The 72,089-nt window shown below is 35.0% G+C and overlaps 1 protein-coding gene and 1 pseudogene across 1 annotated transcript; one reads left to right on the forward strand and one right to left on the reverse strand.

Annotated features, from left to right (window-relative positions):
- Positions 1-4,623: 4,623 nt before the first annotated feature.
- Positions 4,624-6,626, reverse strand: LOC129503295 (keratin, type II cytoskeletal 8-like; annotated as a pseudogene).
- Positions 6,627-12,174: 5,548 nt separating this feature from the next.
- LOC129503315 (sulfotransferase 1 family member D1) lies at positions 12,175-48,924 on the forward strand. Its single transcript, XM_055315289.1, has 8 exons — positions 12,175-12,298; positions 31,894-32,051; positions 35,196-35,321; positions 36,211-36,308; positions 41,016-41,142; positions 42,199-42,293; positions 45,816-45,996; positions 48,648-48,924. The coding sequence occupies exons 2-8, from the start codon at positions 31,904-31,906 to the stop codon at positions 48,758-48,760; spliced, it is 888 nt and encodes a 295-aa protein (XP_055171264.1). The 5' UTR covers positions 12,175-12,298; positions 31,894-31,903; the 3' UTR covers positions 48,761-48,924.
- The last annotated feature ends 23,165 nt before the right edge of the window (positions 48,925-72,089 follow it).

Genomic DNA, 72,089 nt, shown 5'->3' on the forward strand with positions numbered 1-72,089 from the left:
CCATCTTAGTGCATAGCTACCTGACACTGTTTCTCAATATTTCAATCTCTCTCTTTCTTCATATATATATTGATTATATCAATATTTACAATATCAATCCAAAACCCCAAAGATATTGTCTAGCCCTCTTATTTTCTAAAATTGTAAATTTGTTTCCACTATCTTTAATGTATTTATTTGTTTCCTCAATTCCCCCAACCCCATGATCATGCTGGCCACCTTCCCTATCCTTCTACTTGACTCCTGGCCTCACTGCCACTTTCTCATTCTACAGCACACTGTTGTCTGCAGGACCCCAGTACCTTCTTAGCCCTTAGCAATGCTACCACTTTCAAGGGGGGGGGGGGGAGGAGATGAATTTACACTTACTTTTGTGGCCTAAAGTTTTCAGGATTCATTTAAAAACATAGGGTTATACAAAGCTTCCTCTTCAATCCCATCTTTTTCTGGGATCTGGAATCCAACTTTTATATTGCTAAGCCCACAAGGCTCTCAAAAGCTCTGTTCGGTTTCTCAGTCATCTTTTAGAAAATCAGAAAAAGGCCTGTGGGAATAGCAGGGTTCAATTTTGTAGATTTTATTTCTTTTCTATTTTGGCCCAGGATTTTAAAATTTTATCATTAATTCACCAAAGTAAAATAAACTCAAAAGAAGCAGAAAAAAAAAAATTAAAATCACACAACATGAAATAACCTAACCTGAATAGTCCTTAACCAGTTCAAACAGTGAATTTTTAATTAAGAGACTCTTGAAAAGAAAATGCCTATTTTCAAATGGCGTCAGTGCAGTATTTTGTCAAACATTTAAAGAAAAGTTAAGATCAATTTTACATAAGCTTTTCCAAAATATAAAAGAGAGAATACTTTCCAACTCATATTATAAACCCAGCATAACCATGGTACAAAAAACAAAGACAGTACAAAGAAAGAAACTATAGACCACTATCTTTCATGAACTTACAAAATTTCTTAAAAATATTAGCAAACTGATTCTAATAATATAAAAAGTATTACACACTATGTCAAACTGGAATTTTAGTCACATATGTAAGGTTGTTTCAGTATAGCCCGCTATATTAATAAACTAGAGAAGAATTATCATAATGTCATATCAATTGATGCAGGAAAAGCATTTGATAAAATTCAATGTTTGGTGATAAAACCTCAGCAATTTGAGAAAGAGGAGAACTACATCAACTTGATCCAGAATTTCTAAGAAAAAATAATCTATGGTTAACATCATACCTAATTGTTGAAGACAATTTCTTCTTAAAACTAGGAACAAGGCAAGAATGGCTGTTTTGATCATTTAAGTTATTAAACTTAATAGAAGTTTTGGACACTGCAATAAGGCAAGAAAAAAAAGAAATAAAAATTATACAAATTGTAAAAAAGGAAATAAGTCTGCCATGTTGATAAATGGTGCTGGAAAAACAACACAGCAACATGCAAAAGGATGAAACTGGACCACTATCTTACACCATACTAAAAAAATTAACTTAAAATGTATTAAAGACTTGAACATAAGATCTGAGATCATAAAACTCCCAGAAGAAAATGTAGACAGTAAGATCCATGACATCAGTTTTGGTGATGATTTTATAGATTTAACTTTAAAGAAAATAAAAATATATATTCCAAAAGATATCTACACCCTCATGTTCATTGCAGCATTATTCTTAATAAGCAAGCTGTGGAAACAGTGGATGTATGAATGGATAAAGAAAATGAGTGGATATATATATATATATATATATACGCACACACACACATATATAGTATATATATATGTATATACATACATTATACATATACATATATGTAGTATTATTTATCCATAAAACATGAAGTTTTGCCATTTGGGGCAACATGGATGAAGTTTGAGGGCATTATGCTTAAGTGAAACAATTCAGACAAAGAAAGATAAACACACTATGATCTCGTTTATTTGTGAAACCTAAAAAAAAAAAAAAAAAAAAAAAAAAAAAAGAACCTAAACACACAAAAAAAACCCATAAGGTCATAGATCAGAGAACAGATTTGTGGTAACCAGAGGCAGAGCTGGGGATGAACAAAATGAGTGAAAATGGTCAAAAGGTACAAACTTATAGTTATAAATAGTTACGGGATGTAATGTACAGCATGATGACTATAGTTAATAATACTGTATTGTATATTTGAAAGTTGCTAAGAGAGTACATTTTAAAAATTCTCATCATGAGAAAAAATTTATTCCTATGTATGGTGACAGATGTTAAGTAGACTTATAGTAGTGATTTTTGCAATAATACAAATATCAGGGATCCCTGGGTGGCGCAGCGGTTTGGTGCCTGCCTTTGGCCCAGGGCGCGATCCTGGAGACCCTGGATCGAATCCCACGTCAGGCTCCCGGTGCATGGAGCCTGCTTCTCCCTCTGCCTGTGTCTCTGCCTCTCTCTCTCTCTCTGTGCCTATCATAAATAAAAAAAAATACAAATATCAAATTATTATGTTGTATACCTAAAATCGATATAATGTAATATGTCAATTTTACTTCAACTAAATAAATTATCTTTTTAACATCTGAAAATAAAAACAAATTACAAATAAAGTTGCCATGTTATAAGTATACATATCTCTGTAGATAGACCCTAATGGCAAAGAAATGAAGTCATCTGTCATTGACTAGAATGGAACTGAGGCTTCTTGCCAACAACCAAGTCAAGCATCTTAGAATTGAATTCTCCAATACAAATCAAGCCTTAAAATTATTGGAGCACCAACCAACAATTTGATTATAAACTTGTGAGAGCCCTAAGAGAGAACCATCCTGCTAATCATTTCCAGGTTTCTAACTTTCTGAAACTGTGTGAGATAATAAATATTTGTTGTTTTAAGCCACTGTATTTTGGGGTAATTTGTTACACTACAATATGTAACTAATCCAATGTGGAATAGGATATTGCAAATACTAAGTGTATCTCTCCAGAGAATACTAATTACAAGGAAAGAGAAATGTTAAAATTAAGATATAAAAAGCTGTCAGACTCTAGCTTGACCAAGCAATCAAGGACAACATTTACTTTGTCTCTCTCTAACCCAAATCAAGTTAAACTCCATAAAGGCAGAGAGTTTGTTTTATTCACTGATCAAAGCAAAGAGTATGGGAAGGAGACTTATTCACTACAGTACTAATGAGTATTTGATGAATGAATGTCTACTCAGGTACATGTGCATATCTATTATTAGCGAGAATTTAAAAAAATAAATTCCTTACTCATTTACCAGTGAAAATGTTATTTTTTTCATTTATGTCAATTTTTGAAACCATTGGACATGATTTTAACTGAATTATGTAGTACTTTTGTTCAAATCTCTAAATATCAAAGCCAAAATTGTCTATAAAAGGCCATATTTATTTCTTTTTCTTTTTTATTCGAGTTTTTATTTAAATTCCAGTTCATTGACATACAGTGTAATGTTAGTTACAGGTATAGAATTTAGGGATTCATCACTTATATCAATAAACACCCAGTGCTCATAACAAGTGCCCTTCTCTATATGTATTACCCATTTAACCCGTCTCCCCACCCACTTTCCCTCCAATAACCCTCACTTTGTTCTGTATAGTTGAGTCTGTTTCTGATTAGTCCCTCTTACACCTCACCCATGTTCATTTGTTTTGTTTCTTAAATTCTACATATGAATGAAATCCTATGGTATTTGTCTTTCTCTGACTGGTCTATTTTGCTTACGATAATACTCACTAGCTCCATCCACATCATTGCAAATGGCAAGATTTCATTCTCATTCTTTTCAGTGACTAATGCATATATATATTATATACATATATATTATATACACACATATATACATTATATTAACATATATTAATTATATATAATATACATGATCATATATTATATAATTAATAATATAATAAAAGTTATATATATATATATATATATATATATATATATATATATATATAAAACTTCTTTTTATCCATTTGAGTCTTTTGATAATTTGGCTATTGTTGGTATTGCTGCTATAAACTTTAGGATGCACGTATCCCTTCAAATCAATATTTTTTTTATCCTTTGGATAAATACCTAGGAGTACAATTGCTGGATCATAGGGTAGCTCTGTTTTTAACTTTCCGAGGAATCTCCATCTTTCTTTCCAGAGTGGCTACACCAATTTGCATTCCTACCAACAGTGTGAGAAGATTCTCCTTTCTCTGCTTCCTCACAACGCCCTGTCATTGCCTATGTTGTTAATTTTGGCCATTCTGACTGGTGTGAGGTGATAACTTATTGTAGTTTTGGTTTATATCTCCCAGATGGTAAGTAATGTTTTTTTTTGTTTTTTGGGGGGTGGGGTGGGGTACTGGCAGCAGCTTTATTTGGGAAAAGACACTTGAATTGGTTTTCAGTTGGGGGCATGGACAAGAAGGGGTACCCAGAGCAGTAGACTCCCCCTAAGGGTAGGCTGAGGACTGGGACTGAGCCTTAGGTAAGTCTCTGGTAGGCAAGGCTCCCCTGCATAGCGCCTTCCCCCAAAGACTTTATGGGGGCCACAAGAGCAAGGGGGCTGGGAGGGCCCACGGTGGCTTGGACAGGGCCCACGGTGGCTTGGGCAGGGTTCACTTGGGCAGGGCGTCAGATGACTCATACACCAGCTTCCCATCTGAGTCTTGATCTTTTTCACAACCACAGCCTTGCAGGAGCTGTTGCAGCTGAAGGAACCACCAGGGCCAAAGCTGGACTGGAAGGAGATCTGGCCACAGTTGAGGCCAGGGCTTGTGAGGCCCCCATAGGCCAAGTTCAGGCCACCTGAGTAGCTGCTGGTGGTCAACGTCTGGATACTCATGTTCTGCATCCCAGACTCCAGCCGGCTCTCCCTGCCCTCCAGCAGCTTGCGGTGGGTGGCGATCTCGAGGTCCAAGACCAGCTTGACATTCATGAGCTCCTGCTACTCGCAGCTGCTGGGCCACGTCCTGCTTGGCTTGCTGCAGGGCGGCCTCCAGCTCGGCCACCTTGGCATTGGCGTCCTTACTGGCCAGCTCCCCGCGCTGCTCGGCATCCGCGATGGCAGGCTCCAGGGCAGCCCTCTGGTTTTTGAGGGTCTCGATCTCAGCCGGAGCTGATGCTCTGGTTCGTCTCGGAAATCTCTGCGTGTGGCAGAGGTCATCCCCGTGCTTCCCGGCCAAGGTCTGCAGCTCCTCGCCCTTGATCTGGTGCGTGGTCTCGGCCTCCGCCCGGCTGCGGCTGGATGTGTCCTCATACTGGGCCTTGACCTCGGCGATGATGCCGTCCAGGTCCAGGAAGCAGCCGTTGTCCATGGGCAGCACCGCTGGCCGTGTCCGAGATCTGGGACTGCAGCTCCTGGATCTCCTCTTGGTACAGCTGCCTTAGGAGGCTGATCTCGTGGGTCAGCCCTTCCAGGCGGGACTCCAGTTCTATCTTGTGCACGTAAGCTTCATCCACATCCTCCTTGATGAGAGCAAATTCATTCTCCCTGTCTGCACGCAATTTGATCTCATCCCTCTATTTATTCTTGAAGTCCTCCATGAGCCCCCGCGTGTTGCCAAGCTCCACTTCCAGCTTCAGCTTCTCCTGCCCCAGGGTGTCCAGCTGCCTCCAGAGGTTGTTGATGGAGCTCTCAAACATGTTGTCTGTGTTCTTCCGACTGGTTTTCTGCTGCAGCAGGAGGCCCCACTTGGTCTCCAGGATTCTGTTCTGCTGCTCCAGGTGTCTGACCTTGTCGATGAAGGAGGCAAACTGGATGTTGAGGCTCTTCATCTGCTCCCTCCTGGGTGCAAACCGCCTGGATGTTGCATGTATCCCTTCAAATCAATATTTTTTTATCCTGGATGTTGGCCTCCAGCTTGAGGGGGCTCAGCAGGCTCTAATTCACTGAGACAGCCGTGATGCCCCCCATGCTCCGGGCCGTCGTAGCCCCCGACCACACTCATGCTGCTGTTCAGGCCACCCCGGAAGCTGCCGCTGCTGCTGCCCACCCGGGAGAAGGCGGAGGAGCTGATGCGGGAGCCGGGCCCTGTCATGTAGGAGCAGCTGCTGAAGACCTGGGGAGTGGAGGTGGACACCTTGTAGGACTTCTGAGTCACGCTGATGGCATGGTGGAGGCTGCTGCTGAGGCTGGTGTGGAGGCAAGGAGGCTGAACCTGACAGAAGTTCCAGAAGGAGTGCGAGGAGCTGCTTCTAGGTGGGGATAATGAGTAATGTTTTATTTATCTGTTAGCCATCTGTATGCCTTCTTTGAAAAGATGTCTATTCCTGTCTTCTGCCCATCTTTTAACTAGATTATTTGCTTTTTTTTTCTTTTTTTTTTTTTTTGATTATTTGCTTTTTTTGGATGTTTGGTTTTTTTTTGGATACTAACCCTTTATCAGATATGTCATTTGCAAATATCATCTCCCATTCTGTAGGTTGCTTTTTAGTTTTGTTGGTTGTTTCCTGTGCTGTGCATAAAATTTTATCGTAATAGTTCATTTTTGCTTTTATTTCCCTTGCCTCAGGAGACATATTTAGTAAGAAGTTGCTGTGACCAATATCAAAGAAGTTATTGCCTGTGTTCTCTATGATTTTGATGATCTCCTGTCTCACTTTTAGGTCTTTCATACATCTTGAATTTATTTTTGTTGTCCAGTTTCATTCTTTTACACGTTGCTGTCCAATTTTTCCAACACCGTTAATTTAAGAGACTGTTTTTTTTTTCCATTGGATATTATTTCCTGCTTTGTTGAAGATTAGTTGCCCTTATAACTGTGGTTCATTTCTGGGTTTTCTATTCTGTTCCATTGATCTATAAGTCTGTTTTTGTGCCACCACTGTACTGTCTTGATGACCACAGCTTTGTAATATAACTTGAAGTCTGAAACTGTGATGCCTCCTATCTTTGCTTTTCTTTCACAAGATTAATTTTGTTATCTGGAGTCTTTTGTGGTTCCATACAAATGTTAGGATTTTTTGTTCTAGCTCTGTGAAAAAAGGTTGATGGTATTTTGATAAGGGTTGCATTATATGTGTAGACTGCTTTGGGTAGCATAGACATTTTAACAATACTTGTTCTTTTGATCCATGAGCATGGAATGTTTTTCCACTTTTTTTGTGTCATCTTTGATTTCTTTCATTAGTGTGTTATAGTTTTCAGAGTACAGATCTTTTGCCTCTTTAGACTTATTCCTAGGTATCTTATGGTTTTTGGTATAATTGTAAATGGGATTGACTCCTTGATTTCTCTTTCCTCACTTCATTATTGGTATCTAGAAATGAAACAGATTTCTGTACATTGATTTTGTATCCTGCAGCTTTACTGAACTCATGTATGAGTTCTCGTAATTTTTTTAGTGGAGTCTTTGGGTTTTCTATATAGAGTATCATGTCATCTGCAAATAGTGAAAAGTTTGACTTCTTCCTTGCTGATTCAATGCATTTGATTTCTTTTTGTTATCTGATTGCTAATTACTGTGGCTAGGACTTCCAGTATTGTGTTAAACATCAGTGGTGAGGAACACCTGGATAGCTCAGTAGTTGAGCATCTGCCTTTGCTCAGGACATGATCCCTGTCTGGGGATCAAGTCTTACATCGGCCTCTCTGTGAGGAGCCTACTTCTCCCTCTGCCTATGTCTCTGCCTCTCTTTGTGTCTCTCATTAATAAATAAATAATTTTTAAAAAATTTAAAAAATAAACACCAGTGGTGAGTGTAGACATCCCTGTCTTGTTCCTGACAGTAGAGGAAAAACTCTCAGTTATTCTTCATTGAGGATGATACCAACTGTGGGTCTTTCATATGTAACCTTGATAATGTTGAGGTATGTTCCCTCTATCGCTACTTTGTTGAGGGTTTTTATTAAGAATGCTGTTGTACTTTGTCAAATGCTTTTTCTGCATCTATTGAGAAGATCATATGGCTCTTGTCCTTTCTTTTATTAATGTGATGCATCACACTGATTTGCAAATATTGAACCACACTTGTAGCCCAGGAATAAATCCTACTTGACTGTGGTGAATAATTCTTTTAATGAACATTTGGATTCAACTGGCTAGAATTTTTGCAGCCATGTTCATCAGAGATATTGGCCTATAGTTATTTTTTTAGTGAATTCTCTGTCTGGTTTTGGAATCTGGGTAATGTTGGCCTCATAGAATAAGTTTGGAAGTTTTCCTTCCATTTCTATTTTTTGGAGTTGTTTGAGAAGAGTGGGTATTTACTTCTTTAAACATTTGGTAGAATTTACCTGTGAAGCCATCTGGCTCTGGACTTTTGTTTGTTGGGAGATTTTTGATTACCAATTTAATTTCTTAGCTGGTTGTGGGTCTTTTCAAGTTTTCTATTTCTTCCTACTTCAGTTTTGGTAGTTTATATGTTTCTAGGAATTTATCCATTTCTTCCAGATTGTCAAGTTTGTCGGCATATAGTTTTTCATATATTCTTGTATAATTGTTTGTCGTTTTGTGTTTTTTGTTGTTATTTTTCTTCTCTCATTTGTGATTTTATTTATTTGGGTCCTTTTTCTGATCTTTTTGACAAGTCTGGCTAGGAGTTTATCAATTTTATTTACTTATTTTTATTTTTTGTGAAGAACCATCTCCTAGTTTCTTTGAAAAGTAGAACATCTACTTTTTTTTTTTAGTTTCTAGATCATTTATTTCTGCTCTAATCTTCATTATTTCTCTTTTGTTGGCTTTGGTTTTGTTTATGTTCCTTTTCTAGCTCCTTTAGGTGTAAGGGAAGGTTGTGTATTTGAGATTTTTCTTTCTTCTTGAGTAAAGTTTGCATTGCTATGTACTTCCCTCCTATGAACCCTTTGACTGCATCTCAAAGATTTTGGATTAGCATGTTTTCATTTTCATTTGCTTCCATGTATTTTTTTTTAATTTCTTAATTTCCTGGTTGAGCCATTCATTCTTTAGTAGGATGTTCCTTAACCTCCATGTACTTGTGATCTTTCCAATATTTTTCTTGTGGTTGACTTCAAGTTTCATAGCATTGTGGTCAGAAAGGATGCACGGTATGACCTTAATCTTGTTGTGCTTATTGAGGCCAGATTTGTGACCCAATATGCGATCTATTCTAGAGAATGTCCCATGTGCACTTGAAAAGAATGTGTATTCTGCTGCTTTAGGATGAAATGTTCTGAATATATCTGGTAAGTACATCTAGTCCAGTGTGTTATTCAAGCTATTGTTTCCTTGTTGATTTTCTGCTTTGATAATCTGTCTGTTGCGGGAGTGTGGTGTTAAAGTCCCCTACTATTATTATCAATGAGTTTCTTTTTGTTTGTTAATTGCTTTATATATTTGGGTGCTCCCAAGATGGGGGCATAAATATTTACAATCATTAGATCTTGTTGGATAGTCCCCCTCTTTATGATATAGCGAAGGGTCATATTTACTGTAGATATTTTAGAGCAACTGCTCATAGGAAAAACATTAAACTAGTTTCCAACCTAGCAACTGCTTAGGGAAGTTCTATGAAAAGAGACTGTATTAGTCTGCTTTACTAGAGAAATGAAACAATCTCAAATTTCTTATTAACTACAACAAAGGGTTATTCCTTGTTCATGGTGCTTTTACTCTGCCATGGTTCCAGACTTTAGACAGGCTGAAACTTTGATACATGTGTTTTTCATTTTAGGTCTCAGGCTGAAGGAGCAGCCCTTTTATGAACATGTTCATTCTCAAGGTAGACAAAAATGAGAGATCCATAGTAAAATGCAATGTTTCTCAAAGTGACTTTGGCATGTTCTGACTTCTATTCACATTTAATTGGTCAAAAAAATCATGACCTAAATCCAAAGTCATTCATTGGGCAGGAAAGTATTCTCTTTCCATAGGCAAAGTGGAAGACAGTAAATATTTGCACACATTAATATATCAACTCTCATGGTTTTCTCTCACATTTTTTTACAGCCTTTTATTATCAAAATTGATGACATTGATTTGATATCCTACAGGAAGAATTTTACTATCAAGAGTTCAAGCATTCCCCAGTTTTGCTCTTAACCCTTGCCAATACCTAAAACTCAGTCAGTTATTTATTTTCTTCTGGTGAAAATGCTGAAGTCATCACATAAGGCTCACACAAAGGCCTGTGAAATTCCCCATACCATACCTTACCATAACATACCTTGCTCCATACCTTAAAGATTATTCAGAGTACATACTACATACATACTAACATGATTATAAGAAACCAGAGATTTAAGCTTGAGATATCTTGCCCTAAGGTTCAGTCTTGTCCAAAGATTTATGTGAGTACTATGTGATGAATTGTTTAAAGAGGGTAGGGTTGATGAAATCCACTGTTGTGTTACCACCATCCCTCAAACACTTATAGTCTCATGCAATGTATAATTTATCTTTAAAGAGTATCTTCCACTTATTACAATAATGATTTATGTCTGTGCATTTTAAAAAATATTTTATTTATTATTCATGTGAGTCAGAGAGAGAGAGAGAGAGATAGGCAGAGACACAGGCAGATGGAAAAGCAGGCTCCATGCAAGGAGCCTGATGCAGGACTCAATCCCAGGACTCCAGGATCATGCCTGGGCCAAAGGCAGGCACTAAACTGCTGAGCCACCAAGAGATCCCTCTGTGCATGTTTTGTGTATAGTCACACATGTTCCACATTCACAATGTTCTGCAAATTTGTAAAATTTATTCCTAAATAATATTTATTTAGGAAATGTATCCCTACAAGAAAAGAATATTTAAAATATTGTTTCAGCCATCTAATTGAAATGCTTTTTTTAGACAAATAACAATTAATAACAATTAGAGTTTGGGAAAGTAGACCCTCTGAAAAGTGGGGCAAGTTTACTATGCTGGATACCTTTAGTTTACCCCTCCAGATTCCATCTTGTTTTCTGCCCTGCAAGGCTAATGTGTATGGATTACATCAACAGGATGCTAGGCTCTCCAGTTTCTATTTGGCAGGAGATCTGAAGGAGAGAGGAGAATAGTGTTGATTATTTCCCTGGGTCTTTCTCATGAGGTCAAATTAAGTGGGCTATATTCTTCTATCAAACTAACTCAAAGGGCCTCTCATCACTTAATTATCTTTTCATTAATGACACATTTTCCTCAGCAGCATCTAGTGACCCTAAATCCTGAATCCTGGAATTGCAATTATTCTAGAACATAAATCTCCAATATCCTTCAAGGAACATAACTGGAGGCATGATAAAATCCTGAGGATCATTTTCTAGGTGCAAAGCCTGAAGGGGAGGCACACTAGAAATATTTCCCCCTTTTTTCAGATTAATCTGTAAAAAGTATCCAATTGTCTCCAGGTATTTTGCCTTCCTGAAATTCCATAGCAGTGTGACATTCAGGCTGTTTCTTAGTTTCTTCCCTAAGCAGACTACAAGATAAAATCTTAACAAAGCTTTTTCCGCTAGTGTCAAAGGCACTCTTTGAGATGTTCACAGAGGATGATAATATATCTTTATACTTAATCACATCTTTATATTTTGTTGAATGACAGGCTTCAACTTCAAATTCCATTTTTGTACAGATTGATAAACTCATAGATTTAAATAACTTTGACTTTTGTTAGCAGCATAATTTCAAGACCTAGAGACAAAAAGGAACCATGTCATAGGTAATATTTTGATCATATGCAAAATGACAAGAGTTTCAAACTATTTTTTCCTATTTTTGAAACAGAGTTTTTTACCACAATCACCACTATTACTAGGTGGCTAAAAAAGTAATATATAGATCTGCCTCTGGATATTACAGGCATCATTTAAAGAACAGAATATATTACAACTTTCTTGGCCTCACAGCCTTCTCCCTTTGCTCCTATACAAAGGGTTCTTGCTGGTCTAACTTGCCCATGCAGTTCCAGAGGTACAGATAAATCACCTTTAAGTGAGGGTTTCTAATAAGAGCACTTGAGTCATGAAACAGCATCTGTGTTTTGTGTGGATTTTACAGTTGAAATGAGAAGCAAAAGTAAAAGTAAAGGGCTTCGTTTACTATACATAACTATTGAATAGCAGTTAATTCCAGAGGCCAGGCTTAGATATCCAAGGGCTCTTTGTTTCTATCTACCACTACAAGTAGCAACAAAAAGCCTCCCTTAAGCTTTTACCACTTAAACCAATAGCAGTCTTTGTAAAGTTAATCATTAGCCTCATACAGCTCTACAGACTTCTTTTGTCTTCTTAATGCTTAAAACAGATTATCTTGGCTGACTGAACAATACAGAGAGGGAAATTTCCAGTAACCGATTTCTGTAGAAACAAAATCTGGACCTCTAGTTCTTCAAGACAGGCATCTGGTAAGTAATTCATCAACTTTAAAGTGCCCATATTTTGTATAAAACTAAATTTAACAACTGAAAAATTAGAAAATGAGAAATGGAAAATTCTAGTGTGGATGTTTTGTTATAAAAACAGAAATATTCAGAAATTCTTAGGTCCAGATTTTCTATCATAAATTCACAGGATTATTTTTTATATTTAAGTTTGTGTGAGGTAGTCTGCTAATTTTAGCTTCATAAAGCTAACAATATTTTTAAAGGCTATTAGTCTTCCATCTTCTCAGTATTTCTGTTTAGTTCAAAGAAATATTCTTGTATGGTTCGCTGCTAGGTTAAATTCTTTAAAAATCTTTATGTAACAATATGAAGATCAGATCTATATACAATCAGATACAAGTCAGCTTTGGTTTACTTCTTGAGATTACCAAAGAATTGTATTGTATAGATAGATGTTAGACAAATGCATTTTCCATTGATAACTACCTTATTTTTTTTCAAAAGTAATTTGATTATGTGGCATGTTTTTCACTACAATACATATGTGATCTTTTTTATCTTTAGAGAACCACTACAGTAATGTGTTCTTCAATTTCTAGAAATTTATTACTTTCTTAAAGGTATCTTTTTTTTTTAAGATTTATTTATTTATTCATGAGAGACACACACACACAGAGAGAGAGAGAGAGAGAGAGAGAGAGAGAGGCAGAGACACAGGCAGAGGGAAAAGTATGCTCCATGCACAGATCCTGATGTGGGACTCGATCTCGGGACTCCAAGATCACGCCCTGGGCTGAAGGCAGACACTAAACTGCTGAGCCACCCAGAGATCCCCTCTTAAAAGTTTTGAAACAAAATTTGAGATATGTTATTTTTTTTTTAAATGCACTCTCTATAATCACTTCAGAATGGTCTTTTCTATATCTATTTGATTTATTATCAAAGCAATATTCTAAGAACCCCACATCAGTAGAGAAGTTATTTTACATCATTAAATTGTAGGAATAAGAATATTTAGCATTATATTTTAATAACAGATAAAAAGCCAAATATTTTAAATTGAAGCAATTCTAGTAAGTCAGATTAATTTATTTAGGCTAATTTCTGTGACCAGTCAATACAAGTTTTTAAGTGGATAAATGTTTACAGTCACTTTCATTTTTCTAAAAAGATAGAAATATTTTCCTCAGGTGCATGAACATTTATAAGCCCAAGTGTTCTGAAAATGTGCCAAAATTATATTTTTACATTTTGGTATGTAGATTTTTAGTTATCAATATTTATAAAACTATATTGAACTTCACTTTTATTATATCCCCCACTGAATATGGGGACAAGTAATTGAAGCCCGTGATATTATATGACACCTAAATTTCCAGATATACTCAAAGACAAAAAGAAGCATTTTATGTGGTTAAAAAAAAGTTCACTTGGGGTCGCATGACTCACTTAGAATTTTGTGATAGCTCAGAGTACGCAGAGGGTATTTTTCAACAACAATTGGACTCTGTTTTCTTTGGAATGTTGGCAAATTTATATCTTTCTTCATTGCATCTAAGAGCAACTTCCTCTTGTGTTCTGAAACTTGATAGAAATAAACTTGAAAGAGTTTGAAATTGATTTCAAAAGTCTTTAGGAAGTAGCTTTCCAAAGCTTTTATAAATTTGTAGAATACTTTCAAGGATCTGTGTCCAGGCAGAACCTAATATGTTCCAGTCTAAGATGCACAAGTAAGACAAAGTCATCTACTTCTATGAAGGACTGAAGCTTTACTAAGCTTCACAATGTACACATCTCATCGAATCTCATAGTACCACATCCTGAGAATAGACTTTAGAGAGGAGGAGGAGGAGTAGTGGAGAAAACACTAATCTTCCCTAGAGAAAAGAAACTCAATGTTTTGGAAAAGATTTATTGATAAGGGATCTGACATTGCCCAGGTAATTTTCTTTAGGTCTCATCCAGCTCACTATGGACAACTGTGCTCTTGGAAATGTGGATTTAAGGCTTGATATAACTCCAGTCTTCTCAAGTTAGCAGAAATCAATACTTTCAGCCTGTATAAATGTCATTATTTCTCAAAGACTGGGAATTTTGTATCCTAGCCTCCAAAGAATGTTTTGCTACAAAAATTACATTTCTCATGGAAGTTGTAGACAGACAAGGAAGAAGGAAACATTTTAAAGGGGAATGATGAAATGCTTCTGTTAACAGAAGTGCTTGAATTGGTTTAACATTCAGACAGAATAAATATATATGTGTATATATCATACACATATCATATATCAATTTTTATTTTTTATTTTTATTGATTGATAGATTGATTGATAAGACACACACACACACAGAGAGAGAGAGAGAGAGAGAGAGAGAGGCAGAGACACAGGCAGAGGGAGAAGCAGGCTCCATGCAGAGAGCCCTACGCGGGACTTGATCCTGGGTCTCCAGGATCACACCCTGGGCAGAAAGCGGTGCTAAACCGCTGAGCCACCCAGGCTGCCCCATATATCAATTTTTAAAGGATGAGTTTAGAGACAGAAAACAAATAGAGGCCAAAAAAATAACAATGCTATTATTTCATAAGATAGGAGTCAAAACAAAAATGATGAAGTAAGGGAAGAAGCAAGATGGTGGAAGAGTAGGGGGTCCTCCTTTTCTCTGGTCCCCGAAACCTACCTAGATAACTTTCAGACCATCCTGAACATCAATGAATTCAACCTGAGATGTAAAGTGAGAACAGCTGGAATGCTACAGAGAGAAAAATGATCACTTCTGATAAAGTAGGAATGTGGAGAAGAGAAACAGAGGGGATATATCAGAAGATAAATGTAGGGGAGGAGGGTAAAGAGCCTCTATAAGCTGCTGCAGGAAAGAAGTGCAGCATATAATCAGGACCTTTAGAATTTGCTCCTGAGAAAGTCTCCCCTGCCTGAAAAGTGCTCAGTAGGGAAATAGGGAAGAATCACAGGAGGTCAGTGAAGTCTCAGTATCTCAGAGACACGGTAAGAATAGGGGCACCAGGAAGAAAGCTCAACTTGTGTCATAAACTGCAAACCGAGGTCAGGTTGTGGGACTGATGATGTCCTAGGTCCTGGTAAAGGACTGGAACACAGCAACCCTCCCAGGTCATCTGGAAGAGGTGTACCGGATGCACAGTCCATAGTCTAACAGTTGAGCACTCTCTACTCCAGGGCTTGGCAACAAACAGAATTGGTCTATCCTCTGTTCCCTCCAGGAGAGGCAAAACCAGGGAGTGCACAGGATGATGAAAGTTCTCCCACTGTTAGCTGCCCTCCAATTTGTATGAATCAGGGCCCCCACGCCTGCCCCCAGGAGGATCTGAGCCAGTGTGCACTGAGAAACTGCAGTTCAGTACACATGGGGAGCTCTTGGCTCCGGGGCTAGAGATCTGGCCACTGCCATTTTAATTTTATTTCTTTTCGCATTTCAGCTGGGAGAGGTGTGGCCTCTAGGGAACAAAGGTCTCACAGGATAAACAGCTCACACTGAGCCCAAAAAGAGATGGGATATCTCTACCCAGGCACAGACACCTGAGAGTCAGTATAGCAGGCCCCTCCTCGAGAAGGCCAGATGGAAAAACAAGGGATGAGCAAGTTTACCGACCAAGCAGCCCTGGAAACTCCAGGACTGAGGAAAAATAGTATATAGATCTCAAGGTTTCTTCCTTATGACTTGTTTATCTTTTAGGTTAAAAATTTCCAATATTGGGATCCCTGGGTGGCGCAGCGGTTTGACGCCTGCCTTTGGCCCAGGGCGCGATCCTGGAGACCCGGGATCGAGTCCCACGTCGGGCTCCCGGTGCATGGAGCCTGCTTCTCCCTCTGCCTGTGTCTCTGCCTCTCTCTATATATATATGACTATCGTAAATTAAAAAAATAAAAATTAAAAAAAAAATTCCAATATTCTTTCATGCAGCCAAGAATACTTTACCTGGCACAGCTGTCATTTAGAATAGAAGGAGAGATAAAGAGCTTCCAGGATAAACAGAAACTGAAAGAATATGTGACCACCAAACCAGCTCTGCAAGAAATATTAAGGGGGACCCTGTAAGCAAAGGAGGGAACCCAAGGAAACAATCCTCAGAAACAGGGACTATATAGGTAATGCTATGACACTAAATTCATAACTTTTTAAATAGTTACTCTGAATGCGAATGGGCTAATGATCCCATCAAAAGACACAGGGTATCAGACTGGATAAAAAAGCAAGATCCATCTATATGCTGTCGACAAGAGATTCATTTTAGACCTAAGGACATCTCTAGACCGAAAATGAGGCAGTGAAGAACAATTTTTACCATGTATATGGTCCTCAAAAGAAAACTGAAGTAGCAATCCTCATATTGGATAAATTAGATTTTAAACCAAAGATTGTAGAAAGAGATGAAGGGGGACACTAAATCATATTTAAAAGGCCTATCCAACAAGGAGACCTAACAATTATGAATATTTATGCCCCTAATGTGGGATCAGCCAATTATATCAATCAATTGATTACCAAAGTAAAGAGATGCATAATAATACACTAATAGTAGGAGACTTCAACACAGCACTCTCCACAAAGCACAGATCTTCTAAGCAGAGGATCACCAAAGAAACAAGAGCCTTGAATAATGCACTGAACCAAATGGAATTCACAGATATATACAGAACATTCCACCCTAATACAACTGAATACACATTCTTCTTCAGTGCACATGGAATTTTCTCCAGAGTAGACCACATACTGGGTCACAAATCAGATCCTAACTGATACTAAAAGATTGGGATTATCCCCTGCATATTTTCAGACCACAATGCTTTGAAACTAGAATCAATCACAAGAAGAAATTTGGAAGGAACTCAAACACTTGGAGATTAAAGAGCATCTACTAAAATATGAATCGGTCAACCAAGAAATTAGAGAAGAATTAAAAAGTTTCATGGAAACTAATGAAAATGAAAGCATAACTGTTCAAAATATTTGGGATACAGCAAAGGCAGTTCAAAGAGGGAAATACATCTCAATAGAAGCCTCCCTCAAAAAATTGGAAAAATCTCAAATACACAAGCTAACCTTACCCCTAAAGGAACTGGAGAAAGAACAGCAAATAAAGCCTAAATCGAACAGCAGAAGAGCGATAATAAAGAATAGAGCAGAACTCAATGAAATAGAGACCAGAAGAACTGTAGAACAGATTAATGAAACCAGGTAGGAGCATGGTCTTTGAAAGAATTAATAAGATAGATAAACCCCTAGTCAAAAAAAGATCAAGTATTAGGTGAATCTATGATAATAAATATTATATTACATAATAAGCACAATCACCATTTTATATTTCAGAGAGCATATATTCAAAGTAAAAAGAAAAACTCACTGTGGATGTTAAAAGTTTTGAGAGAAATTGACAGAAACGTACAGAGGGAAGTCTTACACAATATTAATCTGAGAGATTAAATTTTAAAAATATTTTGAAAATTTAAAAATATGATATTGAATTCATTTGTATATATATACATATATAAACACACATTTATGCTTATACTACAATAAATAATACAACTTGCAGCAAAATGACCATGTATTAACATGAAATCACAATCGCATATAAAATACACAATTTATGATGTTTACATTCCCTAGACCAACAAATAGAGAATCTAATTAAAAATTGTAAAATAAAACAAATTAAATTAACAATTTAAAGCTGAATTAAATACATTTTCCTTAAAATACTCTATTGGATTAGTAATCATCATATAATTAAATACAAATTATGTAGTAAATAAAAATAACTGGAAATATTAAAGTCTCTGGGATTTGGCCAAAACTGGCCAGGGATAAATTCAGAAATTTAAATGCTTTCATGTTAAATTAAAGAAAAAAAAACCCTGATTACTCATTGAAAAACAACAACAACAACAAAAACAAAAAAGGAACAGGATGGTCTTCAGGATCCATGAAACTGGTTATGATTGGTTTTGAGTATAGATAATATACAGTGTTACATTAATTTCAGGAGTACAACTCAGTGATTTGACAAGTTTAGAGACTATGCTATGTTCACCACAAGTGTAGATACCATCTGTCTTATTACATCACGATTAAAATATCATTGCCTATTCCTTATGCTTTACCTTTTATTCCCATGATATATTCATTTCATATCTAGAAGCCCATATCTCCTTCACTCAAAATGGTGAACATTTTGCCCACCCCCCCTCCCTTCTGGTAACCATCAATTTGTTCTCTGTATTTATAGTTCTGATTTGCTTTTTGTTTGTTTATTCTCCTTTTTTTAAAAAATTTTAGATTTGAATCATGTGCTATTCTCCAACTTATTTCACTTAGCATAATACACACTAGGTCCATCCATATTGTGTCAAATGGCACAATCTCGTCTTTTTTTTTCATGGCTGAGAAATATTCTACATCCTCTTTATCCATTTGTCTATTGATGTACACTTAAATTGTTTCCATATCTTGGCTATTGTAGATAATGCTACAATAAACATAGGATAAGCATTTAGCTTTTCAAACTGGTGTTTTTGTTTTTTTTGGGAAAATACCCAATTTTGGAGTTATTGGATCATATGGTATTTCTATTTTTAATTTTTTTTGAGGAAACTCCATATGTTTTTCTGCACTGGCTGCACAAATAATACATTCCCACCAACAATGTACATGGATTCCTTTTTCTCCACATCCTCACCAACACTTGTTTCTTGTCATTTTGATTTTAGCCATTCTAAGTATTGTAAAGTGATAGCTCATTGTGGCTTTGATTTGAATTTGCCTGATGATTAGTGAGGTTGAGCATCATTTCATGAGTCTGTTGGCCACCTGTATGTTCTGTTTGGAAAAATGTTTATTCAAGTCCTCTGCCTATTTTTTAAACAGCTGGCTCAGGGTTGTTTTTTGTTTTTTGTTTGGTATTGAGTTGTATAAATCCTTTTATATTTTGGATATTAACCTCTTATTGTATGTATCATTTGCTAATATCTTCTCCTATTCAATAGGTTGTTTTTTGTTGTTGTTGTTGGTTTCTTTTGCTGTTCAACAGCTTTTTATTATGATGTAGTCCTAATAGTTTATTTTTGTTTTGTTTCCCTTGCCTTAGAAGGCATACCTAGAAAAATGGTGCTATGGCTGATGTCAGAGAAATTACTGTCTGTGGTTATGATTCCTTACGTCACTATGCACATGTTGTTTGACTTTAGGAGTTGCTCATAACATCTCTAAGCTTCAGTTTCCTTTTCTTAAGAGAAGGGTAAATAATATCTATCTCAAATATTACTAAAAGGTAAATTATTATTATAGTTACTTTTTTATTGTTAATATTTTATTGATCTTTACTTTGTCAAGCATATTGACATCTTTCAAGTACTTTACTCATTTAATTCTTACAACTATCCAATGTGATGGGACATAAAATAATTCCCATTTTACAGATGAGGACAATATGACAAATAAAATTTACATAAATTATTCAAAATCACACTTGAAAGATCCTTTTGCAAAATGGCTCCAATCCATTTTATGTGCTCCTTAAATGTTTATTTCTCTACTTTCTCCCATCTGCCCTTGCCTATTTTTTATCTTACAAAAATAGGAAAATTTGCTTAACTTTCTAACCAACTCTGCAGATATTGACTATTTCTCTGCAGGAGAAATCCCAAACTCCTACTTTTCAGGTAAAATCATATAGCGCCAAGGTGACAGAAAAATCAAATGTTAAAAAAGAAACAAAGACAAGCACACACATACACAATTATATTTTTGAGGAAGATACATTTGTTATCCTATTCCTAACACATATTTCATTTAGGCTTACAAACAAGCCAGCCCTATTATAAAGCAGAGTTGTTTATGCTTTCAGGGACTGAGATGATGACCTCACTGATCTCTTTCATTACTATGGTACTGAAGAGCTGTTTTCTGGATTTTATTAGGCCCCGGGGGATCCCAAATGGAGAAGAGTATAATTAACTCTTTACCAACAAATACTTACATTAAATGATCCTGGCAATAAAAGAGTGCCTGGTAGCAAACAGCATCCAGTACTTCCTGCCTAAGTACAAAGAATTGCCTGAGGATATTAAGTAATAGAGTACATTTATTTTGGGAATATCTGTATAAGATGGAGGAGACAGGCAAGTGCAATTATCTCAAGTAGCAAGCACTTTTAAGGTTAATAACTTTTTCAAGACTGATTATAAAGCACAGATTAAATATAAAAACTTAGGTTCCTAATCTCTTTTTTGAGACTGAATCAAGTATGTAGAATTGTTCTCCAGGTGAAAGAGAATGCATTTTTTTTTTTTATGATTTGAATCAGGATTGAAATTTTAAAAAGAGGGTGAATTTTGAGAATTTGATGGTATAAATGGTGATAATATGATAACACTATTAGAAATACATGCCAGACAGCATGCTGCATTTCATACAATTAACTTGCTTCATTTATGAGATTTTTTCAAGTTTTATTTAAATTCCTGTTAGTTTCATTTATGAGATTATAATAATGACAATGACACAATGACAATGATTCTCTGAAATGGGTAATATCTGGTCAGATAAAGAATTGGATGCTCAGAACTGTTCCCTTGTCCAAAGCCACATTGTTGGTAAGTTCTAGATTTTTCTAACAGTGGCCTTTCCAGCAACAAAGCTGAGTGTTTTCATACATTAGATGTGTTAATACCCAGGATTTGAAATCTGATTTTACTGAATATACATTTTGTGTCATACGGCAAGTTACTTAAACTCTGAAATTTCCAATGGTGATATGAATTTCAAAGCTATTATTAAGTTGGAGTGGAAATAGACAATATGGAAATTATAATGCCTACAAGTACACATAAATCTTAATATTCTTCATACATTACACCTTAATGTTAACCCATGTTACTTTAGCCATTTATTTTGATAATATAAACCAAGATCATTTGTAAGATACAATGTGTGGGAAAAGAACATGGCCTCATTTCTACATATACAGCAAACAAACTAAAAACAACCATCAAAAGGCACATAATTGGATAATTGATTACACAGATAAACGGCAAGGGTCATGTGAAAAATGCAGAATACTCTGTATTATTTTTGATATTTCATAAATGAGAAGCTTTTTTAAATGTGCACTTTGAGTTTTGATAAAAGCAAAGCATCATTTTACTTAGTAGTATCCTAACAGAATTTGTTGGTAATAGAGTGTTCTGTTAAATAGCTCCCCCCTTTCTTGTTCCTACTGTTGTGACTTAAAGCATATAGTTGGGCAAACAGAGAATGTTCATTTTACTTAGAAGTATCATGTTAGAGGTGGAACAAACTGGAGTGATCATTTTGACCATTAAGAGACTCACATATATAGTATTTCTATTGTTAAAATAGTGAGTTTTTATACATTTAAAAAGGAGTTAATAAAATTTATCCCATTTAGGTCAAGAATTTGTTGAATATCAAAATATTATCACTTCCCAGGAGAATAATGTATTGACTATTATGAGTTTAATATTATTTTTTTATGATTAAAGCACATCATATCCTCAGGTAAAATATTTCATTATTTTAACTCAGTAATGGGCATGAAAGTCAATTGTTTTGTTCAGGTTAAGATAGGCTAACATTGACTTTCATCAGTGTGAAGAATATTAAAGAGTTTCCAAGGGCTTATAATTACCTTCCAGAGGAAGTTATATTCCAAGGGACATTTTCAGAGAAGTAAACAAAAGAGACCTAAGGGAAACAACCATCTCCTTTCAACATATCCTGAGCTCTCACCAACTCAATTTCTCTCACATAGTAAGTTATATGCAACTCGAAGGTATTATTCTTTTAATGATTTTTTGGCTCTAATTCTTAACTTTAGGATACTCATTTAAAGCTCTTGAGAGTTTAAAGGTAAGTTAAATTTGACTGCATATTTTACACAAATACTTTAACTTGGGCTTTTTTAGGAGTCATAATGCTAATTTAGAATATTGAACTCATGCAAAATCTGAATCAGATTTAGGATATATTAAAATACAGACATGTAATTAGTTCACCTTTATCTAAAATAACCAAATATTGTTAAAAACACAAATATTGCAAAAGTTACAAAAAAGTGTATATAAATTAAAACATTTCATTATATAATTTTCACACATGAAACAAAGTTAAAAATGTACAATTTCTCCTGTTAGAAATGGTTCCAAATAAAATTTTATATAATCAGATAAAATATATGAGTTAATTAGGATAAACTATTAAATCATTAACATGATTCAGTTTTTCTAAAAATCATTTCATATGCATTTTAGTAAATAATATCTCTATGTATTTATAAAGTACTTTAGTGTGTGTGAGATATTGACCAAAAGGAATACTATTTTTTCCTCTTTTCTACCTAGAATATTCTTCTGTATCTTTAATTAGCTAAATTTCATGGTCAAAATCAAATCACACCATTTGTACTACAGATTTGGTGATCACTTCCACATTATTGGACACTTTTTAAATGTCATTTTATTTTAGAATTTAAGTCTTCAGTGTTTATATTACAAGGTAGTATAGAATAGTGATTAAGATCACTGGTCCTACAGTCAAACTATCTGGGTTCAAACCCAGCCCTGCCACCACTGACAGTGTGCCCAGGGCAAGTTACTTAAGTTTCTGTGTTAATTTCCCCTTTGTAAATGGGTATAATAGGATTTAGAAGGTTTTTATGAGGAGCAAATAACAAAATATGTGCACTAAAAGCAGGGCTGTGTGTCTGTGTACATGTGTGTAAATGGGTGTGCATTTTGAATAATGATTTAGAATGTAAGTTTCTTGTTGATTGAGTTTATGATCTACTGATACTTCTCAGCATATCCCAAAGTGCTAGCTTAATAATTAAAATTACAGTGGTAAGATAAAAAAAAATAATCTCTGATTATTCTACCTAGAATACTGCAGAAGCTTCATTTAATTTTAATATACATTTATTAACATCAATTAAGTGAAAACTTTAGAATTACAGAATCAAATATATGTTCCAATATTGGGACAATGAATCTAAAATTCTAACTAGGGAAACAGACATTGTAAACACACTAAATATGTAAAATAGTATCAGTATATTAAGGATACGGAAATGGAGAAAAGACTAATTAATTTTGTCTTTAGGTCATGAGGAAGTCTTCTCAGGGGATGTGAAATTTGTGCAAGATTTTGAGGAATGAATGAGTTTCAGATACACAAGAGTATCAGCTCAAAGACAGAAAATGCAGGTGCAATAGATAGATGTGGAGATATCTATACAGATGTAGATATAGACATAGAGATAGAGATATTTCTTTTATTGCTTTGTTGCTAGAGGCTAATGTCCTCTATCAGAGGAAGAGATAAACAGAGGGTCACAGAGGTTGATGTGAAAACTGGGGAAAAGCTCTTTCAACTCTATCCTTTCGATTTTGGGGCCAGTTTTAGAGATCCCACTTGTAGTTGGGATGTGGAGGGGGGGAACTGAGCTTGGAGATTAAGAAACTAAAACTAGTTTTAAGATCATTGCCTCAGTACAGGGTGGATGATGAAAAGGACAAAATCGAGGCAAATTTGGAGGCAATTGTAATAATGATAATATTAATAATGGCTACTACTTACCAAATATACCCCATGTCTTATCAATATACACATTATATCCATCATCTCATTTCACCATCACAATAGCTCTATAACCTAAATAAATCATTACTTCTGTTTTAAGAATAGGAAATTGAAACTTGGGTTTATGATTTGCCCAGTGTCACAGTGGTAGTACATGACAGATCTGGCAAATGTATCTAGAGACCTTATAGTCTAAACCACTAAGCTAGTTCATAAAAAGAAGATGCTTTTCCCAGGAATACATGAAAGATAAAAAATAATCAGATCTGTGAGACAGTTGGATTTAGGAGATTCAAGAAGAAGGTAGAATCTAAGATGACTTAATAGATTTTTTACATGAATGGTGGGATGAATGAGTTACACAAAGAATCCAGGATGAGAACTGGTTAGTGGAGAACAAGGCTAATGAGTTAAACGGTGGTTACTGAATTTTGAAGAAGTTGAGGAACACTTGGATAAAAATGGGCAATGGCAGTTGAATAAATAGGTCTAGAGCTCAGAACAAAGGGGATCCCTGGGCGGCTCAGCGGTTTAGCGCCGCCTGCAGCCCAGGACGTGATCCTGGAGACCCGGGATCGAGCCCCATGTCATGCTCCCTGCATGGAGCCTGCTTCTCCCTCTGCCTGTGTCTCTGCCTCTCTGTCTCTCTCTCTGTGTCTCTCATGAATAAATAAATAAAATCTTAAAAGAAATGTTTGTCAAAAAATTATTAAAAAGTTTTATAGCACTTCCCTAAATAGGATCACAAATTATTATGAAGCAGTACTTAAAAGATAAATAAACTTTTACTGGAGGCCAAAAGTCCAAGAAAATTTTGTCCTTTAGCACAGAGAAAACTAAATTTTAATTTTGTACTAGCTTACTTTTGATATTTAAACCTATTCTTAAATAAATTCATTTTAATCTTAGCTAGCTTATTATATTTATATTAACTATAATATATGAAATATAATAATTATATTAGCTTTATATATATTTATATTAAAATTTCCTCTCAAGTTCCTGGGTAGCTCAGTGGTTGAGTGTCTGCCTTTGGCTCAGGTTGTAATCCCGGGTCCTGGGATTGAGTCCTGGATTGGGCTCCTGCGGGGAGCCTGCTTCTCCCTCTGCCTATGTCTCTACCTCCCTCTGTGTCTCTCATGAATAAATAAATGAAATCTTTAAAAATAAAATAAAATAAAATAAAATTCCCTCTCAAAATTCTTTTCCCAAGACCTTCTACAACTTTTTTTTTTTTCAGCATTATGATTTTTTCCTTTGTTTTCTCTTTAAACAACCAGCCTCGCTTTAGGACGAAATTACTTTCTTTTCCCTCAACAACAAAAAAATGCATTTCTTTTCTCAAACCTTCTCTTACTAAAAATACATCATATTTTACTGACAAAAAGAGACATGTTTCTTATTTCTAGTAGCTTTAATTACATATATTAATTAGAAATTTTAACCCTTAGAAACCATAATTTCTAGTGAAAACTAAGAAATAAGCAATTGTGAACTGTTTGCTATACCAGAATTCTTTAGATTGGCAAATTTATGAATATACTTCATAATTGCTAAAAGCATATGCGTTTTTCAGTTTCCCAATGTAGTATTAACACATCCAAATATCTTTTAGTTTCTCTGCAATAAGAAGCCAAAAGTAGATATACCTAGGTTCAGCAATTAATGTTTTAGTATTTTGTCATATTTGGAAATTATCTAGGTATTAATTTAACTTAACTTATTTAATTTAGCTCAACTTTAAAGTTTGAGCTTTCCAAAAGGATTTTAGAAAAATAAGCAGATATAAATGCTGCTGAAAAGAACTGCTTCTAGAGCTAACTTTTGTTTTGCAAAAGGATTTGTAAGAGGAGTATAGTTTTTTCTCAATTCCAGAAAGAATAGAGTAGTAACTTAACTGACATTTTAGGTTGATCTGTATATCATATTATCCTCAATTTGCTTCTTTCCCTCTGCATATATATTTTTAATTTTAAATATTTCTGACAATATTGAATAACGCCTCGCAGGTGTTAAGATGGGTCCTTAAAGACGGTGCAAATAATATCAACTTCTCAAAAACCAGAGTCACTTACAAAATAGCAAACAAAACAAAACAAAACAAAATCAACAACCTGCAAGATCTGGGCAGGCAGAAAGCCAAGCATAGTTATGCAAATGAGACAAGCAAGAACATCATAGCTATCCCTGAGATAGAAAAGTTCAATGAACAATGGGTTTGGATTTGGAAAGGAAAGGTCAATGTGATATTTTACTTTGCAATCTCTACTGAACACTACAAACAGAGATTAGGAAGAATTGATTCAAAGAGAAATAAGTCAGAGAAAGACAAATGCCATATGATTTCACTCACATGTGGAATTTAAGAAACAAAACAGATGAACATAGAGGAAGGGGGGGAAAAGAGAGGGAAACAGACTATAAGAAACTCTTAACTATAGAGAACAAACTGAGGGTTGATGGAGGGGAGATGGGCAAGCGGATGGGCTAAATGGGTGATGAGTATTAAGTAGGGCACTTATTATAATGAGCACTGGGCGGTTTTTTTTAAGATTTTATTTATTTATTTGACAGAGAATGAGAGGGAGAGAGAGAGAAAGCACAAGCAAGGGGAGGTACCAAGGGAGAAGGAGAAGCAGGGAGCCTGACATGGGGCTACATGCAGGACCCTGGGATTATGACCTGAGTCAAAGGCAGCCGATTAACTGACTGAGCTACCCAGGTGCCCCTAGTGCTGAGTGTTTTGTGTAAGTGATGAATCACTAAATTCTACTCCTGAAACCAATATTACAGTATATGTTAGCTAACTAGAATTTCAATAAAAACTTGAAATAAAAAACAGATAAATAAATGGATAATAGAAAAATTACATTGATTGTGATATTAACATTAGCTTGTTTTATGGCATGCTGATTTTTTTAAGCCAGATTATTATACTACTATCAAGTAGAAGGTACAGGAATTTTAGATATTTAATAGTAATTTTAAAAAATACCATATACACCATTCATTAAGATAAATTATGCACATTTCCCTCTTGTTTTTTTTTATTTTTTTACTCAATATATTACTATAGAAATTTGGAGTCTATTTTTTTAAATCAAAATTATATGAAAGTATAAAAAAAAAGAAAACAAAAGAAAAGGAAGAACTGATTCTGGTAAGAATTTTTACCTTTTGCCACATGCAGAATGAAACTTTACCATTTCCTAACACCATACATAAAAATAGACTCAAAATGGATGAAAGACCTAAATGTGAGACAGGAATCTTTCGAAATCCTAGAGGAGAACACAGGCAGCAACCCCTGTGACCTTGACCTCAGCAACCTCTTTCTAGACATGTCTCCAAAGGAAAGGGAAGCTAAGGCAAAAATGAACTATTGGGACTTCATCAAGATTAAAATCTTTTGCACAGCAAAGAAAACAGCCAAGAAAACCAAAAGACCTCAGAATGTGAGAAGATATCTGAAAATGTCTTATCAGAAAAGAGCTAGTATCCAAAAATCTATAAAAAAAAAAAAAAAACTTAAGAAACTCAACACTCAAAACCAAATAATCCAGTCAAGAAATGGGCAGAAAACATGAACAGATATTTCTCCAAAGAAGACATACAAATGGCCAACAGGCATGAAAAAATGCTTCACATTATTTGGCAGCAGGGTAGTACAAATCAAAACCACAATGAGATACCACCTCACACCAGTAAAAATAGCTACAGTTAACAAGTCAGGAAACGACAGATGTTGGCAAGGATGTGGAGAAAGGGGAACTCTCTCACACTGCTGGTGGGAATGCAAGCTGGTACAGCCACTCCAGAAAACAATATGAGGATTCCTCAAAAAGTTAAAAAAAAAGCTACCCTACAACCCAGTAATTACAACTACTTGAGCACTTGCAACCTAATGTTTATAGCAACAACGTCCATAATAGCCAAACTACGGAAAGAGCTGAGATGTCCATTGACAGATGAATGGATAAAGAAGACATACATACAATGGAATACTACTCAGCCATCAGAAAAAAAGAAATCTTGCCATTTGCAACAACATGGATGGAACTAGAAGGCATTATGCTAAGCGCAATAAGTCAGAGAAAGACAGCTATCATATGATCCCACTCATATGTGAAATTTAAGAAACAAAACAGAGGATCATAGGGAAAGAGAAAAAAAAAGATGAAATCAGAGAGGGAGACACACCATGAAAGACTCTTAATCATAGGAAACAAACTGAGGGTTGCCGGAGGAGCAGGGGGTAGGGAGATGCGGTGACTGGGTGATGGACATTAAGGAGGGCATGTGATATAATGAGCACTGGGTATTATAAAAGCTTGATGAATCACTGAACTCTACCTATGAAACCAATAATACACTATATGTTAATTAATTGAATTTATTTTTTTAATGAGAAAAAAATTACATTTCGCTGGCTTCTACTTCAACCTGTGCCCACTGATTTTTATATCTTTTTGGTCTCCAAAATCCCTCTAGCAAAGCCTTTATTTACACAAAACAAGACAAACAAACTTGTGCACCTTAACACACCTGCAGTAATCAAAACGTGTCATTGTGGACTGGCCAAGAGAAGTCCCCATGCACTACATCAGCAATCCTGAATGTGCACTGAACCAGCAGACTCCATTCAGGGAGACTTTGGGCAGGAAATGGGGAAAGGACCAAACCAGTAAACTCCAGTAAATAAGGACTTTATTCTGGAACTGGGGAAGAGATTCCAACATGGACTTATGGACTGAATCAAGGGCTAGGGACGTGCTCCATTAAAGCCTCCTGTGAGTCTAGACTGACTTACTAACCCTGGACTGGAAAGCCAATTAGATCAATAGTTTGAATGCAAGAACAGAGCTGAAACCAAGAGGACTTACCAATAGCACTCTGAAAGGGCAAGGGCAAGAAAAACAGTGAACTCAAAAGGGCTTTTGGATGTTATACCTGTGTTTCTTGTCCCTGAATGTCATTCACTTTGGCTCTCAAATCTGTTAAGAAACAAAATTCAACGAAATAAATTTTAAGATCTAATTTATTAAATGATTCATGTTTTGCATAGCCTCCCACCTAGCACTTAGAGAAGAGCTCCCTTGGCTTACAAAGCGATAAAGGTGTTGTGAATACATGGCATTTTCTCTGCCACAGTCTTGCCTGGAAACAGTGTTTGGTACCCAGCACTTCCCAGCAAATACTATTTTAAAAAAAAAGAATGTTATTTATCAGCTGGGGGGGAAGGGGGAATGTCTAACCATGAACTTTTAAAACTGTTTCTTATATTTCTTATGCTTTCTTTTCACAGGCAGATACCCTTGAAAAGTAACAATTTTTTTAAAGATTTTATTTATTTATTCATGAGAGACACAGAGAAAGAGAGAGGCAGACAGACAGGCAGAGAGTGAAGCAGGCTCCATGCAGGGAGCCTGATGTGGGACTCGATACGGGATGTCCAGGATCACGCCCTGGGCTGAAGGCAGGAGCTAAACCACTGAGCCATCCAGGGATCCCAAAAGTAACAAATATTAACAGGAAATATGGTAGTACCAATACCATCAAATCATAACCCAGTGCTGTCCTAAATTTACTTTTGAGGTCTGGCAAACCTAAGAATCAACTTAATATTTATTACCTATTGTATTGCAACTCTGTGGTATTTATAAATACCAAGACTTTTGGTAAAAGCAAAATAATAATAATATTTAAATATATACTCCTTCCCAGTGATGCTCAGGAACATCCCAGAACCACTAATGTATTACTACCCTCTCATATTAGGACAGAACTATTGTTAAAATTATGCATGGTGGCCGGTCAATGGACTCTCTTGTTTGGGTGGAGAAGAGTCAGAAACCTACTATATCTCAGACACGCTTAATCACACAGAAAAAAAAAATCCTGAAGTCTCTAGTTTCTTACCACATAATTTGGCAAAGTATTTACACACTCCTCATCAGCACTCCATGCTCATAGGCCTTATTTTTCTTTGTCAGCTTAAGGTGATCGCATGTGCTTTTTTCCTGGCTGGAAAGTTCACCTCTTCTCCAGATTAATTCTCCCTTATTTCCCAGGGCAAACATTTCTAAGCAGCTCGACTCTGTCAAGTTCCTTCTATTTATAGATATATCTCTGCTTCATAGCACTTACCACCAATGAAAATTTCAACTTGTTGGTATGATTGTTTGGTCAGTATCTATCTTTTCCCCTCGCTTCTAAGGACCATGAAGATAGCCACAAGTTTTTATATTCATTAGATTCCGTAGTGCACAGTGTCTGCCAGATATTCAATAAGTATTTTTGAATTAATTATTTTTGCCTTCACAACATTGTCCTTATGTTAGTACGTACAAGTGTAATGAAAAACAAAGCAGAACAAATAACAAAATCAATAGCAGCAACACTTTGTTCTAGAAAACAAAAAGTTGGTAGCTAGCCAAACAAGGACTTGCACATTTCCTCTTTTGTTCTATGATACATTTTGACATAGTGAAGAATATAGCTGGGATTAGTCTGGGTAGTATGGACATTTTAACAATATTAATTTTTACAATCTGTGAACACAGAATATCTTTCCATTTATTTGTGTCTTCTTCAATTTATTTCATTAATGTCATATAGTTTTCAGTGTACAGTTCTTTTTACCTCTTTGTTAAATTTATTCTAAGGTATTATTTTTGGGTTGTCTTCTTAATTAATTTTCCTGATAGTTTGTTAATGTACAGAACACAAAAGATTTTTGTATATTGTTTTTGTATCCTGTGCCTTTGTAACTTTTTGAAATAAAAAGTATTTTGCATGAGGCAGGATAGGGGTGGAGTTGGAAGACTTGAAAAGAAATAAAGGTAAGAAATCGCATATCAGAAAAGGTGCAGGTTAAATCATGGCCACTGACTCCAGAGACTTCTGATTTTAATCAGTGAAGAGAGGTTCAGCAAGTGCTGGTGGGCCTCATGAAGCCTCATAAACCTGAGCTTGTTGGATAGTCTTTGTTTTTCTAGAACTACAGAGAAAGCAGAATAACTGCTTCGGTTCCTGTGAAATTGGGAAAACAACATCTTTTGAAGTAGGATTTAGGATATATATCCAAGCTCTTCCACTTCTTATAATGAGAGCTAAAGAGATAGGAAAGTATCTTCATTAGAGCAATGCTCAGAATAGGAAATGACATGTCACCAGTGTTAAAGTTCATCAGAGCACTCTATCTCCAATACTTTACCTACCTCCAGTTTGTTTCTTTTACCCAGCCTTTTTCCCACCCTTCCTCTGTGGTCTCCTCCTTGTGGTCTGTTACATATAATTTAGATAGAATGATTTACCTGTCACAGCTAGTAACTTAAAGGAAGGAAGTACTGTGTTAAGCTACTCTTCAGTTTTCAGTTAAGAAGACCCAGAGCAGTTATGGGGCTTGTTTAAATCCCCCCTTGCAATGAACGGGCAGCACGTTGGTTACACTCCCCTTACTCCAAAGTCCAATGCTTTTATTATCTATCCCAGCAATCTTTGCCTGAGGAAATGATGTCTATAATTCAATAGACCAATGGAAAGTGCTGATGATATTTAACATGTAAACAGCATATATGAAATAAATCCTGTGAGACCTTATTAATTTTGACACTCTTCCTTCTTCCACTCTTTCTTAATGCATAGGAATGTGATCTAGCGCTGTTGGATCTATAGTAATAAAACTAATTTATTTAATAAAATATCTATTTTTTAAGGATTTCATTTATTTATTTGAGAGAAGAGAGAAGAAAGAGAGAGACAGCAGGAACAGGGGTGGGGAGTGACAGAGGGAATGGGAGAAACAGACTCCCCCACTCAGCAAGGAGCCTTAGAGCTCTATCCCAGGACCCTGGGATCATGATCTGAGCCTAAGGCAGATGCTTAACTACCTGAGCCACCCAGGAGCCCCAATTTATTTTTACTTTTATTAATGTTATTAAAACAAAGACTTCTTAACATGCTTCCCTTTGTTGAAAATCTAGTTTCTGAAAAATGGACAAGAAGCCGGATATCTACCGGAGGGAGTTAGTGGATGTTCAGGGTGTCCCCCTCTTCTGGAGCATTGCTGAGGAGTGGTCCCAGGTGGAGTCATTTGAAGCCCGACCTGATGACCTTCTGATCTCAACCTACCCCAAATCTGGTATGATCTTTTTATTTATTTGTACTCACTGATGCGTACTTTTACACATAGACCCATATATATAAGCCCGCTGATCTTCTAATCATTAGTCAAGGGAATGCAGTAGCAGTTGCTGGGAGAATTTTGTCTCAAATCAGATAAACTGACTATTTTAAAAGGCCTGCAAATGAATGGGGGCTAACCTGTGGGAAAATTAATGCTGTCATTTTATTTTCCTTTTCAAATTCAAATAAAAATTCTTAAAACTGCATATCTTAGATGATTTGGATACATTGGAATTATATACCTATACCTTCTATGCATTTTAATGTTTACATATTTTATCCATTGTATTTTAAATATATTTTGTAAAATGTTAATATTTTATTTTAAAATTTTTATTTTATAAATGCATTTAGAAATATTTTGTTACAAAGTTAAACAGCTGCTGACCTCAATAGATGATCTCAGAAAGGAGAAATTAAGATGACTCAATAAGAATCAATAATTTTTATTTCTCCAGATCTTTTTATGACAGTCTTCTAATTTATCCAGTGATAAAGGTCAGAGAGATATCCGATAATTGGTTTTCTCTTGCCTCTTATCCAATTAACTTACTTGAGCTCCTAATCAATCAACTGTTCCAATTGCTAAATTCTCTAAAGTCTACTTTCCTTTATATTTCTGCTTCATTTCTTAAAGGAATTAAGGACAAGAAGTTTTCAATAAGTACATTGACTACTAATGTTTTTATATTATAAATATTAAAAATACTACATAGGGCTATGTAACAAAGCCTGGGAAGAAACACCTGAATTTTTGAAGGTTGTAATATCAAAATTATAATACTCCAGGAAACCTATCAGGAAATAAGCAAATGTACAATACAGACCTTTGAAGAAATAGAAAACAAGCTTGTTTTGGTAAAAGCTTTGTTTTTTTCTTTCTTACTATTTACATTGCTCTCCGAACTGATTCACCAAGCCCAAATTGTTAGGCACCTACTGAAAAATGCACATGCTCTTTTTGTTGTTGTTATTTTAAAAATTATGTTCGCAAGCAGGAAACCATTAAAATCACCTTTGGAAGGTACCATTATACAAACAATTCATTTATGAAAGTGCTCTTTGAAGCTGGATTTCTTCTGACGTATTAAAAGATAGGTGGCTAGATGGCTACAGATAAAATAATTATGTGGTCATTTTTTTTCTTTGATTTTTTTTCCTTTTACTAACTGTTGAGAACATGTCTTAAAGTTATTAATATATCAATTCCTTGTTAATTTTGTTGTAAAGGATCCAAGCTAACTTACTCCGTATATGAGGCAAATCATGTGCTTTTTTTTTTTTTGCAAAAATTACAGAATATCAACATTTCCAATTTGAAGCATAGCTAAAATGGCATTTCTTTCCATTAGATTTCAGTGGCTACAATTTGAACCTTCCACCGACAGGAAATGAAATGTATTCTACTGTACTTTGGAATATAGGTCTCTTTTTCTTCAGACTACAAAATCTTCAAGGATAGTATCAATTTGACCCACCTTTTTTCTTAGCACTGTAATAGTCTGTGTTATAAGGATGAGAGAGATAGTCTCATACTAATGATTTAGGGATAAGGAAGGGGCACCTGGGTGGCTCAGTACTTGGCTCACCCACCCCTTGGCTCAGGTCATGATCCTGTGGCCCTGGGATCAAGTCCCACATCAGGGTCCCTACAGGGAGCCTGCTTCTCCCTCTGCCTATGTCTCTGCCTCTCTTTCTTTGTCTCTCATGAATAAATAAAGTCTTAAAAAAAAGAAAGGATGAGGAGGAAGAACTGTCCATCAGAAAGGACTAAAAGAGAGGCCTAAAGTACTGTAATTTATGGAACCAATCCAAAGGCACATGCTTATGCAGGTCATTCATCAAATATCTATTCAGTGCATAGATTAATTATTTAATTTAAGTTTTTAGTTTCCACTCATGAATATTCGATTTAGAGACTATCATTCATTACATGTTTGGTAAAGAGGAAGGGATGGAAACAGTTAAAAATATATTTTCCTCCTATCTTTTAATTGCTTTTTTAGCCCAGCATCAATAACCTGATCATTGAATACTGTAGGAAGTCAAATAGGCCATATTCTTATATAGAGATTTATGATGATATTATCTCTCTATAAACTTATAAGTGGAAAATGTATTTAATAGTGAACATCATAGCTTAGCCTAGCCTACCTTAAATGTGCTCAGAACACTGACATTAGCTTGCAATTGGGCAAAATTATCTAACACAAAGTCTATTTTAAAATAAAGTGCTGAATATCTCATGTAATCTATTGAATACTATACCATAAGTGAGAAAAAGAGTGATTATGTGGTATAGACTGGTTATAAGGTTTCCATTGTTTGCCCTCATTATTGTCTGGCTGCCTGGGAGCTGCAACGCAGCATCACGAGAGAGAGAGCTTCATATTGCTTATCACTAGCCCAGAAGAAGATCAAAATTTGAAATTCAAAGGTCATTTCTACTAAACACTTGAATTTCACATCATTGTGAAGTTTAAAAATTGTAAGTTGAACTATTGTAAGTGTGGGGCTATCTGTATTTTGAATACCTTTCTCAAGATTAATGAGACACAATCTTATAAAGACCAGAGTGACTCCATCCACTTAACGATCTACTGTCTTATGTTTGTGAATAACACACTATTCATCACAAATGCATCACAAAGTTCTCTTTTTATCCTTTTTTCACACCTCCACCAAATGTTTTTTCCCCTCAAATACTCTTCAATCCTAAAGTCTAATAATATTTTTAATATTAATAAGAAATTTACAAATTGCTAGTCGGACCAATTGAAATCCACCTCTTCCTTCTCCATTCCACTCAGGAGGGTGTGCTACATGATTTATACACTGTCTCTTAAATTACCCATGTTTTACTTCCTTATTATGGCTTAACTTTATGATTATTTTAATCAAATTTACTCTCACATTCACACATACACAATACATATGTATACGTTCAAGATAGATAAAAATGTCTCATTGGAAAAAGAGAATGGAAAGGAAGACCACACTTTTGTTTTTGATATTATACAACTTCTCTACATATATTGACCCTCTTATACTCTTTTTTACAGAAAAGTTTAAAGGTGTTCCATTTTTTTTTTTCCTTTAGGGACAACCTGGGTCAGCGAAATATTGGATTTGATCTATAACAATGGAGATGCGGAGAAATGTAAGCGGGATGCAATATACAAACGAGTGCCGTTCATGGAATTGATAATTCCTGGATTCGAGAATGGTATTTTCCCTGAATGTTCCTTTTCATCATAGGAATAAATCCCCCTAACATTTTGTGGTGACAAGAGGAGTCATGATGGAATTGATATAGACAGACCTTGGACATTTGAATCATAAATGTCTATAATAGAAGAAGACCTTGATTCTACTAATAACCATATTATATGCCTCTTACACTCAAAGACAATATCTGCATAAGAGAAAATTTTGATGAGTGTATTTTTTTCTTAATAGCACAGGTGGAAGTCTTCAGCATTTAAATGTACAATCATTATATACAGAAAATTCAATGTTTGTTCCAGAATAAGATCATGTCTACTGCTTATTAGTTGATATTCACAGACTTGAGAAACAGAATTATGGGTTGTCTTGCATTATTAAAATTTTAAGGATTAGTTATTAACCTTATGGCTTAGTTTGATCTTATAAATTAAATAAAGAAAGCTGGAAAGGGATTTTGAAATATTCTAGTTCAATTTCCTCATATTGTAAATGAGTACAAGAGAAGATAAATGAAGGAAAATTTTGATGTCTTGACATTGGCCTATTGATGTTTCTACTTCAGCAAGACATTATATATGAGGCTGGCTGCCTGGGAGCCTGGCCCATTAAATATGTTATATATATACATATGATTTTACAGTTATTGTCTGTTATACATAGAAAATAAAACATACATATACATACATTTTCTATGCATAGAAAATAAAACAGCATAACTAACCAGAATTTATCATTTTTTTATCTTGTTATAGATATTATAAATCTCCAACGCTATATAGTCATTTCAAGCCATATAGTGGGGTTAATGTTTACAAAGCCTTAGATTATATTGTAATTGACCTTTGTGATTCCACATTTATAATAGAATTTAACTTTTGTTCTTGCAGGTATAGAGGACTTGAAAAAAATGCAGCCTCCTAGATTAGTGAAAACACACCTACCTGTTCAACTTCTCCCTTCTTCATTTTGGAAGAATAACTGCAAGGTAGCAAGTTAAAAAAAAAAAAAAGAAATCCTTATTTGTGTTGAAATTTCTTTTACTCATCATGCAGAAATTATGATGGGAGATTCCCACCTCTGGATAAAGCATGCCAAAAATAATGATGTGGTCTCTACATCCAATGGTTGAAATAATACCATTGGAGACCAGTGCGATAGATATATAGATATAGACTTAGTGCCCAAGCACTGATTATCTCTAGGTTTTCTGTTCTCTAAAATTTCTCTTTCTATCAAAATCTCTTCACTCAGTATCTACTTTTAAATATTTAATTTAATTATTTAAATAATACTAGAAATGCTTCCTCATGAATTCAATATAATTATAATTTATAAATATGGATTTATAATTATATGTAAGTGGATTTGTTTTAGTCTTCTTTTTGAAATAACCATTTTAATTCAAGTATAACATTTATGGAAAAATGCACATAAATCCTAGGCACACATCTTGATGAATTTTTACAAAGTGAGTGTATCCATGAAACCAGCACCCAGATCAAGAAATAGAACATTAGGGATCCCTGGGTGGTGCAGCGGTTTGGCGCCTGCCTTTGGCCCAGGGCACGATCCTGGAGACCCGGGATCGAGTCCCGCATCGGGCTCCCGGTGCATGGAGCCTGCTTCTCCCTCTGCCTGTGTCTCTGCCTCTGTGTGTGTGTGTGTGTGTGTGTGACTATCATAAATTAAAAAAAAAGAAAAGAAAAGAAATAGAACATTACCAGCCACGCAAAAGCTCTGTTTTTTTCACATTCTGGCAACAATCCCTATCTTCAAAGATAACTACTATCCTGAGGTTTTTACCATAAATTAGTTTGCCAATTTTGTTTGTAATAGGAAAATATATATAATCTTGAATATTTAATTTATTTCATTGAACATAATATTTATTAGATCAATTCTTATTCTTGTAACTTTGTTTTTTTTTTTTTTTAATGTAACCTGCTGGATCACAAAATGTGGTACCCTGAGCAAAAATAGCAGGTTAGAGAAGCAAATCTCAGGCTAAATTCAGACTACCGAATCAAAGACTGTGGGGTGAGGTTCAGATCTGAGTTTTAATAAAACCTCTAGGTGAATTTTGAGCCATGATAATGTTTGAAAACCACTGATATAAGGCATTCCATTATGCCTACTTGAATATTTCACGACCTACTTACCCACAGTACTATTATTGGTGGACAGTTGGGTGGTTGCTGTTGTCAGTAATTAAAAAAGTACTTCAATGCACATTCTTATATAAGTTTCCATTACACATACACATACATATACATATTTCTCTTGGTTTTATATCTTGGAATGGAACTAAGGTGTCCATTTGTCCAGCTTTAGGCGATCTAAGACTTTGCTGAGTTTGATATTTTCAAATATCTTTTCAAATCACTTGGATCAATTTAAACTTTGACCAGTAGTGTGAGAGTTTACTCTATATCCTCATTAACAAACATATAGCTACAAATATTTACTTTTAGACATACTAGTAGATGTATGGTGGCATTTCATTGTGGTTTTCTTTGTATTTCCCTAATGACTAATAATTAAAGGACTTTTACATAGCTTAGATACCTTCTCCGAGGTATCTCTTCAAGTGCCATGACTTTTTTCCTGTAAGGGCTACTTTTCTTCTATTAGTAAGGTAGAAATTCTTATATATTCTGGTACAATTCCTTTGATGAAATCATTGGACATTTTATATCTTAATTCATTCTATTTTTCCTTTTTTTTACTTTCTTAACTTCTTTTAAAAATTCTTAATTTTGATGTTGGTCATTATATCAGTTTTTCCTTTATTTTCTATTTTTTGGTGTGTATTTGTTTAAAAAATGCCTTCCCCAAAGTTATGAAGATATTCCCACTTCTGTTTACTTCTATTGGCTTTATTGTTTCGGTTATCATGTTAGATCTAAGAATCTATTTAATATCTATAAGTATCAATGTACTTTTTAAAATTTTCTGATATAGGGATCCCTGGGTGGCGCAGTGGTTTGGCGCCTGCCTTTGGCCCAGGGCGCGATCCTGGAGACCCAGGATCGAATCCCACGTCGGGCTCCCGGTGCATGGAGCCTGCTTCTCCCTCTGCCTGTGTCTCTGCCTCTCTCTCTCTCTCTCTCTCTGTATGACTATCATAAATAAATAATAAAAAAAAAATTAAAATTTTCTGATATAATAGTAATCTCTCTTTTCCTCTCTCTCTTTTTCATGCACACACACACAAACACACTATTTTCTGAATGTTTATTACTAGCATATGGACAACTAAATCTTTTATCCTGTGAACTTGCTAAATTCACATAATAGACCTAACAGATTTTTTTTTTGGTAGATCCAATTCATTGTTCTACATAGATGTTCATGCTTTTTAAAAAAAAATACGAAATATTCTTACTTCTTTTTTCCTAATCTGGATGCTTTTTACTTATTTTTCTTGACTTATTGAACTGGATAGAACATCTAATATAATACTGAATAGGAGTGAGGAGATGCTCTTGTCTTGCCCTTGATCTTAAGGAATATTCATATGGTGATGTCACCTAGAGGTTTTTTGTATATTCCACTGACCTAACTGAGGAAGTTCTGTTCTATTCTTACTTTGCTGAGTTTTTAACAGGAATACATATTGGATTTTGTCTAATGTTTTTTTCTGTGTCTATTAAGACCAATCATATGATTTTCCATTATTTTAGTCTGTTACTATGATTAGTTATGTCAGTTGACTTTGAAATGTTAAAACAATCTTTCACACCTTTTATTTAATTATTGTTTGTATTAATTTATGATATGTGTTAATAGTTGTCTTTTACCCGGGATCGAATCCCACGTCGGGCTCCCGGTGCATGGAGCCTGCTTCTTCCTCTGCCTATGTCTCTGCCTCTCTCTCTCTCTCTCTCTCTCTCTCTCTGTGACTATCATAAATAAATAAAAATTAAAAAAAATAGTTGTCTTTTATATATTACTGGGGCCAATTTGCTGATTTTTAAAATAATTTGTGTCTTTGGGAGATATGGACCTGTACTTTCTTTCCATTGTAATATCTTAATCATTAGAGAATAATCTCTTTGGTATTAGAGTAATTCTGGCTTCATTAAATGAGTTGGAAGGTATTTATTCCTGTTTCAATTTACTGGAAGTATTGGGTTGGAATTGGTACTGTTTCATTCTTAATATTTTGTTCAATTCACCAGCAAAGCAATCTAGGCCTGGAATTTTCTTCATCTGAAAAGATTTGTAACCACAAATTCAATGTCTTTCATATAAATATTTATGTCTTCCATGTTCTTCAATGTCTTTCATTATTCAGATCATGTATTTTTCCTTGCATGCTCTTTTGTAGTTTATGCATTTTAAAGACTTGATCCATTTCACTTAAACTGTTAAATTTTTGTAATAAAGTTGTTCATGATATTCCTTTAAAATTCTTCTCATATAAGCAAAATCTGTACTAATGTCACTTTCTCATTTTTCATATTTTTCTATCAGCTATAGAGAGAAGGATGTTGAAATCTGACTATATTTTCTTAAATTTCTCCTTGGAATTCCATTGGAATTCTGTTTTAGCTTCCTGTAAGCGAAATTCTTTAATAAGTACATAATCAATAAACATTTATAGAAGTGCTACTGTGTATGTACCAGATATTGTAATTGTCATTATAAATACAAACACAAATAAGACATCCTCTGCAATCTGAGTATGTTATCTTGTTTAATTTTCATGAATACCATTGGGCTTTGTCTTCTTGCCAGTCACTTTCCTTTGCCCATATTATGCAATGGTTTAATATGTCAGTGATCTCTGCAGTGTATGTCATATGGTATAAGAAGTAAGCTTAATGGATTTCAGTGGACTTGCCTGAAAACCTAATTACCACTAAGACATAGCAATGTCATTTCTATTGGAAAATATGTTCAAAATTTCTGTTTTCAAAAAGATTTAAGGCTCTATGCATAAAGTAAATTTTAATCTCACACAAAATTATAAACAGCAATAATTGGTATGTAGCCATGGTCATGAACAGAATGAAGAATGTTTAATATTTGTTGATTAAATGTACCCAAATTATAATTTATTTTCAGTTAAAAATAAGACTTTTTTTCAGCTTTAAAAGTTTTACTTTAGGGATACCTAGGTGGCTCAGTCAGTTAAGGTTTCAACTCTTGATTTCAGCTCAGGTCATGATCTCATGGTCTTGAGATTGAGTCCAGCATTGGGCTCTGTGTTGGGTGTGAAACCTGCTTGGGACTCTCTCTGTCCCTCTCCTGCTCCCCCTTACCTTCTCTTTATCCCTCCTCTAAAGAAAAGTAATAACAAAAACAAAATTAAAAATAAAATAATGTTTATCTTTTTCATGTTTTGTAACTTTTATGTTTCTTTTTACATGTCTTAATAAGTGATATACAAAAATTCTAAATTTAAGAACAATATTAGCTCATTTTTGTTACTTTGATGTTTATTGTAATTATTTGGTTTTCTGTGTTTTGAGATGTTCTTTTCAAAGGCTGAAGAGAAACAGGGTGTGAAAGTACAAGTCTTATGTTAAAATGATATATAATCGTGAATATTCCATGTCAGGATATACATGTAAATGCTGAGATCAGGAAATAGAAAAGAAATAATCAGCATTCTTGCAAGATAAGCAAAAGTTTACCAACTATTAAATAATATAAATGAAATGACGATTGCCGTATCTCCCCACAGATGGTGTATGTTGCACGAAATGCTAAAGATGTGGCTGTATCTTACTATTATTTCTACCAGATGGCAAAAATACACCCAGAGGCTGGCACCTGGGAGGAATTCCTGGAAAAATTCATGACTGGGAAGGGTAGGTTCAACTCTTACTTTAATCAAGGAGTTCTATAGTGAAAAGTCTTTTTGCCAGGAGATAGAACAGTTAAACATAAATCTGAGTTTATTATAAACCTAATATTTGCCTAGCACTCCACCAATGTATTAGGTAGACTATAGAGGAAGCAGAATATATAGTTGTGTCTTCCTTTTAAGAACTTTTGGGAGGAACGCGTGGGTGGATCAGCGGTTGGGCATCTATCTTTAGCTCAGGGCGTGTATTCCAGGATTCCCGCATTGGACTCCGGGTGAAGAGCTTACTTCTCCCTCTGCCTATGTCTCTGCCTCTCTGTCTCTCATGAATAAATAAAATCTTAAAAAAAAAAAAAAAGAACTTCTGGGAAACGTGAACACAGATATTTCAGTTTTTAGTCTTATTGTTTCATTAGTGCTTAGTGACAACTTTTCTTCTCTTGCTGTGCGTCTGTTGTATTGTTTTGATTTTATACATATTTCTTGGATTCTCTTTTCTTTACCATTCCCTTATTTTTACTATGTAAACCGAAAATTCTAGGGTGATGATTTTAGCCTCAAGGCTCTGTTTCTCTACCTTTGTATTCTTTCTTTCAGGAAAACATTTATGTCAATAGTAGTAGCTCTACTTAAAATTCTCATATAAACATTCTTTTATTAAAAACTCTTTTCAAGGCAAGAACATCTCAATGATATCTTGCAAACCTTTACTCCTGTTGCTACTTGGACTATTATCTGTCCATGGAATGTCTACTCACTCTTATCATTATCAAAACCTAATTCTTCTTCTTAGACCCAAATACACTCTCTTCCCCCACAGCCTTTCATTAACTTCTTCATCTCTATGATTTTCTCTCCCTTTCTCCTTCTTCTATGAACTTCCCTGCCACTCCCTCCTAAATAGATTACAAATTCAATGAGAACAGGGTTAATTATCCTACCATCCCTCTTTCGTGAACTAATAAGTGTGTTTGGGTTGATAATAATGACTTGGAATAATATTTAACAATTCTTTACATAAATAGTTTTAATTTTCCAAACACTGTGTCTTTCAATTTAGTGGCTTTTGGTTCTTGGTATGACCATGTGAAGGGCTGGTGGGAGAAGAGGAAAGATTATCGTATCTTTTACCTATTTTATGAAGACATGAAAGAGGTAAGAGGCAACTATAATTTTTTTTAATTTTGGGGGGAAACCTCAGATTCATCTTTCTTTGTATCACTACTGCCTCTTGCTCTAGTTCAGGCAACTATCTTATTTGAAGTACCTCATTTTGCTTCTATTGTCCACTCAGAGAAAATTATCTGGAAATCTAAATGAGAGTATGCCCACTTCTTCAAATCTGTCAATGATTTCTGTTTCTACGTGAAATACAAAATCATTAAGATAATTTAAAGTTCAGCATTATTTAGTGCCTATCTCTCCAACCTCTTCTGTTGTCACTTTTCCTTTTCTTACTAAGTGAGCCTGCCTGAAATATTTTTTCCCACTATTTTCAAATTATCTTTTTCTCATCCTTCATGTCTTAACTTAAATGTTAACACTCCAGAGTTCTTTCATGTCCATAATGTCAAATAATCCACCTTATTATTATCTGTTAAAATCTCTTTTGTTATTGTTCTTTTCATATCATTTACTACCACTCATTATTTGACATATGTGTTTCTTATGTTTTCTTGCCCTACTCTAATATAATGTAAGCTCCTTGGATGTAGGGATTAAAATGATTTTATTTGTGATTGTTTCCCCAAGGGGTAAGCACAGTAGAGAAAACCTGTAATTTAATTTATAAGACATCTAGTTTTTATTTTTTCATCTTCTATCTGGTTATTAGTGTGAAAATTAATTCATTCTCCAATTTGATCAAAAACTTATCCTGATCTGATTATTCAAATAGTCCAGTTAAGAAATGTTCTGCATTTCTTAGGTTGAATGTGTTTCAGGAAGCTTGTTCACACCTAAATTCCTTTAGATAACTATGACTACCCTTCATCTCTTATTTGGGAAATCTGTTCTATGGCCTCTAGGGAAATTGCCTTACCCAGCTAAAGTGACCCCCTCTGGCAGATTCATTAGATTCCCAGTTTCTTCTACATCCTGTTTAAACCAGTTTTTACCCATCACTCTGGATTAAAGGGTGACCAATTACTCAAATTATGTGTCTTGAAGCAACAAGGGGGGTGGGTGGGGTGGATCTCGGAGAGGATAGGTGTTATCAGGACAGAAAACCTCCCACGTTAGATCATAATAAGGTCTTTAAGCAAAAGAAGTTTAGTCTCCTTAAATATGGGTGGAGAGGCTCAAAATTACTCAAGAGTTCCAGAGTCTCTGTGCCATCAAATCCATCCCAAATATTCCCATTCCAAGCCTGAATGGTGTACATTTTTCCCATCACTTTCATTTAACTTTCACAGGATAGACTTGACACATTTTGGACTTCAATTTTCACTGTGATTCTTCTCTTTGAATAAGATGTGTGCTGATCTCCACCAAGTTTATTTCTGCTTATACAAGAAATAGATTATTTTAGAGCCACTACAGAAATTCTCTGATTCTGTTTCCATGAATTGAGATGGGTAGCTCAATAAACCTAAACAGATTGCTTTTCTGCCTGATTTCATGAGGTCACTAAGATTACGGCTTTCAGCCTCAGTTTGATTTGGACCATCAAGAAGATCATCTCTGTAGTGGGTAACAGGCACAAACTATTTGGTCTGAATGCTACTTTTTCACTATTCTTACAAGGTATCCTATGGAGTCTGGAGCACAGAGAATGGAAATCATAAGGAATACATCAAATGTATCTCTCCTTTTCATTGTTGCCTCTTTCTTCCATACCACTCCTTAGGCTGGAAATGGACAGGATTTTGTTTACTTTCCTCCTCATATATTTATACTATCAAAAAATCTAGGTAGGAGGGAGAGATAGAAAGAGTATTTTCTTTCCACTATAACTCTGAGATAATCTGTTTTTTTAAATTGTGCCATAATTGATATATAACATAATATTAACAATCTAATGATTCAATATATGTATATATTATGAAAAGATCACAGTAATTCTAGCTGATATCCATCACCATACGTGGTTATTTTTTCCTTGTGATGAGAACTTTTAACATCTACTCTTTAAGCAGCTTTCAAATATACGATGCAGCATTGTTTGTTAACTACGGTTATTGTTGACTGCAGTTCCTGATCTTAGAGGAAAAGCTTTCAGCTCTTCATTATGGAGTATATTAGTTGTGGGCTTGTCATATACGGCCTTCATAATTGTGGTATATTCCCTCTACACCATTTTGTTGAGAGTTTCTATCATAAATTGATGTTGAATTTTGCCAAATGCTTTTTCTGCATCTTTTGAAATGACCATATGATTTACACCCTTCATTTTGTTAATATCGTCTATCACATTGATTGATTTGCTAATGTTCAACAATTTTTGCATCACTGGGGTAAATCCCATTTGATCACGGATTAAAACCTTTAAATGTGCTGTTAAATTTTGTTTGCTAATATTTTGTCCAGGATTTTTGCATTGATTTTTACCAAAAATGTTAATCTGCTATTTTCTTGTGTTATTCTCATCTGGTTTGAGTATATGAGTAATGCTGGCCTTGTAAAGTGGGTTTAGAAATATTACTCCTTCTACTTTTTGGAAGAGTTTAAGAAGGATGAGTATTTTTTAAATGCTTGGTGGATAGGAGTGCTTGGGTGGCTCAGTCGATTATGCCTTAGGCTCAGGTCTTGGGCCCAGGATCCAGCTCCCTGCTTAGCTGGGAGCCTACTTCTCCCTCTCCCTATGCACCTCACCACCCACCCCCTCTGCTCGTGTTCTTTCTCTCTCTTCTCTCTCTCTCTCATAAATAAATAAATAAATAAATAAATAAATAAATAAATAAATAAAATCTTTAAAAAAACATTTTTGGTAGGTAATCTATTCTTGATATTAGGTATGATTTTAAAAAGGAGATCAAGGATTTTGAAGATTATACCTTATAATAATAGTAGTTTGCTTTATTACCACTTGTTATTCTACAGATTAATTATATTTTTGAGTGTGAAAGATTGAATATTAACCCATTTTTCTGCATTTTTTGAAACAAAATTATGGGTATGAAGGAGAGCGCTTGCTATGATGACCGCTGGGTATTTTTTTTAAGTTTTTTTTTTTTAATTTTTATTTATTTATGATAGTCGCAGAGAGAGAGAGAGAGAAAGAGGCAGAGACATAGGCAGAGGGAGAAACAGGCTCCATGCACCGGGAGCCCGATGTGGGATTCGATCCCGGGTCTCCAGGATCGCGCCCTGGGCCAAAGGCAGGCGCTAAACTGCTGCGCCACCCAGGGATCCCGAGCACTGGGTATTATATGTAAGAGATGCATCACCAAATCCTATTCCTGAAACCAATGTTACACTATATATTAACTAACTAGAATTTAAATTTAAAAATTTGAGAAAGAAAAAAAAAACAAACAAAATTTACTCTTCTTTTTAGCAGATGATTGCCTGGCCAAGACTAGGACATGTACTTTGGAATGCAAAATAAAAAGTGCACATAAAAATATAAAATAATTTCCTTTACCACATTGACATATGTAGAACTTTATTAAATGCATTGCCTATTTTATGATTAAATCTCTCTGAAATAATTCTTTCTCTTTATATTTTTTTTAGGATCCAAAACATGAAATTCAGAAGTTGTTACAGTTTCTAGAGAAAGATTTGTCAGAAGAAACTGTGGATAAAATCCTCTATCACAGCTCTTTCAATGTGATGAAACAGAATCCAAGTACAAATTATACCACTGTACCAGATTTTGATATGGATCATTCTGTATCTCCTTTCATGAGAAAGGGTGAGAAATCATATACTAGTTTCTATACAGCTTGCTAATTACAGTCATGGAGAGTATAGCCATATTATAGGAAATGGAAAGAGATTGAGTATGCTGGCAAGAAAAAAGTAAATTAGGAACAAAAGGGATCCCTGGGTGGCGCAGCGGTTTGGCGCCTGCCTTTGGCCCAGGGCGCGATCCTGGAGACCCGGGATCGAATCCCGCGTCGGGCTTCCGGTGCGTGGAGCCTGCTTCTCCCTCTGCCTGTGTCTCTGCCTCTCTCTCTGTGACTATCATAGATAAATAAAAAAAAAATTAAAAAAAAAAAAATTAGGAACAAAAAAAAACTTAGGGGAAATAATTTGTGGCAAATAAACTATAATTTCTATAAGTCTAACATGTAAGACAAACCTTCTAAGGAGAAATGTTTACTCAAGAGCTGATGCATTGATAAGCATGAGTCTTGGCCTCCTTTGCTATATCAGAAGAACGCCTTTCATTTGTCTGAACTCTCTAAGTATTCTTCATATTCCTTAAAATTTTTGCTGTGGTGAGTAGTCAGCTTAAATGATGTTAGGCATACCAAGTGAATGATGAAAAGTGTCAATTCCTTGAGGTTGTTGCTATGATATGGTAAATCATTGCATCTCTAGCATTATCTCAACGTATATATAACTAGCATCTTGCAAAAATAGTCACTCAATAAAAATATGTTAAATTGAATTGCATGTTGAGAGAGAGAGAAGCATAGATTCTGTTACTTATGTATGTTTTAGCTCTGCTGTGAAACAAACAACTCCAAGGGGCACCTGAGTGGCTCAGTCAGTTAAGCATCTGCCTTTGCTCAGGTTATGATCCCAGGGTTCTGGGATGGAGTCCTGCATCAAGCTCTCTGTTCAGTGGGGAGCTTGCTTGTCCCTTTTCCTCTGCCTCTCCCCCTGCTTGTTCTTCTCTTGTTCTCTCAAATAAGTAAATGAAATCTTTTTTTATTTTTATTTTTTAAGATTTTATTTATTTGAGAGAGAGAGAGAAAGAGCATGAGCAGGGTGGATAGGGAGAAGCAGGCTCTCTACTAAGCAGGAAGCCTGATGTGGGGCTTCATCCTAGGACCCTGGGATTATGACCTAAAATGAAGGTAGACACTTTAACTGACAACCTAGGCATCCCTGAAACTTAAAAAGAAAAAAAAGAAAAAAAAAAAAAAGGACTTCAAGAATCTCAGTGGCTTAAAACCACAAGTTTTATTTTTTGTTTAATGTTGGTGAATGTGGGCCATACATCAGTTTTGCTTATTCTTTTGAATCTGTTCAGTTTTACTTGGTTTTCATGGTCTCAGTTTCTTATGTCTTCTCTTTCTGAAATCCAGGCTGAAAAAGCTACCCATTTGTGGGATATGCCCAATATTCTAGTAGACAGGAAAACAAAAGAGGTGTTGGAAACTTACAATGCCTTTAAAGTTGCTATTTAGATGTGGTATATATTGCACATATTCAAATTCTATTAACCAAAGCAAAAGAAAAATTGAAGCCCAAAGTTAATGAGGCAGAGAGGAGTCATACAACACATGTCAGTGAGCAGAGGTATAAAATCTTACAGTAGAGAGTGGAAAATTATTAATATAATCTAAGATAATTTTGGAGAAACAAGTACTTTGGTAAGAACTTATATAGGGACAATTAAGGGTAATTTCATTAATTATGATGTATCTTTGTGCATCCCAGAGGTTTTTTTTTTTTTTTTTTTTTTTTTTAGAAAGTTAGAAAGTATGCCATGGGTAAGTCTTTCTAGGAATATTTTAGGAATATTTGGATCTCAGCCAGGTATGATTTTGCCTCCCAGGGAATGTTTGACAACATCCAAAGACATTTTTGATAGTTCTGACTAAGGGTATGCTATAGGAATTTAATGGGTACAGGCTGAGAATCCTGCTGAAAACACACAATAATACACAGAGCAGCTCCCACATCCACCCAGCCAGTTGTCTGGCTTTGAATGTCAACAGTGGAAATATAAACAAATAAAATAAAATGCCAAAGTTGAGAAATCCTGGGACAGATGAACAAAGTTATTTTGCCATATTTTCTCCCCCACTCCTTTTTTTCTCCCTAAAACTAGGCTTGCAAATGAATTCTGGATTACCTGTGAGAAATGCCATTGTTTTTATCAGATATTCTTTGCAAATACTATGTCCCTTGTCTTTCCTTAAAGGTTTTAGATATGGTTAGTCTTTTGAAGACTGAGCAATCTTGTAATAACACAATATGTTTAATTACATTTAACCCAGTCATTTCCAAATCTTACTTGATCATAGAAATTTTTTCATAAATTATCACTTAACATTGGAAAATATAGTTTTAAAAGGACTGAAAAATTATCTCTTTTTTTGTTAACAAAGCTCTTAGGGCCAAAAAATAAAGATTTTGAGACATTGGATTTTCTCCCAGTGACATTTCTTGAAACTATTGAAGGGATTACTTCTTTATATATGATACTGGAAAAAATCCATGGGGATTTTTAGAAAACTAAGAAGGCCCTAGAGTTTGAAAGGATGGAGTAATGAAATGGATATGAAAACGTTGAAGATTAAAAATACACGTGTGGTAATTCAAACGAAAACTGATCTAAGGAAATTTTATAGTAGTCTCAAATGTACATTTTATCTTTCTTTTCAGGTATTTCAGGAGATTGGAAAAACCAATTCACCGTAGCCCAGTATGAAAGATTTGAAAAAGATTATGAAAAGAAAATGAAAGGTTCTACACTGCGGTTTCGTTCAGAGATTTAAGAAGTCTTGCTCTTTCTCCGACTTGTTTAGCTGACACTTAAAAGAAAAAGTATCCCTTCAAATATTTAGTGACAAGAATTCTGTATGTTAATTTTCTCTATTTACTAATATTAGTGGTTTGTAATAGAATATTCAAAGAATTTCAAAGTCTACATATAAAAAACCAATACTGTCTGTATGATTTTAATTACCTTCCACAATGTTCTTACTCTTCTTAAAGACAAAATAATAAAACAAAGTTTAAAATCTATAAATACACCTGCTTTATTTTTTAAATTCAAGTTTTGGGTCATTGGACTTGCCCAGCAGATATTTAGGGGAGTCTTCAAGATGGGTGAATTAGAACCAAACATTCCCTTAAAAAGGCTTTAATTTCTCCTTGTTATATGTTTAGACTGATACCAGAGTAATATAAGAAGAACAATGACATTTTTGTGCAAGGAATTTACTGAAGTATATTGCGCTAGAATGGTTTACTGTAGATTCCATTTGGATAGTTTATCAAAATCAATCTTAGTCTCCCGCTATAGTTTGTATGTTCATGATCTTAAACAGCAACAAGAAAGAAGTAAACAAACGTGTTACCAAAGTATTGCTTGCATAATAATGCAGTAGTTACATAAACAAAGTCATCAGTTACCATAATATCAAGCTAATAAATTGTGTATAAATATTGTGCCTCAGAGATGACAAAATATAAAACATGGGTCCTGAATTCAAAGATCTTTAGGCCAGGATAGCAATAAAAAGAATATACAGAGAAATAATTGTAAGAAAAACATAGGAAATAGCCACAATATCAAGAGCCACAATATCATCATGCTATACAACTTACATGGCTTCACTTTAACTGATCTTCATTCAATTCTTTAAAAAGGTATTCTAATTTTTCCTACTTTTCCTAGTCAGTAACCTGGCAGTGCACTTAACCACAAAAAGCAGAAAGAAAGGACAATTTGGTTCTGATCTTTTTTTTAAAAAACAGGTATTCACTCTTATCCCCACATTCCTTATTAACTTACCCTGTACTGTCTCTCTTCCATGTTTGCAAATTGCTGCTACTGCACGTTAATCGTACCTCATGACATCCAGCCAATCCAGGTGTGTTTACACATTTACAAAGATCATTGAAAATCTCCTCTGATGGGGGAAATAACAGTTGTCAAATTTCATGCATTTGAAAACAATAAGAGAAACTGCTTTGTTTCAAAAACCTTCACATTGGAATAAATAATAACTATTCTTTGATTTTATTTTTTTCTTGACTATGATATATATACAGAGTAGAGATTTAATAATAAAATAATCTAGGGATCCCTGGGTGGCGCAGCGGTTTGGCGCCTGCCTTTGGCCCAGGGCGCGATCCTGGAGACCCGGGATCGAATCCCACGTCGGGCTCCTGGTGCATGGAGCCTGCTTCTCCCTCTGCCTGTGTCTCTGCCTCTCTCTCTCTCTCTCTCTCTGTGTGTGACTATCATAAATAATAAATAAAAAAAATTTAAAAAAAAATAAAATAAAATAATCTATATTGGATGTTACAACCTGAGTTTTCAAACTTCTTTTAATCCATATTTATTTCTTATTTTGACTTACCTTAGATCTCAAAGTACCTGTCACTCTTCCTCACATTATAGATATTCTAAATAATTATGACTGGGGAGTCTGGATGGCTCAGTTGGTTAAGCACCCAACTCTTGATTTTGGCTTGGGTCATTAACTCGGGGCTGTGAGATGGAGACCCCCCCCCCCCCGCAGGCTCCCTGCTCAGCAGGGAATCTGCTCTCTCCTCTCCTCTGCCTCTCCCCCTGTGCTCACACTCCAAGAAAAATAAATAAATCTTAAAAAAAATAAGTTTAAAAATAGTAATAGTAATGACGCCTTTAAAGATAGAGAAAACCACAAAGAATTTAAATGATTTTCCCTAAATCATATATTTAGGATGTAGTGAGATTTGTTCTATAATACAAATAACTGACACTGGTTTTCCAATACAATGTCGTTGAAATGAGCCATCGGGAAGTTGCCATCCCAAACATCTGCCGAATATACACTATGTCATGTGTTTCCTTTATTCAATGAAGTTTTAAAATTGTATCTTAAGGGACACCTGGGTGGTTCAGTGGTTAAGCGTCTGTCTTTGGCTCAGGGCGTGATTCCAGGATCTGGGATCGAGTGCCACATTGAACTCCTTGCGGGGAGCCTGCTTCTTCTGCCTATGTCTGCATCTCTCTCTGTCTCTCATGAATAAATAAATAAAATCTTTAAAAAAAATGGATAAATAAAATTGTATTTTGAATACATCAAGATATTACTTTTGGCCTAAAATATGCTAGTTTTCAGGGGTTTTGTTACATTTTGGTTTTGGAGAGCAACAGTGGAGAATCAAAAAATATAGCCAACATGCAACTGTGGACAAAACATAATTCGGATTCAATATTAGTGCTGCAACTATAAACATGGTAGGCCTTGATAAGGCAAACAATCCCATAAACTATAGCAACCACATACCTGGATTTTCATAACAGTCTCATTTCAGATGTTTGCCTTCTTTTTCTCATATATATGCAGGTAATTTTCAGATCACATTGCCAATATTTTGATTCAGAAAACATTAGCACTGCATTTGTAATTCTTGACTTAATATAACAATGACACTTTTTTGAGCATTAAAAATATTAAATACTGTCTATTTACAGCACTCAGTTGAAATGGAAGAGTTTGAGAGGACTTACCTAAAATCTACATTTGATTTGCTCTGCAAATGATGTGAAGTACCTTTTCACTGATAAATTCTATAATCTCATGTAATTTCATCAACCTGGTCCTTTTCAACTTTCAACTATTCTAGTATTTATAATAACCATCAAGAGTTTTAATTTGAAGAGAGGAGATTTCAGTTTATTGAAAATAGCAGCTAATTGAGTTTGGTATGTTCATAATCTCTATTAGGAAATGTGGTATTGTACTTTGAGTACCTTACACTCACCTAAAACAATTAAGACAGTTGCTGCAATACTATTCTAGACAGTGTCACATGACACTTCTCAAAGTAAAATAAAAAAATAATAGATATTCAAGATCAAGACTGTAGGTGGCTGCTTTTATGTATCAGTAAATTATGTGTTTTCACTTTTATTGTGATATTAATTTAGCAAACTAATGACATAATTTTCATATCTTGTGATATTGATTTAGCAAACTACACATAATTATAAATAGACTTATTCTTGTTGATTAAATATAATTGTATAAAGCCTGAAAAGTGTTTCATAAATTCAGTAACTACATAATATTGTTATAAGATTACCATATAATATAATGGTAATAATGACATTAATTATAAATTATAATACGATATGATTATATTACATGTTATAATAATGCGTGTGTGTGTGTGTATACCAACCTAGGTATTCTCTTGGAATATATATTGCTATATATATATTGATTATACAGAGCCTAAAGAAAGAAAGAAAGAAATCAGAGCTGCTCCTCGGGAAGAAGAATATGAATAAAAATATATATGATTTAAATTAATATATATTCTATTCAGAATGGCGACATTTAGAAAAATTAAAACCATAAAAATAAATAGAATTCTTAAGGGATCATTGAAAGGGACTGTTTCTCTAAAGCACACTATCCCATACTTGATTTTCACTGGTTTCCATCAACCAATTAATGAACAAATTAATGATCTATGTTCCTATCACTACACTAGTCAATGTTAGAAACAAATGCAGAGCACATGGCTCCTTTCTTTGGGAAGTTTACAAATGAATAAATCAAAGAGAGATATGGGGCTACATATTAAGTGTCAGTTTGTTTTGTTCAGACATTAAATATCTCTGAAATTCTGATATGGTATTATTTAGCTGTGAGAGACAGTATATATTGCCTGTCAACATTGTTTTTGCCTCTAGAAGGAAAGAGGGGGCATTTTTCTTTAGAATTTTTTAGAACTTTCCAGACAATTAACTATCACTAATCTATACACCAAAAGATAGAGACCAGGAAGACGTGGGGAGAATTATTAGAATCAAAATAATAGATACAGACCAGAATGTCCATACTAAATGTTAAAGAAAACAAAGGAAGATTTAGTTAAAGTAGTTTTAAAGAATTAGTAAGATAGGGAGAGAAGGAGGAGGAAAAGAGGAAGAGAAACAGAGAAGATTAAAGAATGAGATAGAGAATTCCTTTTTATATATATGGTTTCTCTCCTACAAGATCGCATCCAAAGAGGGAAAGTAACTTACCTTCTATTGTTTCCAATTTCTTAAGGAGATAAAATTTTTCAACATGAAAAATCGGCATTTTTTATACTAACTAAATCTTTTTAGTAAATATAGAATTACATGTGATTCCTTGAACAATTTACACCAAAAATAATCCAGCTTTACAAATCATGTCCATTAGTATGTCCTGTATTTTTATTTTTCAAAATGGAAAGAAACATATAAGTACTATGCTGAAGAAAGTGAGAAAATATTCAAGTTTTAATCTCAACCAAGGACTTTAAGAAAGGCTCTACTAATGAAAATATAAGGGTTTTTAACTTTAACCAAAAGTATGGGGAATCCCTGAAAAATTTTAACCAAAATTGTCACAGCCAGATTTATTCTTTTAAGGTAACTTAAAAATGGATTGTATATTTCATATAATATTTATATATAAAATACTTAAATATGTATATAATTTATGTATATAATTCTATGTAAACATATATCAACACATCTACTATTCTCACACACAGTAGTTTTACTGTCCTAAACATCCTGTTTTGCCTATTCATTCCCTCTTCTGCACTAACATCTGTCTCGATAATTTTGTCATTTTCAGAATGTCATATAATTAGAACTGTATAGTATATAGTATTTAGTTTTCCTCCATGTTTTTTTGTGGCTTGGTAGTCCATTTCTTTTGAGTGCTGGAGTTTAATTATCCATTCTCTTACCATAGGACATCTTAGTTGTTTCCAACTTTTGGTCATTATAAATAAAACTGTTCTAAACATCCCTGCACACTTTTATGTTGACAAAAATATTCAAGTTTTTGGGGACAGTGCCACAGAGTGTGATTGTTGGAGCATATGGTAAGAGTGTGTTTAGTTTTATAAGTAACTGCCAAACTGTCTTCCACAGTGGATGTGCCGTTTTGCATTCTCACAGGCAATGAATTTGCCAGGATTTGACGTTGTCAGGATTCTAGATTCTGATCATTCTAATAGGTTTTTATAGCAGTATCTCACTGTTGTTTTAATTTGCATTTCCCTGATGACATATGATGTGGAGCATCTTTTCATCATTTTATTTGACATCTGCATAATTTCTTTGATGCAATAATTTGCATGCTGAGGTCTTTGGCCCACTTTTTAACTGGGTTATTTATTTACTTATTTTTAAATTTTAAGAGTTTTTTTGGGAAAAAAAAGTTTTTTGGTTCATTTTGGAAAATAGTCCTTTTATCAGATATGCCTTTTGCAAATACTTTCATCCATGCTGTGGCTTGTCTTTTTATTCTTTTGACAGTGTGTTTCAAAGACCAAAAAGTTTTTTTAATCTTCAGAATTCTAGTTTCTCAATTCTTCCTTTCATGGATTGTGTCTTTGGTGTCATAACTAAAAAGTTATCACAATGTGTAAGGTCGTTGACATTTTTTTCCTATGTTATATCCTAGGAGTTTATACTTTTTCATTTTACATTTAGATCTGTGATCCATTTTGAGTTAATTTTTGTAAAGTGTTTAAGGTCTGTGTCCAGTAGTTTGCAATTTTAGAATACAATTTATATCATTATTCAGTGATTTGCTTTTCCTTAGAAATGGTAGGTGTCTTCAAGTGTTTTTTAACTAATCTTAATATACTGAATAATATTTTTGGATTAGTATTTTGCAGATATATATATATATATATATATATATATATCATCCTTTTATTTTTAGTCTTACCATTCTTTATGCTTTATGTATTTCTTGTAAAAGACTTTTGCTACATCTTTTTTCCTGATCTAGTCATCTGTATTTTGATAGTAAATTTAATCCCTTTTTATTATAATTGCAAATACGTTTGGATTTGTTTCTGCCATTTTATTTTATGCTTATATTTATTCTTTTTCATCTTCTTTCTCTGTCTCCTTTCACTTTCTTTCCTCACTTCTTGCTTCTTTTGGATTGATTTTTCCTTATTCATGCTTCCACTTCTACTTGCTTCAAAGTTATATGCTTCATTATCATTATTAATTTAGTAACTCTTCTCAAAATTTTTCATGCATAATTAACAAGATTTAAACTTAATCAAAATCTTGAACTTTCCCCTCCAACTAATATAAGGAACTTAGAGTCCTTTTAAATTAATATGCTAATTTTGTCTTGTATTTAAGTTTTGTTATATAGTCTTAATCCTATAATTCCCAGATTGTTTTAGTTTTATACAATTAGGACTTGTTTATAATAACCATCATGCTTTCTTAACATGCCTTCTTGAGCATCTACCAGGATTGCTTTCTCTCTTTAATTTTACTCTTTAACTTTTCTCGTAGTGGAGTTCCACTGGCGGCGAATGCTTGGCTTTTAAAATCATAAAATGTCTTAGCCTTGCTCTTAAAAAATTATTTTGCTACACACAATTCAAATTGCACAGATATTTTCTTTTTTTTTTTTGCACAGATATTTTCTGACAGCACTTCAGTATGTTATTCTATAGCCCCTGCCTTTTATCATTGCTTGTGAATTTAATTGGCAGCCCAATTATTATTCCTTTATGTGTCATCTTTTTTTCTTGCTTCTAAGATATTTTTTTCCTTTTGATATTTGCAAGTTCACAACTGCAATTTTTAAAAATATGTATCTTTTCTGCAACATGTTGTGTATCTTGAGCCTGGGAAGCCACATATTTCATTATTTCTGGAATTTTCATCCACAATTTCTTTAAATAACTTATCTCCCCTATTCTCTCCTGTTCGAACTTTAATTACACATATGTTAGAATTTCCCATTTTATCCTATTTTCTACATCTCTGTTCTTTTAGTCTTCCTTTTCACAGCCTCTCTTGGGGTCATTCTTTTTTAGGACTGTTCAGCTATTTAGTGTCGTTCTGTTGTACTGTTTTGTTGTTCGACCATCCACTGAATTTTTTATTTCTATGATTTTAATTTTTAAAATTAGTTTCAGTATTTTCTTGCAGCTGCAGAGTAATTTTGATAGTTTAATGTTGATTGATATCTTATTTCTTAAAATGTTTTATCTTAATTAGTTTAAACTCTGATAAAAGCAACACTGAACATTATTGAAAAACTTAGATCTTTCCACAAATCTCTTTTCTGTAGTGGATTATTTCCTCCGATATTACACAATTTTATTGTGAGGTAATAGTTGGACGAATTTTATAGATTGGAATCCAAAGACACTCATACTAAGACAGTATTCAATAGAAAATATTTGTATTTGCAGTTCTCAGGCATCAGTAGCCACTACTAGCCAGGAGCTAGTAGTGCAGCTTTAATACTAGGGCTTCCATTTGCAGGTCTGTGTAGAGAGTGCACATTTGATCACAGACCCACATAGAGGCAGGCTTCTGGTAACAAATCCTAACAAGGTATTATTAATATTATCAACTCACAGTCTTACCAGAGAGGGGTATCTTTCATTGCAGGGTTTCCCTGACTTCATTAGCTCTGCAGTATTTGTTGCAATAAAGGTTTTTCTTTTTCTTTTTTTTTTTTTTAAAGATTTTATTTATTTATTCATGATAGTCACACAGAGAGAGACAGAGAGGCAGAGACACAGGCAGAGGGAGAAGCAGGCTCCATGCACCGGGAGCCCGACGTGGGACTCGATCCCGAGTCTCCAGGATCGCGCCCCAGGCCAAAGGCAGGCGCCAAACCGCTGCGCCACCCAGGGATCCCAATAAAGGTTTTTCTAAACGTTAGTTTGCCACAGTGCAAAATCCTATTTTTGTTTTCATTCTTTCCATCTGATTTCTCACGACTCCTGGTGACTAGAGGTTACTACATAATGGCACAAAATAAAATGTTTTATGTATTTTTTTACCAAAAAAATGAAAGAGACAAGGACCACATAAAAAATGTAGAAATGCAGTTTGAAGCAGCACTGGCTTTGGCACTGTGGAGTTTAGGGACACTCCTCATTTAAGGAAATGTCAAAAAAGAGTAACATCTGTGCCCATACAGTTCTGACAGTCAAATAACTTGCACTGATATGCGTGATCCACTCACATTGCCTTGTTAGATATCTGCTAAAGATTTTAAATGAGACTGATATATCAAAACCATATTTTGACTCAGCAATCCATGAGGTAGTTTTCTTTGGAGAGTGAATACACTCTCAGTAAAACAGAAGTTATAATTTTGATTGCTGTGTCTTTCATAAGAGCCCTGTCCAAAGCACTATGAGGGCTTCAGAATTCCCATAAGCAATTTTGGTAATAGCAAATGTGAACAGTGTGGGGAGCAGTGGATGCCTAGAGTGTCTGAGTTTGGGGGGTTTGGCGGTTAAAAGAAAATAATAAGAAAACTAGAGAGAGGAAGGATACAGACAACCACTGACACCTTACATGGCCCATATAAGCACATAGTAGCAATCCCAGGTGTCCTGATGGAGCTTTCTGAGGCAGTGGAATGGAAAACTTAAAACACAATTTCTAAAGCCTGCTCTCTAAAGCAAAGCAGATTTAGGACAGTTGAGACGGAAGCCAGTTGTGGATGACAGTTTCATGGGAATAAAGTTACTGCTGTTGAGGACAAAACTCTGAGCATAACTGCATCTGGCTTATTAAAAATTCAGTGAAATAGCTAATTTCTGTCTGTCACTGCTCACAAACCATATCCATTGTCCCAACCTATCCTGCTAGTGAATTAGAAAGTGAATGCTGGATGGTTAATGATAAGAGTTCATATTTGCATAGTACTTCCTACCACTAGAGAATGGTACTAAGTGCTTCATGAACACATGTTGAAGTTTGCATAATTTTTATGAATTTAATACAGCATTTCCCCTTTTTATATGAGACACGGCTGAAACTGAGATAATATGCAGCTTCCCTAATGTCCAACAGAACTGGTATCTGAATCTAGGCAATACTGCTTCACTACACAATCCTACTTCATTTTGAACAAAGTCAGTGCTTTATAAATTAGAAAATTGGCACTGGACAAATTAAGGAGCATTTCCCAGACTATGCAGATAGCAAAGTGACAGCCACAAGGTTAGGAAATACCTTCAGTTCTGACCTTCAGCCTTAAATCTCTAATATAATTGGCTGAAAATGATGCAGACCAGATATTAAAGGGGATTTTTTTTTATTTTTTCAAAGACTTATTTTATTTATTTGAAAGAGAGAGAGCAGGGGGAGGGGCAGAGGGACAGAAATCTCAAGCAAAAACCCCACTGAGCACAGAGCCTGATACAGCGCTTGATCCACAGCCCTGATATCATGACATGAGCTGAAATCAAGAGTCCAACACTTAACCAACTATACTACCCAGGCACCCCAGTGAAGAGGATTTAAAAAAGAAGTCACGACATAACAAAACAGGTTATATTCTGGACAAAGGAGACACAGATAGTGTGAGTGAGGTAAGGTATGAGTTATAATACACCATTCTACACTTTCTATGCCTTTACCTCCTACAGATCTTTTTTTAAAGATTTTATTTATTTATTCATGAGAGACACAGAGAGAGAGAAGCAGAGACACAGGCAGAGGGAGAAGCAAGTTCCATGCAGGGAGCTCGATGTGGGACTCGATCCCGGGACTTTCAGGACCACTCCCTGCACTGAGGGCAGATGCCCAACCACTGTGTCCAGATTTTCAGTGGAGTCAGGTTGTCTCAGAGAGTACAGTTCTTCAGAAAAAGTTAAAAATGATACCAAGAATAGTAAATACATGAGCCATGCATATTTACAGAAGTTTGAATCACCATTTTGTGTTTCTTTCCTGGTTAAATTTATTATTTTCTGGGTACATTGAGATATTCATAGGGTGTATATTCAACTTGCCACATCAATTAATATACTGTATCGTTTTAGGGGACATGATGTTAAGCTCTTTATTTCTTTAGAAGTATACAAAACCATTCAAAGATCTCAAGTGAATTTAAACTTTGTAGAGTTCAGTAACTATAAGACATAGTATCACCCTGATTTTACCAAAAGCAAAATGAAAAATTTATTATTATACTTTCTAAAGGAAAAAATTTTATTTCATGAAGGTAAAATAAAAGCAACCAGAACATTTGTTCATTAAGCAAACATCTTAGACTACTTTCTCTGATATGTTTACCTCATCCAGTTATGAAAGTTAAAATTCTTAAAAGCACGAATACAACTTCTTCTAAAGCAGCAAATAATGGCAATTATTTGCAAAAACAATTTGAGTAAAAATCTAGAAGGTAGGTGCCTAAGAGGCAGCAGAAAACTTTCTAAGAACTTACTCGGCTATGAAATTACAATTTCTAAAAATGCCTTTAAAAATTGACTAGTATAGTATTTTTGACTCATTTGTTGATGTATGTCCAAAGAACCACTACTTAATCTAAAACACAAATTATTAAATATCTCTTTTATAAAAAAAACTTGTACCAAGCAATGTATTCAATATTGCATTCCCAACAATGCATTCCCTGAGGTTGAGAGTCGACAAAGTTCAGATATGGGGTGGGTGTCTCAGAAGCCATAGAGATCAGAGAGGAAGAAACAATGGAGCAAAGGTTGAGATACTAAAGTTCAAATTAAATGTTAACAGAAACTATCATTTCCATGTTTTGCTGAGATAGCTATGAGGTCTCAGGCCAAAAGTTTACTTCCTTAAGGCAGCTTTTGTTGTTTCTTTTTCAGGAAGTGGAAACCACAGGCAGAAGTATGGAGGGTGCAGGCAGTTGTTCCTCTCCACTTTCCTAGGTCTGCTAAAGGAGAGTCCACCTGTGTTCCTTCCCCCACTTCCATCAAGAGGAGGGAAGGTCTCCAAATCAAGCCCTTTAACATTATAATGAACAAGGATAGGATCATGCTCTTTGTCTCTTTGTATCTTTCTGAATCAGACTCTGTGTGTGTGTGTGTGTGTGTGTGTGTGTGTTGGGGTAGGGTGGGATGGGGTGGGGTGTGAGTAAATGGGAAGAAGATCGGTCATCAAGTAGCAGGTTTTCTTATTTCCTTCTCTATGGCCAAGAGAAGGCCGGGGGTTATACAAAACCCACAGCCTATCAAACAGGACTTTTTTCCATGGCAGCTAAAAAAGTCAACACTTCTATGGCACCCAAGATTGCAACTTTTGGTACCGAGACATTCACATTCACTATCTATTCTTCTGTAAAATCACTGTAACTAACAAAGAGAAAGAAAAAAAAAAGAATACATATTCATATACACAACCCCAAGAACCTTGTCTTGCCTAACCAAAACACCTCCCTTTCTTGAGAAAGAAAAGAATATATTTGATTGGTGGAAGTTATATATGAGAATTGACTTTTAAAAAAAGACTATTTATTTGAGAGAAGGATAAAGAGCATGAGTGGGGGGAGGGGCAGAGAGAGAAGCAGGCTCCCCACTGAGCAGAGGCTGGATGAGTGGCTCCATTATGGGACTCTGGGATCATAACCTCAGCCAAAGACCAATGCCTGACAGAGCCACCCAGAGAATTTACTTTTGTGCTCATTGTGGTTTCAGTAGAGTTTATCCAACAAGTGACAAACAAGTGGAAGAATTTGAACTTGTTCATGATCTTATCACTGTAGTATGTTCTTTTTATTTATTTTTGTTTTTGTTTTTGTTTCTGTTTTTGTGCTGTATTCCCACTGTGTTCCCAAGGCTGATTACTTGGCCTTTGGACCAAATTAACAATTAGAGGTCAAATAATTGTAAGATTAATTACATGTTAGTATTTACCAAACACAATTGTCTAAATAAAATTAAGATACTTCTTATATTTAAGACTAAAAACTCCTATTACTATATCATATAACTATGGTTATTAACATAAATCTAAAAGACTTTCATTTATCAAAACATTTAGCAAGTGCATTCTAACGGTCATGATTAGTGCTAGTCTATAGCACCCGCAAATACGTTGTGTATGTTGTGCACTCTACAATTCCAGGTCACTCATGTTGCAGTACACAACCTGGAGTCCCTAAGTGAGATCCTGAAAGACAACTGGCTTATGAAAGGAATAAGACCCAGGTTTTGCCATCATCAAAGGACTTTGAACTACTGTTGAACAAGTTGACTTTTTTTCTTTCGAAGACATCTAAAGAAAAAAATCCAGATTCGATCAGCCCACTTTTGGATATTTTCAGTTAGTTCCCAACTTAATAACTTTTATTTCTTGTACATATTTCTAATCCAATAATGACCCTTCACTGCTATCATTCTTCTTGTTCATTAAAGATGACTGAGGTAAACAGGTATGTCAATATTCAAATGAGGGACTTCTCCAATTCTGAAGAGGGAAGTGAGGAGAAAGAACTTTGGTGACATGTGTCAGTGTAACGTGCTTTCAGACAAGGAAGTAGATTCATCGCTGTCCTAATCCCTGCCTTCTCAGGTAGATGAGCTATGATGACACAAGGAATTTCAAGGAAGTGATTCTTACCATTTTTTTTTTTTATCATGGAAGGAAAGAGATGGCCTTATGCTCAAGAATTGCTGGGGAATTACAGGGAAACAGAAGTTGCACAAAAGATTGACTTCTTCTTCAGATTCACACATTCATAAGAAGGGTAACTGAGAAAAAATATACATGCAGAAACCACTGGTAGGAAAACAAAGAAATTTGGAGAATGTAGATAGATATTAGAATATTAATTTGCACACTCTTAGATAAGGAAAATAAAAATAAATGTGTTCAAAATGTAAAAGGGACCTAGGAAAAACATAATTTGAGAAAACTGTCACTGAATGAGTTAAGTATCACAAAATAGCACTTCTAGTTCTAACATTTCCTCTCACTTTCCATTTTTTAACTAGCTGTTTAAAACTTTTAGGACATGGGACACCTGGATGGTTCAGTGGTTGAGAAACTGCCTTTGGCTCAGGGCATGGTCACGGGGTTCTGGGATCAAGTTAAGCTCCTTAAGGGGAGGCTGTTTCTCCCTCTGCCTATGTCTCTGCCTCTCTCTGTGTCTCTCAAGAATAAATAAATAAAATATCTTTAAAAACCCTTTAGAATGTTTTTACAGTATTACTAAGTTCACAATTTTATAATGTTATTTTTATAAATATGCAGTAAAAAATATGCACTGCAGTCATTATAAGCATGCATGGCTGCAACTTAGAGCCTCTTTTCCTTACCAATGCATATATAAAAAGCAAGTATGTATTCAGCATTTCTTTGTAATTGCCTTTCATATGCCATTTTTTAAAGCATAAGATACATTATTTGTCTCAAAGGAACTTACCTTCTTATAAAATAAGTAATAAAAAAGTAAAATTTATTAATAAATACTAAGGTATTTTGCAAAGGTAAATTGCATGCCACAATTCCTTTTTTTTTTTTTAAGATTTTAATTTATTTGACAGAGAGGCAGAGTACACAAACAGGGGGAGCAACAGGCAGTAGGAGAGGGAGAAGCAGGCTCCTGGCTGAGCAAGGAGTCCCATGGGATCATGACTTGAGCCAAAGGCAGACACTTAACCAACTGAGACAGCTGAGACCCCTGAATACCACAATTCCTGTCAAGAAAATAAACACAATTAAAATGACAAGTTTGGGAAATATTTTTTTCTATTTATGGAAGAAAAAATATTATTATCCTTAATATATAGAGTTCCTAAAATGATTGGAACACAAATATTTTAATAGAAAAATAGGAAAAGATTAATAAGTTTACCCACTTCCTTAAAAACAACATTAAATCAGGATAGACTGAAAAAAAGTCAAGCTCAGACATAAGTAAGGAAATGCCAACTAAAATAATGAGATGATTGACAGTTTTTGCCAATATGATTATACAATCCGATAAAGTTTGCCATGTCAAATGTTGGTCACTAGGATAGATAAAAGGTGCATTGGTATTTTGCTGATGAGTATTTAAAGCGTGATCTTGGGGTCCTGGGATGGAGTCCTGCATTTGGCTCCCTGCAGGGAGGCTGCTTCTCCCTCTGCCTGTGTTTCTGCCTCTCTCTCTGTGTGTCTTATAAATAACTAAATTACTTAAATTAATAAAAATAAAAATAAAGTAGTGCAAACTACAAAATACATAACTTTGATTAGCAATTCTGCTTCTAAAATTATTTCTGAAGAAATGATTTTTGTTTATAGTAAAATTCAGGGTGCCTGGGTGTCTGTCAGTTAAGTGACCAACTCTTGATTTTGGCTCCATCATTATCTCAGGGTCCTGAGATGGATCTCGTGTCAGGCTCTCCACCTAGCACAGAGTCTGCTTAGGATACTCTCTGTCTCCCTCTGGTCTTCTCTTCCCCACTGGCTTGTACCTAGGCTCTCTCTCTGTTTCTAAAAACAAAAACAGGGACGCCTGGGTGGCTCAGCGGTTGAGGGTCTGCCTTCAGCCCAGGGCATGATCCTGGAGTCCTGAGATCAAGTCTCACATCAGGCTCCCTGCATGGAGCTTGCTTCTCCCTCTGCCTATGTCTCTGCCTCTCTCTGTGTGTCGATCATGAATAAATAAATTATATCTATAAAAAATTTAAAAATTTTAAAAATTAAAAAATGAAACAAAAATAGCAAAATTCAGTTTAAACTTCTCTGTATAATATAATTTCATGTTGAGAGGAAAATATAAAGATTTTTTAGAATATTCTTTAAATACCCCAATTTTTTTTGGCTCTTTACCTTTCATTTTAATTTTTATTTATTTATTTATTTATTTATTTATTTATTTATTTATTTATTTATTTAAATTCAATTAACATATAATGTATTAATGGTTTCAGAGGTAGAGGTCAGCGATTCATCAGTCTTATATAATACACACTGTAAATTACATCATGTGGCTTCCTTAATGTTCATCAGCCAGATATCCTATCCCCTCACTTCCTCCCCTCCAGTGACCCTTAGTTTGTGTCCCGTAATTAATAGACTCTTATGGTTTATCTGCCTCTAATTTCACCTGGTTTTATTTTTCCCTCCCCTCCCCTATGATCCTCTGTTTTATTTCTTAAATCTCATATATGAGTGAGATCATACAATAATTGTCTTTCTCTGATTGACATATTTTGCTCAGCATAATATTCTCTAGGTCCATCCACATCATTGCAATGGCAAGATTTCATTTTTTGATGGCTGAGTAGCATTCCACTGTGTATATATACCACATCTTCTTTATCCATTCATCTGTCAGTGGACATCTGGGCTTTTTACTTAGTTTGGCTATTGTGGACATTACTGTTATAAACATTGGGGTGCAGGTGGCTCTTCACTTCAGATCACTACATTTGTATCTTTGTGGTAAATACCCAGTAGTGCAATTGTTGGGTCACAGGGTAGCTCTATTTTCAAGTTTTCAAGGAATCTCCATCATGTTTTCCAGAGTGGCTACAACCAGTTTGCATTCCCAAGCATAGTGTAAGAGGGTTCCCCTTTCTCCACATCCTCTCCAACATCTGTCCTTTCTTGACTTATTCATTTTTGCCATTCTGACTGGCGTGAGGTGATATCTCATTGTGGTTTTGATTTGTATTTCCCTGATGCCAAGTTATTTGAGCATTTTTTCACGTGTCTGTTGGCCTTGTATATGTCTTCTACATGTCTGTTCATGTCTTCTGCCCATTTCTTGACTGGATTATTTGTTCTTTGGGTGTTAAGTTTGATAAGTTCTTTATAGATTTTGGATACTAGCCCTTTATCTGATAAGACATTTGAAAAAAATATTCTCCCAGTCTGTCAGTTGTCTTTTGGTATTGTCAACTGTTTCTTTTGCTGTGCAAAAGCTTTTTATTTGATGAAGTCCCAATAGTTCATTTTTGCCCTTGTTTTCCTTGCCTTTGGACACATATCTAGCAAGAGGTTGCTGCAGCAGAAGTAAAAGAGAATTGTACCTGTGTTCTGCAATTTTGATGGATTCGTGTCTCACATTTAGGTCTTTCATCCATATTGAGTCTACTTTTGTGTGTGGTGTAAGAAAATGGTCCAGTTTCACTCTTCTGTGTGTAGCTGTTTGATATTCCCAGCACCATTTCTTGGACTGCCTTTTTTCCATTGGATATTCTTTCCTATTTTGTTACATATTAGTTGACCATAAAGTTGAGGATCCATTTCTGGATTCTCTGTTCTGTTCCATTTATCTATGTGTCTATTTTTGTGCCAGTATCATACTGTCTTGATGATTACAGCTTTGAAATATAACTTTAAGTCCAGAATTGTGATGCCACCAGCTTTGGCTTTCTTTTTCAATAGTTGTTTGGCTATTCGGGGTCTTTTCTGGTTCCAAACAAATTTTAGGATTATTTCTTCCATGTCGGTGAAAAATGTTGATGGTATTTTGATAAGGATTGCGTTTTATGTATAGATTGCTCTAGGTAGCATAGACATTTTAACAATATTCATTCTTCCAATCCATGAGCCTGGAACATTTTTCCATTTCTTTGTGTCTTCCTTAATTTCTCATGAAAGATAATTTTTTCATAAAATTTCTCATGAAAGAAATTAAGGAAGACACAGATCCTTTGGCTCTTTGGTTAGGTTTATTCCTAGGTATCGTATGGTTTTGTGTGCAATTGTAAATGGGATTGATTCCTTAATTTCTCTTTCTTTTGTCTTGCTGTTGGTTCTAGCAATTTGGGGATGGAGTCTTTTGGGTTTTCTACATTGAGTATCATGTCATGTGAAGAGTGAGAGTTTGACTTCTTCCTTGCCAATTTGAATGCCTTTAATTTCTTTTTGTTGCCTGATTGCTGAGTCTAGGACTTCTAGTACTATGTTGAATAGGGGTGATGAGAGTGGACAACACTGTCATGTTCCTGACTCTAGGGGAACAGCTCTGTTTCTTCCCATTAAGAATGATATTCATTGCAGGCTTTTCATATATGGCTATTATGATATTGCTGTACATTCCTTCTATCCCTACATTGTGAAGAGTTGTAATCAAGAAGGGATGCTGTACTTTGTCAAATGCTTTCTCTGCATCAATTGAGAAGATCATATGATTCTTGTCCTTTCTTTTATTAATGTAATGTATCAAATGGATTGACTTGTTGATGTTGAACTGCCCTTGCAGCCCAAGAATAAATCATACTTGGTCATGGTGAATAATCCTTTTAATGTACTAGTGGATCCTATTGACTAGTATTTTAGTGAGAATTTTGGCATCCATCTTCATCAGGTATATTGGTTTGTAATTCTCCTTTTTGGTGGGGTCTTTGGTTTCGGAATCAAGGTATTGCTGGTCTCATAGAGAGATTCTGGAAGTTTTCCTTCCATTTCTATTTTTTGAAATAGCTTCAGAAAAATTTCATTAATTCTTATTAAAATATTTTGTAGAATTCCCCTGGGAAACCATCTGGCCCTGGACTCTTGTTTTTTGGGAGGCTTTTGATAATTGGTTCAATATTCTTGCTGGTTATGGGTCTTCTATTCCTCCTGTTTTAGTTTTGGTAGTTTATGTATCATAGATACTTGCTTTTGCAACTCCAGACTTATCATCCCTTTTTAAAGGTAATATTGAAGATCTTCTAACAAAAGATTAAGGTAAACGTGAGCCTAGGTATGGAGAGGAGGGCAAGTTCTGAAGCAGAGCCCAAATCATGTATGCCAAGAATAAAATTTTTTTAAAATATCATATTTCATCTTAAAATCTACATAAATTTTTGGGATGCCTGGGTGGCTCAGTGGTTGAGTGTTTGCCTTCAGGTCTGGTCATGATCCTGGAACCCTGGGATGGAATTCCATATTGGGCTTCTGGCGGGGAGCCTGCTTCTGTCTCTTCCTTTCTCTGTGTCTCTTGGAAATAAATGTATAGAATCATAAAAAAAAAGAACTATATAAATTTTAATTCTACATTATAATATATATTTTAAAATTAAAAGAAATGACAAAGGATAAAATTGTATGCAATTTATTTCAATCCGTTGAAATACCATTGTATTGAGATATGAATCATCTCATTGAATCTATTTTAGAATTTGGCTGAATTGAATTGAAAAAGAATACACAGCAGATTCAAACTTCCAACCAATTTAACTTCTATATTTGGGCCTAATAATATTTTGATATTATAATACATGTATAAATACATGTATAAAAATTAAAATATAATTTCTACTGGGTTGCATGGTGGTTCAGTGGTTGAGCACCTGCCTTTGGCTCAGGGTGAGATACTGGAGTCCCAGGATCAAGTCCCACATCGGGCTCCCTGCATAGAGCCTGCTTCTCCCTCTGCCTGTGTCTCTGCCTCTCTCTCTCTCTCTCTCTCTGTCTCTCATGAATAAATAAATAAAATCTTTAAATATATATATAATTATATTTATATAATTTTATATAATTATATATATATATATATATATATATATATATATATATATATTATTTCTACTGGTTTGGATATCATGACAAGGCCTAAATACAAATGTCCAGAATTTTTCAGAAGTGGTGCATGAGTATTAATTGGAGACTCTTCAGGCATGTTTTGATGTTACTAAAAGTTATCTATGGGTCAGTTTTTATTTTCTTTAGAAATATTCATAAAAAATTATTTTCAGAAAGTGAAGATTGTTGATGATAAAGTTCTTCATTTTATTCTAAATTTAATCTCAAACTTCTCATAGCTTCCACAATCAGTTTTCTTCCAAACCTGTAATTTAATTTGTTTTGCAGCAATTTTCTCATATAAAACAATGAAACAAAGACCATTTAGGTTTGCATTGTAGCAGTTGATTGAGATTTTATTCTTTAAAAAAACAATAAAAGTTCAATAAACATGCTTTGTAAAGACAAGTTAATTTGTTGTCTTAGAAATTTGTTCTTAGTTCGAACATTATTTTTGTGTGTGGAAGAAACCTAAACAACTGAGAATCCATCCCAAATAAAGAAACCCTTACGAAATGAACATCAGTGTACTATAATGTCCATGGTTTTGTTATTAAAGAGCAACACTGAGAAGTAGGGAATGCAGTGAATGTTGGTGCAGTGTGAATATGGCTTTGATGAAAGGTCTCATTCACAGTTTGTTTCTATACAAAATCTCATTAAATCAGTGCATATGTACACACACTTATTAGTATTTACACTTTTTACAAAAGCAAATAAACAAGAATAATAAAAGCTTTCTTTACCAGTACTCTTTTCTTCTTGTATATTTAACACAACAAACTAAGCTAGTTGGCACACTTTTCTCTTTGCTGCCCCAAGAGCCTGGCCCATGTCTACAATATGGAGCCTCACTGTTCCCTTGTAATCCTATGATGCATGAACTCATGAGCTAATTCTAATATGGATTTCAAGTAATGCTTACTCACTTTTAATTTGTTCTTTTAGAATTTGTTTTTTTCTTGTATTGATGCTAAACCTGAATTCTTTCTTTCTTCTTCTTTTCTTCTTTTTTTTTTTTTAAAGATTTCATCCATTCATTCATGAGAGACACACACAGAGAGAGGCAGAGACAGAGTCACCCAGGGATACCCCCTCTTTTAAGCACAAAAAATTCAGGTGATATTTTTTCTTTAGGTTTCATATAACTAGATTTTATATGCTACTAGTAGTATGATTAGGTTTTATTTAGAGAATTCTTACAGGACAGATACCAAGGTTTCAAGGTCTCATATCTCTGTAATAACAAATACTGCATTTTTAACAAACATGTTAATAATAATACAGTTTTTTTTAAAGATGCCATTGTCAGGCTATATTATAAGCATGTTGTTTGTGTTAACTCATTTAATAATCAGAACAACTCTATAGAGCAATTAGAACTCTTAGGCATTGTTAGTGGGAATCTAAAATGATGCAGATGTAATTGAAAATAGCATCTGTTGTCTACGGCCATACCACCCTGAACGCGCCCGATCTCGTCTGATCTCGAAAATAGCATCTGTTATTGGAGATAGCAGATGTTATTGAAAATACAGCAATTCTACTTCTGAGTATATAACCAAAAGAATTGAAAGCAGAATTCCAAAGAAAAATGTATGCACCCATGTTCATTGCAGCATTATTCATAGTAAGCAAAAGACAAGAGCAGAACAAGTGTTCATCAATGGATAATTTGATAAACAAAATGTGAATTATACCTCCAATGGAATATTATTCAGCTTTAACAAGGAAGAGAATTCTGATACATGCTACAGTATAAATGAAACTTGAGCACATTATACTAAGTTAATTAAGCCAATTTAATATTGTGTGATTCCACTTACATGTAGTATCTAGAGTAGTCAAATTCATAGAACAGAATGAAGAGTAGTGCAGAAGCTTGGGAAGGGGGAAGTGGAGAACTATTTTTTCACGTGTAGAGTTTCACTTTTATAAGATGAAAAAGTTCTGGACTTGGTCATGCTGCAATGTGAATGTACTTAATACCGTTGAAGTGTATATTTAAAAATGGTTAAGGGGTGCCTGGGTGGCTCAGTGGGTTAAGTATCAAGACTCTTGGTTGTCTCAGATCTTGATCTCAGGGTTGTGAGATCCAGCCCCACAATGGGCTCTGCTCTGGACATGGAGCCTGCCTGAGAGTCTCTCTCTCCCTCTTCCTCTACACCCCCCCTCTTCCCCTCTCTCAAAAATAAATAAATAAATAAATAAATAAATAAATAAATAAATAAATAAATAAAGTTAAGATAGTAGATTTAATGTGATGTGTATTTTCATAATTAAAGCTAAAGAAGAAAAAAATAAAGCTAAAAAAGATGGCATTATTCATATCAATGGAGGAATGGAGCCATATAGAGGTTAAAAGTCTACCCTTATTCACTAGTCTGTGGGATTACTGATTTAAAGCCCAAGGAGTCTGGCTCTGTAGACCATCCTTTTTCTCTTCCCACAGCTTTCAATATGCTTTGATTATATAAAGCTTGGCAGGAAGCGAAGGTGATTTGTGGAGTCAGTGGTTTTAAGTGTCATCAAAAAGAAAAGAAGTCCCAACCTTAGTTTATAGAGTAATAAAACCATACAAAAGATGAACAAACTAACTCAGAGAACATCTTAGGAAAAGCAAGAATTCTGGATCCCCAATCAAAGATAAGAGAGCCAGATCAGTATTATTATGATCAATCTCGATGCTTTCCAGATTTGTGTGCATGATGCACTGAGGATTATGGTCCATTATACAGGCAACAAAATACAACTATACCATACCCTGAAGAGAAACATTTTTTCTCCATGTTCTCTCACACACTCCTACCCTTCATACAAACCAAGAATGAAATAACTCCAGCTCTCCAAGAAAACCAGGAATCTGTTGGGAACATATTTTAAGGACACAAATGCATTTTTAAAATGAACTTAAAGATCTGTAAGTAAAGTGGAGGATCTTAAAACAATTTGGATTAATTGAAATTCAATTCAAAAATTGAATTTCCCAGATCTGCAGAGGTATAATCTCCAGGGGAGGGGCTTGGTGGTTATAGCCATATCTGACTTGTTAAGAGCCCTTAGCTAAAGGATTGAACAGCAACTGACCATAAAAGAATCTCACAGGGTGGCTGAGATAACAGGGGTAGAGAACAGGAGCATATTTCTGGGGCAAAGTTTCTTCTCCTCCACACACAAGCTTCTTGTTTAATCCTTCTTTGTGTGTATATGTGACTCAGCATGCAAAAAAAAAAAAAAAAAAAAAAAGGTGAGAGGTTATAGAAATGATTAGAGTGACAGAAACAATGGATCTCCCCTGTTTCTGTTTGCTAAAATTATTTAGTATTATCTTTAGTAAATGTTTGTATATATTTGCCCTTTCTAAGACATTAGAACTTAGGTTGCTTCCAGATGAACACACACACACTATGACTTTTCATCACGATCACAATAGTTAAAAGACATTCTTATAAACTGCAGAGGAGCAACAGGCTTCCATACACTGATGCTTCAGATTCTTCCCCTGTGCATTTCTCTCAGACCCTTTGAAGCCTTCCAGAACCTTCAAATCCAGGCAATCTGACTGTGCTTACTACTGGCCACCACCCTGATCCATTTCCTTCTCAGTGCTTCCTGGCTCTGCCAGCTGTTGAAACAGCAGTGCCTGCCTCTGTGTGTACCTGTGTATAGTTCACACTTTTTGTGTCTTAACTGCCTGTCAAGTCACTGAGTTCTGCATCCAGATCAAATCCTGAACTTACTCTTTTTCCTGGAGATAGAATTGAGCCTCCTCAGATTCCCCTGGCCCCGTCCTCCTTGGACTACCATCAGCTCCCAGGGTTCTTGTCAACACCAGCACCATTGACTGAACGTGAAAACTGAAAAAGGAAATTAAATTGTGAGGTAAAATTTGCTTTTTAAAATCTCTTTTCTGGAAGTTTTTGTCTGGCATCTGCAGAGCATTGGGCTTCTCCCATGATTTCCATTTTGAACACATGTTTGCAATTTAAATGTTTTTGCCTAATTCCATTTTTCCCAAAGGAAACTCGGTATTGTTGTTTATGCTGTGCACAATCTCTCAGGCTTCCCATGATCGCTTTTATTTTTCTAGGTTCAATTGGACTTTTCTGAAGCATGCCAGGATTGGGGGTCTTCTTATGAAACTGTAAGCTTCATAAGGGAATAAAGCTGGACTTTATTAAGGTGAAACAAATGGAAGAAATACTTTTTTCATTAAAAGAACCACTAGGTTTTAATGTCAGATATTTCGGTTAGTTTTTCCTATGAAGGATGTTGTTTTCATTTTTTTTTCTTGTTTACCATTGATCTTTTTAAAAGCCAATTCTGGACATTTTAATGTTCAGCTAGGAAGACCTGTGGTATCATATAGACTATCATATATAACCACATTATATTGTTACTTTTTAGTAGAATTTGAGATTTTTTTAAAGATTTTATTTATTGAGACCGAGAGAGCACAAGCAGGGAGGAGAGGGAGAAGCAGGCTCTCAGTGAGCAGGGAGTCCTGTGTGGGGCTGGATCTCAGGACCCTGGCATTACCCTAAAAGACTTTTTAAAGAGATTTTATTTAGTTATTTGAGAGAGAGAGAGAGAGAGAGAGAGAGAGAGAGAGAGAGAAACAGAGAGAGTGGGCAGAGAGGGAGAGTGAGAAAGAGAAGCTAACACCGCTGAGCAGAAAGCCCAACATAGGACTTCATCCCAGGACTCTAAAATCATGACTTGAGCCAAAGGCAGACATTTAACCAGTTGAGGCACCCAGGTGCCTCAGGATTTAAAAGATTTTTATAAACTAATTTTTATAATTTTAAATATCACTCATAAACCATCTTCCA

Source organism: Nyctereutes procyonoides, unplaced genomic scaffold (genome assembly GCF_905146905.1).
Source record: "Nyctereutes procyonoides isolate TBG_1078 unplaced genomic scaffold, NYPRO_anot_genome, whole genome shotgun sequence".
Classification (NCBI taxonomy): domain Eukaryota; kingdom Metazoa; phylum Chordata; class Mammalia; order Carnivora; family Canidae; genus Nyctereutes; species Nyctereutes procyonoides.

Bases quoted from the DNA above. Each gene is read 5' to 3' on its own strand.
- LOC129503315 (XM_055315289.1), top strand. From the start codon at position 31,904: ATGGACAAGAAGCCGGATATCTACCGGAGGGAGTTAGTGGATGTTCAG. The intron at 32,052-35,195 runs GTATGATCTTTT...TTTTTCCTTTAG, and splicing joins CTCAACCTACCCCAAATCTG to GGACAACCTGGGTCAGCGAA. The intron at 42,294-45,815 runs GTAAGAGGCAAC...TATTTTTTTTAG, and splicing joins TTTATGAAGACATGAAAGAG to GATCCAAAACATGAAATTCA.